Below are 72,089 nucleotides of genomic sequence, written 5' to 3' on the forward strand. Positions count from 1 at the left end.
ATCTCCAGATCCCCCAGATGCGCACCCCACCCTATGGTGGATGCATCCGTTATCACTGTGGTCGCCGATGGAGGTAGATGAAAGGGCCTTCCTTGAGACAGATTGCCCTCCACGCTCCACCAAGATAGATCCGCTGCAGCTTCTCTGGAGACCCTCACAGACTCCCTGAGATCCCCTTTGTGCTGATACCACTGCTTGCGGAGGCACCACTGGAGCGCCCTCATGTGCCAGCGTGCATGGTTGACCAACAGTATGCAGGAAGCGAACAGACCGAGCAGGCGAAGGACCTTCAGAACTGGAACAACCGCTCCGCTGAAAAACGAAGGAATCATTTCCTGTATGTCGAGAATCCTTTGAGGAGGAGGGAATGCTCGACACACAGTAGTGTCCAGTACCGCACCTATGAACAGGTTGCGCTGAGAGGGCACCAGGTGAGATTTGGGCACGTTGATCGAAAAACCCAATCTGTACAACAGCCGAGTTGTATCCTGCAGATGACACAGCACCTTCTCCGACGACTCCGCCTTGATCAGCCAGTCGTCCAAATAAGGGAAAACCGAAATTCCCGATCTTCTGAGATGGGCTGCCACCACTGCCATCACCTTTGTGAAGACTCGAGGTGCCGAAGTAAGACCAAACGGGAGGACCGCAAACTGATAATGTTGCGATCCTACCGTGAAACGGAGATACTTCCTGTGCGACTTCAGGATGGGGATGTGAAAATACGCATCCTGCAAGTCGAGCGACACCATCCAGTCCTCCTGATTCAGCGCCTGAAGAACCTGCGCAAGGGTGAGCATTTTGAACTTCTCCTGTTTCAGGTAAAAGTTCAGGATTCTGAGGTCTAGAATCGGACGCAATCTGCCGTCCTTCTTCGGGATCAGAAAATACCGGGAGTAGCATCCCTGACCCCTCTCCTGCTCCGGAACCACCTCTATCGCCCCTTTCTGAAACAACTTCAGGACTTCCTCCTGCAGGAGAAGACGGTGGTCCTCCGAGCAAGCACCTTGGCAAGGAGGGTAAACTGGAGGGAATTCCCGAAAGGGAAGGGCGTACCCATTTTCTACAAGATCCAGAACCCAAAGGTCTGTAGTAACCGATTCCCAATCTTGTAGAAAATGGGTAAGCCGGCCCCCCACAGGACCAGCATGATCCGGAATGTCGAATCTAGGGCTGTTTTGCGGTGGTGGGAGGGGCTGAGGAAGAGGAAGAGGAGGAGGAGAGTTGACGGCCACGTGAGCGACCTCTAAGTCTTCCTCTATATCCCTTGGAGCTTTGCTGCTGCTGCTGCTGCTGCTGGGCTGGTCTATAAGAACGAAAACTCGCCCTTCCAAAACCTCTGTACCTCTTGAAAGTACCTCTCGGCTGGGATTGAAGGCCCAACGACCTAGCCGTAGCCTTACTCTCTTTGAAGCGCTCGAGAGCAGCATCAGCCTTCTTCCCGAACAGACCAGACCCATCAAAAGGTAAGTCCAACAAGGTCGACTGGACATCCGAAGAAAATTCGGAGGACTTAAGCCATGCACCCCTCCTGGTGGCAACTGAAGACCCCATGACCCTGGCAACTGAGTCTGCTGTATCCAAGCCACTCTGAATAACCTGGCGAGCAGCCGCCTGGGCATCCGACAGTACTTCACTGAAGCCTGCCCTATCCACCTCCGACAGCTTCGGTGCCAACTTTTTAGCTGAATCCATAAGCGCATGGATATAGCGCCCCAATAAACAAGTCGCATTAGAAGACTTTAATGCCATACTGGCTGAAGAAAAGACTTTCTTGGCTGATTGGTCCACCTTCTTGGCCTCTCTGTCCCCTGGGACCTGAGGAAACGCACCTTTTGAACGTCCAGAACAAGCAGCCTGAACGACCAGACTTTCAGGTGAAGGGTGTGATGACAAAAACTCAGGATCCCCCGGAGCCACCCTATATCTCCTTGCAACCACCTTGGACACCGCAGGAGCCGAAAAAGGCTTGCGCCACACATCCAACACAGGCTCCAATATTGCTTCATTAAAAGGCAACAGCGGCTCTGACACCGCAGTTGGAGAGTGCAACACCTCAGTCAAGATATTGGACTTGAACTCAACAGATGGCAATTGAAGGTCCAACAACTCTGCAGCCTTTCTGATTACAGCATGATAAGGAGCCGCGTCTTTAGAAGGTTCATCTGAAGGAGGAGTGATCTCCCACTCCGGAGACAAATCCAACCCACTTGCCTCCTTCAACTCGTCAAACACCTCATCGGATTCGACCAATTCACCCTCTTCAGCCTCATCCATAAGATAGCTCCTCTCCTCCAGCACTCTCTGCGCCTCCCTCCTGAAACGGATCCGCACCTGCGGCGTCGGCGGCGCCGTGATCGAATCCGACGGCGCCGGCAGAGGCGTCGAACGCGGATCAGCTGGAGCAGCCGGCGTCGAACGAGGTCGAGTCGGCGCCGGTGAAGAGGGGAGCGGCGTCGATGTTTTCGGCGCCGGCATCTGCCAAGACGGCGTCGCTGGGAAGAAAGGCATAAACGGTGCTTGAGGATAAACCTGCGGCACTCCCAGATTAAAAGCCATCGGACCCATCGGACCCATAGGTGCACCAGAGGAATACATGGCCCGTGAGAACACCCCATACATCGCATTGAGATACTGCGAGGGGTCCTGACCTGGATTAGGGAAAGCCGGATACTGGTCAGGTAACACCGGACTCGGGCCTGCCGGCGCCGACGGTGGAACTTGCGGCGTCACAGACTCACCCGGAGCCTGATCATCCTCATCCTGGGCCGGAGTCGGAGACGGAGCCGAAGGACCTGCAGGACCTGGAGAAGCCATCGGCGCCGGAGAGGACGCCGGCACCGGCGAATCAGCCGGAGAAAACACAGGAGAAGATGGAACGGGAGGCGAAGCCGGAACGGGAGAAGGAGACACTGACTCCCTTCGACGCCGAGCAGGTGATTTAGACTTCGACGTCGAGGCCTTGTGATGAGACGAATGCCTCCTTTTCTTCTTATGCTTCTTGCTCTTTGAAGCATGTCCCGAAGTCGACTTGGAAGCCGACCTCGACCTCGACCTCGACCTGGATCTTCTTCTACCTCTTTTCTCCTTTCTCTTCATCCGGGCGATAAAGAGCTTTGCCTCTCTTTCCTTAAGAGCCTTTGAGCTCATCTTCCTGCAACACGAACATCCTTCAACATCGTGGTCCGATGACAAACACCAAACGCAGTCGTCATGCGGGTCAGTGATGGACATGTGTTTGCCACATTCATGGCAAGGCTTGAAACCAGACTTCCTTGCCGACATTCTCGAAGAAAGACAGAGAAACTTCGGAATAAACACAAAGTAACAGGTAAAGCTACCAGTAACGATTCCCGAAATCCGTTGGCGTCGTCGGCGCGGAAAAAAGGGAACTGACGTCATCACGCCGAGGAGGTCTTCTTATGGAGCCGGTGACGTCAGTGGAGTCGCGAGCGGAGCCGTGTCTCTGTGACGTCATCTTCGACCCCATCGGCGTGGACTGCTACAAAAGTTTCCGAATGTTGCTGGCGCAGGGGATATTCACAAGGTGAGGAATCCACTGGCAGATGTATCCATCAGAAACAGCCGAACTGCTTGCTGGTCTACGTAGTGCCTGGTTGTATTATTCAAGTGAACTTGCTTGCACGCTATCACCAATAGTCCAAATAAATCCCAAGTGGGTCGATGCGAACTCACAGCATGGGGGCTGCACCATCTGACTTTTCTCTCACCCTTTCCTGCTCCTCAATGCTAACGCCGGTTGGCGCCAGCACGGACCGTGAGGCACGGCGGGGCTCTTCTCGCGGCAGGACTGGCCGCTAAACATCAAACCGCAAAAGTTTGTCCACAAGAGAAGAACCACACGACAGGTAAGTATGATTTCAGCGTTTTACTGGGAAAAGCTGCAGCACACCAGTGGGGGCACCCATCAAAATCAAGAGTCAATATGCCGACGCGTTTCGTGCGCTGCGCGCACTTCTTCATGGGCTGACAGGAGTGAGAGCGCCAAGCAAACCAGAAGCACCTGAAATACTCGTGACGTTGGCCCATGTGGGCGGAAACAGCCGAACTGCTTGCTGGTCTACGTAGTGCCTGGTTGTATTATTCAAGTGAACTTGCTTGCACGCTATCACCAATAGTCCAAATAAATCCCAAGTGGGTCGATGCGAACTCACAGCATGGGGGCTGCACCATCTGACTTTTCTCTCGCCCTTTCCTGCTCCTCAATCCTAACGCCGGTTGGCGCCAGCACGGACCGTAAGGCACGGCGGGGCTCTTCTCGCGGCAGGACTGGCCGCTAAACATCAAACCGCAAAAGTTTGTCCACAAGAGAAGAACCACACGACAGGTAAGTATGATTTCAGCGTTTTACTGGGAAAAGCTGCAGCACACCAGTGGGGGCACCCATCAAAATCAAGAGTCAATATGCCGACGCGTTTCGTGAGCTGCGCGCACTTCTTCATGGGCTGACAGGAGTGAGAGCGCCAAGCAAACCAGAAGCACCTGAAATACTCGTGACGTTGGCCCATGTGGGCGGAAACAGCCGAACTGCTTGCTGGTCTACGTAGTGCCTGGTTGTATTATTCAAGTGAACTTGCTTGCACGCTATCACCAATAGTCCAAATAAATCCCAAGTGGGTCGATGCGAACTCACAGCGTGGGGGCTGCACCATCTGACTTTTCTCTCACCCTTTCCTGCTCCTCAATGCTAACGCCGGTTGGCGCCAGCACGGACCGTGAGGCACGGCGGGGCTCTTCTCGCGGCAGGACTGGCCGCTAAACATCAAACCGCAAAAGTTTGTCCACAAGAGAAGAACCACACGACAGGTAAGTATGATTTCAGCGTTTTACTGGGAAAAGCTGCAGCACACCAGTGGGGGCACCCATCAAAATCAAGAGTCAATATGCCGACGCGTTTCGTGCGCTGCGCGCACTTCTTCATGGGCTGACAGGAGTGAGAGCGCCAAGCAAACCAGAAGCACCTGAAATACTCGTGACGTTGGCCCATGTGGACGGAAACAGCCGAACTGCTTGCTGGTCTACGTAGTGCCTGGTTGTATTATTCAAGTGAACTTGCTTGCACGCTATCACAAATAGTCCAAATAAATCCCAAGTGGGTCGATGCGAACTCACAGCATGGGGGCTGCACCATCTGACTTTTCTCTCGCCCTTTCCTGCTCCTCAATGCTAACGCCGGTTGGCGCCAGCACGGACCGTGAGGCACGGCGGGCTCTTCTCGCGGCAGGACTGGCCGCTAAACATCAAACCGCAAAAGTTTGTCCACAAGAGAAGAACCACACGACAGGTAAGTATGATTTCAGCATTTTACTGGGAAAAGCTGCAGTACACCAGTGGGGGCACCCATCAAAATCAAGAGTCAATATGCCGACGCGTTTCGTGCGCTGCGCGCACTTCTTCATGGGCTGACAGGAGTGAGAGCGCCAAGCAAACCAGAAGCACCTGAAATACTCGTGACGTTGGCCCATGTGGGCGGAAACAGCCGAACTGCTTGCTGGTCTACGTAGTGCCTGGTTGTATTATTTAAGTGAACTTGCTTGCACGCTATCACCAATAGTCCAAATAAATCACAAGTGGGTCGATGCGAACTCACAGCATGGGGGCTGCACCATCTGACTTTTCTCTCGCCCTTTCCTGCTCCTCAATGCTAACGCCGGTTGGCGCCAGCACGGACGGTGAGGCACGGCGGGGCTCTTCTCGCGGCAGGACTGGCCGCTAAACATCAAACCGCAAAAGTTTGTCCACAAGAGAAGAACCACACGACAGGTAAGTATGATTTCAGCATTTTACTGGGAAAAGCTGCAGCACACCAGTGGGGGCACCCATCAAAATCAAGAGTCAATATGCCGACGCGTTTCGTGCGCTGCGCGCACTTCTTCATGGGCTGACAGGAGTGAGAGCGCCAAGCAAACCAGAAGCACCTGAAATACTCGTGACGTTGGCCCATGTGGGCGGAAACAGCCGAACTGCTTGCTGGTCTACGTAGTGCCTGGTTGTATTATTCAAGTGAACTTGCTTGCACGCTATCACCAATAGTCCAAATAAATCCCAAGTGGGTCGATGCGAACTCACAGCATGGGGGCTGCACCATCTGACTTTTCTCTCGCCCTTTCCTGCTCCTCAATGCTAACGCCGGTTGGCGCCAGCACGGACCGTGAGGCACGGCGGGGCTCTTCTCGCGGCAGGACTGGCCGCTAAACATCAAATTGCAAAAGTTTGTCCACAAGAGAAGAACCACACAACAGGTAAGTATGATTTCAGCGTTTTACTGGGAAAAAGCTGCAGCACACCAGTGGGGGCACCCATCAAAATCAAGAGTCAATATGCCGACGCGTTTCGTGCGCTGTGCGCACTTCTTCATGGGCTGACAGGAGTGAGAGCGCCAAGCAAACCAGAAGCACCTGAAATACTCGTGACGTTGGCCCATGTGGGCGGAAACAGCCGAACTGCTTGCTGGTCTACGTAGTGCCTGGTTGTATTATTCAAGTGAACTTGCTTGCACGCTATCACAATTAGTCCAAATAAATCCCAAGTGGGTCGATGCGAACTCACAGCATGGGGGCTGCACCATCTGACTTTTCTCTCGCCCTTTCCTGCTCCTCAATGCTAACGCCGGTTGGCGCCAGCACGGACCGTGAGGCACGGCGGGGCTCTTCTCGCGGCAGGACTGGCCGCTAAACATCAAACTGCAAAAGTTTGTCCACAAGAGAAGAACCACACGGCAGGTAAGTATGATTTCAGCGTTTTACTGGGAAAAGCTGCAGCACACCAGTGGGGGCACCCATCAAAATCAAGAGTCAATATGCCGACGCGTTTCGTGCGCTGCGCGCACTTCTTCATGGGCTGACAGGAGTGAGAGCGCCAAGCAAACCAGAAGCACCTGAAATAATCGTGACGTTGGCCCATGTGGGCGGAAACAGCCGAACTGCTTGCTGGTCTACGTAGTGCCTGGTTGTATTATTCAAGTGAACTTGCTTGCACGCTATCACCAATAGTCCAAATAAATCCCAAGTGGGTCGATGCGAACTCACAGCATGGGGGCTGCACCATCTGACTTTTCTCTCACCCTTTCCTGCTCCTCAACGCTAACGCCGGTTGGCGCCAGCACGGACCGTGAGGCACGGCGGGGCTCTTCTCGCGGCAGGACTGGCCGCTAAACATCAAACCGCAAAAGTTTGTCCACAAGAGAAGAACCACACGACAGGTAAGTATGATTTCAGCGTTTTACTGGGAAAAGCTGCAGCACACCAGTGGGGGCACCCATCAAAATCAAGAGTCAATATGCCGACGCGTTTCGTGCGCTGCGCGCACTTCTTCATGGGCTGACAGGAGTGAGAGCGCCAAGCAAACCAGAAGCACCTGAAATACTCGTGACGTTGGCCCATGTGGGCGGAAACAGCCGAACTGCTTGCTGGTCTACGTAGTGCCTGGTTGTATTATTCAAGTGAACTTGCTTGCACGCTATCACCAATAGTCCAAATTAATCCCAAGTGGGTCGATGCGAACTCACAGCATGGGGGCTGCACCATCTGACTTTTCTCTCGCCCTTTCCTGCTCCTCAATGCTAACGCCGGTTGGCGCCAGCACGGACCGTGAGGCACGGCGGGGCTCTTCTCGCGGCAGGACTGGCCGCTAAACATCAAACCGCAAAAGTTTGTCCACAAGAGAAGAACCACACGACAGGTAAGTATGATTTCAGCGTTTTACTGGGAAAAGCTGCAGCACACCAGTGGGGGCACCCATCAAAATCAAGAGTCAATATGCCGACGCGTTTCGTGCGCTGCGCTCACTTCTTCATGGGCTGACAGGAGTGAGAGCGCCAAGCAAACCAGAAGCACCTGAAATACTCGTGACGTTGGCCCATGTGGGCGGAAACAGCCGAACTGCTTGCTGGTCTACGTAGTGCCTGGTTGTATTATTCAAGTGAACTTGCTTGCACGCTATCACAAATAGTCCAAATAAATCCCAAGTGGGTCGATGCGAACTCACAGCATGGGGGCTGCACCATCTGACTTTTCTCTCGCCCTTTCCTGCTCCTCAATGCTAACGCCGGTTGGCGCCAGCACGGACCGTGAGGCACGGCGGGCTCTTCTCGCGGCAGGACTGGCCGCTAAACATCAAACCGCAAAAGTTTGTCCACAAGAGAAGAACCACACGACAGGTAAGTATGATTTCAGCATTTTACTGGGAAAAGCTGCAGCACACCAGTGGGGGCACCCATCAAAATCAAGAGTCAATATGCCGACGCGTTTCGTGCGCTGCGCGCACTTCTTCATGGGCTGACAGGAGTGAGAGCGCCAAGCAAACCAGAAGCACCTGAAATACTCGTGACGTTGGCCCATGTGGGCGGAAACAGCCGAACTGCTTGCTGGTCTACGTAGTGCCTGGTTGTATTATTCAAGTGAACTTGCTTGCACGCTATCACCAATAGTCCAAATAAATCCCAAGTGGGTCGATGCGAACTCACAGCATGGGGGCTGCACCATCTGACTTTTCTCTCGCCCTTTCCTGCTCCTCAATGCTAACGCCGGTTGGCGCCAGCACGGACGGTGAGGCACGGCGGGGCTCTTCTCGCGGCAGGACTGGCCGCTAAACATCAAACCGCAAAAGTTTGTCCACAAGAGAAGAACCACACGACAGGTAAGTATGATTTCAGCATTTTACTGGGAAAAGCTGCAGCACACCAGTGGGGGCACCCATCAAAATCAAGAGTCAATATGCCGACGCGTTTCGTGCGCTGCGCGCACTTCTTCATGGGCTGACAGGAGTGAGAGCGCCAAGCAAACCAGAAGCACCTGAAATACTCGTGACGTTGGCCCATGTGGGCGGAAACAGCCGAACTGCTTGCTTGTCTACGTAGTGCCTGGTTGTATTATTCAAGTGAACTTGCTTGCACGCTATCACCAATAGTCCAAATAAATCCCAAGTGGGTCGATGCGAACTCACAGCATGGGGGCTGCACCATCTGACTTTTCTCTCACCCTTTCCTGCTCCTCAATGCTAACGCCGGTTGGCGCCAGCACGGACCGTGAGGCACGGCGGGGCTCTTCTCGCGGCAGGACTGGCCGCTAAACATCAAACCGCAAAAGTTTGTACACAAGAGAAGAACCACACGACAGGTAAGTATGATTTCAGCGTTTTACTGGGAAAAGCTGCAGCACACCAGTGGGGGCACCCATCAAAATCAAGAGTCAATATGCCGACGCGTTTCGTGCGCTGTGCGCACTTCTTCATGGGCTGACAGGAGTGAGAGCACCAAGCAAACCAGAAGCACCTGAAATACTCGTGACGTTGGCCCATGTGGGCGGAAACAGCCGAACTGCTTGCTGGTCTACGTAGTGCCTGGTTGTATTATTCAAGTGAACTTGCTTGCACGCTATCACCAATAGTCCAAATAAATCCCAAGTGGGTCGATGCGAACTCACAGCATGGGGGCTGCACCATCTGACTTTTCTCTCACCCTTTCCTGCTCCTCAACGCTAACGCCGGTTGGCGCCAGCACGGACCGTGAGGCACGGCGGGGCTCTTCTCGCGGCAGGACTGGCCGCTAAACATCAAACCGCAAAAGTTTGTCCACAAGAGAACAACCACACGACAGGTAAGTATGATTTCAGCGTTTTACTGGGAAAAGCTGCAGCACACCAGTGGGGGCACCCATCAAAATCAAGAGTCAATATGCCGACGCGTTTCGTGCGCTGCGCGCACTTCTTCATGGGCTGACAGGAGTGAGAGCGCCAAGCAAACCAGAAGCACCTGAAATACTCGTGACGTTGGCCCATGTGGGCGGAAACAGCCGAACTGCTTGCTGGTCTACGTAGTGCCTGGTTGTATTATTCAAGTGAACTTGCTTGCACGCTATCACCAATAGTCCAAATTAATCCCAAGTGGGTCGATGCGAACTCACAGCATGGGGGCTGCACCATCTGACTTTTCTCTCGCCCTTTCCTGCTCCTCAATGCTAACGCCGGTTGGCGCCAGCACGGACCGTGAGGCACGGCGGGGCTCTTCTCGCGGCAGGACTGGCCGCTAAACATCAAACCGCAAAAGTTTGTCCACAAGAGAAGAACCACACGACAGGTAAGTATGATTTCAGCGTTTTACTGGGAAAAGCTGCAGCACACCAGTGGGGGCACCCATCAAAATCAAGAGTCAATATGCCGACGCGTTTCGTGCGCTGCGCTCACTTCTTCATGGGCTGACAGGAGTGAGAGCGCCAAGCAAACCAGAAGCACCTGAAATACTCGTGACGTTGGCCCATGTGGGCGGAAACAGCCGAACTGCTTGCTGGTCTACGTAGTGCCTGGTTGTATTATTCAAGTGAACTTGCTTGCACGCTATCACAAATAGTCCAAATAAATCCCAAGTGGGTCGATGCGAACTCACAGCATGGGGGCTGCACCATCTGACTTTTCTCTCGCCCTTTCCTGCTCCTCAATGCTAACGCCGGTTGGCGCCAGCACGGACCGTGAGGCACGGCGGGCTCTTCTCGCGGCAGGACTGGCCGCTAAACATCAAACCGCAAAAGTTTGTCCACAAGAGAAGAACCACACGACAGGTAAGTATGATTTCAGCATTTTACTGGGAAAAGCTGCAGCACACCAGTGGGGGCACCCATCAAAATCAAGAGTCAATATGCCGACGCGTTTCGTGCGCTGCGCGCACTTCTTCATGGGCTGACAGGAGTGAGAGCGCCAAGCAAACCAGAAGCACCTGAAATACTCGTGACGTTGGCCCATGTGGGCGGAAACAGCCGAACTGCTTGCTGGTCTACGTAGTGCCTGGTTGTATTATTCAAGTGAACTTGCTTGCACGCTATCACCAATAGTCCAAATAAATCCCAAGTGGGTCGATGCGAACTCACAGCATGGGGGCTGCACCATCTGACTTTTCTCTCGCCCTTTCCTGCTCCTCAATGCTAACGCCGGTTGGCGCCAGCACGGACGGTGAGGCACGGCGGGGCTCTTCTCGCGGCAGGACTGGCCGCTAAACATCAAACCGCAAAAGTTTGTCCACAAGAGAAGAACCACACGACAGGTAAGTATGATTTCAGCATTTTACTGGGAAAAGCTGCAGCACACCAGTGGGGGCACCCATCAAAATCAAGAGTCAATATGCCGACGCGTTTCGTGCGCTGCGCGCACTTCTTCATGGGCTGACAGGAGTGAGAGCGCCAAGCAAACCAGAAGCACCTGAAATACTCGTGACGTTGGCCCATGTGGGCGGAAACAGCCGAACTGCTTGCTTGTCTACGTAGTGCCTGGTTGTATTATTCAAGTGAACTTGCTTGCACGCTATCACCAATAGTCCAAATAAATCCCAAGTGGGTCGATGCGAACTCACAGCATGGGGGCTGCACCATCTGACTTTTCTCTCACCCTTTCCTGCTCCTCAATGCTAACGCCGGTTGGCGCCAGCACGGACCGTGAGGCACGGCGGGGCTCTTCTCGCGGCAGGACTGGCCGCTAAACATCAAACCGCAAAAGTTTGTACACAAGAGAAGAACCACACGACAGGTAAGTATGATTTCAGCGTTTTACTGGGAAAAGCTGCAGCACACCAGTGGGGGCACCCATCAAAATCAAGAGTCAATATGCCGACGCGTTTCGTGCGCTGTGCGCACTTCTTCATGGGCTGACAGGAGTGAGAGCACCAAGCAAACCAGAAGCACCTGAAATACTCGTGACGTTGGCCCATGTGGGCGGAAACAGCCGAACTGCTTGCTGGTCTACGTAGTGCCTGGTTGTATTATTCAAGTGAACTTGCTTGCACGCTATCACCAATAGTCCAAATAAATCCCAAGTGGGTCGATGCGAACTCACAGCATGGGGGCTGCACCATCTGACTTTTCTCTCGCCCTTTCCTGCTCCTCAATGCTAACGCCGGTTGGCGCCAGCACGGACCGTGAGGCACGGCGGGGCTCTTCTCGCGGCAGGACTGGCCGCTAAACATCAAACTGCAAAAGTTTGTCCACAAGAGAAGAACCACACGGCAGGTAAGTATGATTTCAGCGTTTTACTGGGAAAAGCTGCAGCACACCAGTGGGGGCACCCATCAAAATCAAGAGTCAATATGCCGACGCGTTTCGTGCGCTGCGCGCACTTCTTCATGGGCTGACAGGAGTGAGAGCGCCAAGCAAACCAGAAGCACCTGAAATACTCGTGACGTTGGCCCATGTGGGCGGAAACAGCCGAACTGCTTGCTGGTCTACGTAGTGCCTGGTTGTATTATTCAAGTGAACTTGCTTGCACGCTATCACCAATAGTCCAAATAAATCCCAAGTGGGTCGATGCGAACTCACAGCATGGGGGCTGCACCATCTGACTTTTCTCTCACCCTTTCCTGCTCCTCAATGCTAACGCCGGTTGGCGCCAGCACGGACCGTGAGGCACGGCGGGGCTCTTCTCGCGGCAGGACTGGCCGCTAAACATCAAACCGCAAAAGTTTGTCCACAAGAGAAGAACCACACGACAGGTAAGTATGATTTCAGCGTTTTACTGGGAACAGCTGCAGCACACCAGTGGGGGCACCCATCAAAATCAAGAGTCAATATGCCGACGCGTTTCGTGCGCTGCGCGCACTTCTTCATGGGCTGACAGGAGTGAGAGCGCCAAGCAAACCAGAAGCACCTGAAATACTCGTGACGTTGGCCCATGTGGGCGGAAACAGCCGAACTGCTTGCTGGTCTACGTAGTGCCTGGTTGTATTATTCAAGTGAACTTGCTTGCACGCTATCACCAATAGTCCAAATTAATCCCAAGTGGGTCGATGCGAACTCACAGCATGGGGGCTGCACCATCTGACTTTTCTCTCGGCCTTTCCTGCTCCTCAATGCTAACGCCGGTTGGCGCCAGCACGGACCGTGAGGCACGGCGGGGCTCTTCTCGCGGCAGGACTGGCCGCTAAACATCAAACCGCAAAAGTTTGTCCACAAGAGAAGAACCACACGACAGGTAAGTATGATTTCAGCGTTTTACTGGGAAAAGCTGCAGCACACCAGTGGGGGCACCCATCAAAATCAAGAGTCAATATGCCGACGCGTTTCGTGCGCTGCGCTCACTTCTTCATGGGCTGACAGGAGTGAGAGCGCCAAGCAAACCAGAAGCACCTGAAATACTCGTGACGTTGGCCCATGTGGGCGGAAACAGCCGAACTGCTTGCTGGTCTACGTAGTGCCTGGTTGTATTATTCAAGTGAACTTGCTTGCACGCTATCACAAATAGTCCAAATAAATCCCAAGTGGGTCGATGCGAACTCACAGCATGGGGGCTGCACCATCTGACTTTTCTCTCGCCCTTTCCTGCTCCTCAATGCTAACGCCGGTTGGCGCCAGCACGGACCCTGAGGCACGGCGGGCTCTTCTCGCGGCAGGACTGGCCGCTAAACATCAAACCGCAAAAGTTTGTCCACAAGAGAAGAACCACACGACAGGTAAGTATGATTTCAGCATTTTACTGGGAAAAGCTGCAGCACACCAGTGGGGGCACCCATCAAAATCAAGAGTCAATATGCCGACGCGTTTCGTGCGCTGCGCGCACTTCTTCATGGGCTGACAGGAGTGAGAGCGCCAAGCAAACCAGAAGCACCTGAAATACTCGTGACGTTGGCCCATGTGGGCGGAAACAGCCGAACTGCTTGCTGGTCTACGTAGTGCCTGGTTGTATTATTCAAGTGAACTTGCTTGCACGCTATCACCAATAGTCCAAATAAATCCCAAGTGGGTCGATGCGAACTCACAGCATGGGGGCTGCACCATCTGACTTTTCTCTCACCCTTTCCTGCTCCTCAATGCTAACGCCGGTTGGCGCCAGCACGGACCGTGAGGCACGGCGGGGCTCTTCCCGCGGCAGGACTGGCCGCTAAACATCAAACCGCAAAAGTTTGTACACAAGAGAAGAACCACACGACAGGTAAGTATGATTTCAGCGTTTTACTGGGAAAAGCTGCAGCACACCAGTGGGGGCACCCATCAAAATCAAGAGTCAATATGCCGACGCTTTTCGTGCGCTGCGCGCACTTCTTCATGGGCTGACAGGAGTGAGAGCGCCAAGCAAACCAGAAGCACCTGAAATACTCGTGACGTTGGCCCATGTGGGCGGAAACAGCCGAACTGCTTGCTGGTCTACGTAGTGCCTGGTTGTATTATTCAAGTGAACTTGCTTGCACGCTATCACAAATAGTCCAAATAAATCCCAAGTGGGTCGATGCGAACTCACAGCATGGGGGCTGCACCATCTGACTTTTCTCTCGCCCTTTCCTGCTCCTCAATGCTAACGCCGGTTGGCGCCAGCACGGACCCTGAGGCACGGCGGGCTCTTCTCGCGGCAGGACTGGCCGCTAAACATCAAACCGCAAAAGTTTGTCCACAGGAGAAGAACCACACGACAGGTAAGTATGATTTCAGCATTTTACTGGGAAAAGCTGCAGCACACCAGTGGGGGCACCCATCAAAATCAAGAGTCAATATGCCGACGCGTTTCGTGCGCTGCGCGCACTTCTTCATGGGCTGACAGGAGTGAGAGCGCCAAGCAAACCAGAAGCACCTGAAATACTCGTGACGTTGGCCCATGTGGGCGGAAACAGCCGAACTGCTTGCTGGTCTACGTAGTGCCTGGTTGTATTATTCAAGTGAACTTGCTTGCACGCTATCACCAATAGTCCAAATAAATCCCAAGTGGGTCGATGCGAACTCACAGCATGGGGGCTGCACCATCTGACTTTTCTCTCGCCCTTTCCTGCTCCTCAATGCTAACGCCGGTTGGCGCCAGCACGGACGGTGAGGCACGGCGGGGCTCTTCTCGCGGCAGGACTGGCCGCTAAACATCAAACCGCAAAAGATTGTCCACAAGAGAAGAACCACACGACAGGTAAGTATGATTTCAGCATTTTACTGGGAAAAGCTGCAGCACACCAGTGGGGGCACCCATCAAAATCAAGAGTCAATATGCCGACGCGTTTCGTGCGCTGCGCGCACTTCTTCATGGGCTGACAGGAGTGAGAGCGCCAAGCAAACCAGAAGCACCTGAAATACTCGTGACGTTGGCCCATGTGGGCGGAAACAGCCGAACTGCTTGCTGGTCTACGTAGTGCCTGGTTGTATTATTCAAGTGAACTTGCTTGCACGCTATCACCAATAGTCCAAATAAATCCCAAGTGGGTCGATGCGAACTCACAGCATGGGGGCTGCACCATCTGACTTTTCTCTCGCCCTTTCCTGCTCCTCAATGCTAACGCCGGTTGGCGCCAGCACGGACCGTGAGGCACGGCGGGGCTCTTCTCGCGGCAGGACTGGACGCTAAACATCAAACCGCAAAAGTTTGTCCACAAGAGAAGAACCACACGACAGGTAAGTATGATTTCAGCGTTTTACTGGGAAAAGCTGCAGCACACCAGTGGGGGCACCCATCAAAATCAAGAGTCAATATGCCGACGCGTTTCGTGCGCTGCGCGCACTTCTTCATGGGCTGACAGGAGTGAGAGCGCCAAGCAAACCAGAAGCACCTGAAATACTCGTGACGTTGGCCCATGTGGGCGGAAACAGCCAAACTGCTTGCTGGTCTACGTAGTGCCTGGTTGTATTATTCAAGTGAACTTGCTTGCACGCTATCACCAATAGTCCAAATAAATCCCAAGTGGGTCGATGCGAACTCACAGCATGGGGGCTGCACCATCTGACTTTTCTCTCGCCCTTTCCTGCTCCTCAATGCTAACGCCGGTTGGCGCCAGCACGGACCGTGAGGCACGGCGGGGCTCTTCTCGCGGCAAGACTGGCCGCTAAACATCAAACCGCAAAAGTTTGTCCACAAGAGAAGAACCACACGACAGGTAAGTATGATTTCAGCGTTTTACTGGGAAAAGCTGCAGCACACCAGTGGGGGCACCCATCAAAATCAAGAGTCAATATGCTGACGCGTTAAGTGCGCTGCGCGCACTTCTTCATGGGCTGACAGGAGTGAGAGCACCAAGCAAACCAGAAGCACCTGAAATACTCGTGACGTTGGCCCATGTGGGCGGAAACAGCCGAACTGCTTGCTGGTCTACGTAGTGCCTGGTTGTATTATTCAAGTGAACTTGCTTGCACGCTATCACCAATAGTCCAAATAAATCCCAAGTGGGTCGATGCAAACTCACAGCATGGGGGCTGCACCATCTGACTTTTCTCTCGCCCTTTCTTGCTCCTCAATGCTAACGCCGGTTGGCGCCAGCACGGACCGTGAGGCACGGCGGGGCTCTTCTCGCGGCAGGACTGGCCGCTAAACATCAAACCGCAAAAGTTTGTCCACAAGAGAAGAACCACACGACAGGTAAGTATGATTTCAGCGTTTTACTGGGAAAAGCTGCAGCACACCAGTGGGGGCACCCATCAAAATCAAGAGTCAATATGCCGACGCGTTTTGTGCGCTGCGCGCACTTCTTCATGGGCTGACAGGAGTGAGAGCGCCAAGCAAACCAGAAGCACCTGAAATACTCGTGACGTTGGCCCATGTGGGAGGAAACAGCCGAACTGCTTGCTGGTCTACGTAGTGCCTGGTTGTATTATTCAAGTGAACTTGCTTGCACGCTATCACCAATAGTCCAAATAAATCCCAAGTGGGTCGATGCGAACTCACAGCATGGGGGCTGCACCATCTGACTTTTCTCTCGCCCTTTCCTGCTCCTCAATGCTAACGCCGGTTGGCGCCAGCACGGACCGTGAGGCACGGCGGGCTCTTCTCGCGGCAGGACTGGCCGCTAAACATCAAACCGCAAAAGTTTGTCCACAAGAGAAGAACCACACGACAGGTAAGTATGATTTCAGCATTTTACTGGGAAAAGCTGCAGCCCACCAGTGGGGGCACCCATCAAAATCAAGAGTCAATATGCCGACGCGTTTCGTGCGCTGCGCGCACTTCTTCATGGGCTGACAGGAGTGAGAGCGCCAAGCAAACCAGAAGCACCTGAAATACTCGTGACGTTGGCCCATGTGGGCGGAAACAGCCGAACTGCTTGCTGGTCTACGTAGTGCCTGGTTGTATTATTCAAGTGAACTTGCTTGCACGCTATCACCAATGGTCCAAATAAATCCCAAGTGGGTCGATGCGAACTCACAGCATGGGGGCTGCACCATCTGACTTTTCTCTCGCCCTTTCCTGCTCCTCAATGCTAACGCCGGTTGGCGCCAGCACGGACGGTGAGGCACGGCGGGGCTCTTCTCGCGGCAGGACTGGCCGCTAAACATCAAACCGCAAAAGTTTGTCCACAAGAGAAGAACCACACGACAGGTAAGTATGATTTCAGCATTTTACTGGGAAAAGCTGCAGCACACCAGTGGGGGCACCCATCAAAATCAAGAGTCAATATGCCGACGCGTTTCGTGCGCTGCGCGCACTTCTTCATGGGCTGACAGGAGTGAGAGCGCCAAGCAAACCAGAAGCACCTGAAATACTCGTGACGTTGGCCCATGTGGGCGGAAACAGCCGAACTGCTTGCTGGTCTACGTAGTGCCTGGTTGTATTATTCAAGTGAACTTGCTTGCACGCTATCACCAATAGTCCAAATAAATCCCAAGTGGGTCGATGCGAACTCACAGCATGGGGGCTGCACCATCTGACTTTTCTCTCGCCCTTTCCTGCTCCTCAATGCTAACGCCGGTTGGCGCCAGCACGGACGGTGAGGCACGGCGGGGCTCTTCTCGTGGCAGGACTGGCCGCTAAACATCAAACCGCAAAAGTTTGTCCACAAGAGAAGAACCACACGACAGGTAAGTATGATTTCAGCATTTTACTGGGAAAAGCTGCAGCACACCAGTGGGGGCACCCATCAAAATCAAGAGTCAATATGCCGACGCGTTTCGTGCGCTGCGCGCACTTCTTCATGGGCTGACAGGAGTGAGAGCGCCAAGCAAACCAGAAGCACCTGAAATACTCGTGACGTTGGCCCATGTGGGCGGAAACAGCCGAACTGCTTGCTGGTCTACGTAGTGCCTGGTTGTATTATTCAAGTGAACTTGCTTGCACGCTATCACCAATAGTCCAAATAAATCCCAAGTGGGTCGATGCGAACTCACAGCATGGGGGCTGCACCATCTGACTTTTCTCTCGCCCTTTCCTGCTCCTCAATGCTAACGCCGGTTGGCGCCAGCACGGACCGTGAGGCACGGCGGGGCTCTTCTCGCGGCAGGACTGGACGCTAAACATCAAACTGCAAAAGTTTGTCCACAAGAGAAGAACCACACGACAGGTAAGTATGATTTCAGCGTTTTACTGGGAAAAGCTGCAGCACACCAGTGGGGGCACCCATCAAAATCAAGAGTCAATATGCCGACGCGTTAAGTGCGCTGCGCGCACTTCTTCATGGGCTGACAGGAGTGAGAGCGCCAAGCAAACCAGAAGCACCTGAAATACTCGTGACGTTGGCCCATGTGGGCGGAAACAGCCGAACTGCTTGCTGGTCTACGTAGTGCCTGGTTGTATTATTCAAGTGAACTTGCTTGCACGCTATCACCAATAGTCCAAATAAATCCCAAGTGGGTCGATGCGAACTCACAGCATGGGGGCTGCACCATCTGACTTTTCTCTCGCCCTTTCCTGCTCCTCAATGCTAACGCCGGTTGGCGCCAACACGGACCGTGAGGCACGGCGGGGCTCTTCTCGCGGCAAGACTGGCCGCTAAACATCAAACCGCAAAAGTTTGTCCACAAGAGAAGAAGCACACGACAGGTAAGTATGATTTCAGCGTTTTACTGGGAAAAGCTGCAGCACACCAGTGGGGGCACCCATCAAAATCAAGAGTCAATATGCCGACGTGTTTCGTGCGCTGCGCGCACTTCTTCATGGGCTGACAGGAGTGAGAGCGCCAAGCAAACCAGAAGCACCTGAAATACTCGTGACGTTGGCCCATGTGGGCGGAAACAGCCAAACTGCTTGCTGGTCTACGTAGTGCCTGGTTGTATTATTCAAGTGAACTTGCTTGCACGCTATCACCAATAGTCCAAATAAATCCCAAGTGGGTCGATGCGAACTCACAGCATGGGGGCTGCACCATCTGACTTTTCTCTCGCCCTTTCCTGCTCCTCAATGCTAACGCCGGTTGGCGCCAGCACGGACCGTGAGGCACGGCGGGGCTCTTCTCGCGGCAAGACTGGCCGCTAAACATCAAACCGCAAAAGTTTGTCCACAAGAGTAGAACCACACGACAGGTAAGTATGATTTCAGCGTTTTACTGGGAAAAGCTGCAGCACACCAGTGGGGGCACCCATCAAAATCAAGAGTCAATATGCCGACGCGTTTCGTGCGCTGCGCGCACTTCTTCATGGGCTGACAGGAGTGAGAGCGCCAAGCAAACCAGAAGCACCTGAAATACTCGTGACGTTGGCCCATGTGGGCGGAAACAGCCGAACTGCTTGCTGGTCTACGTAGTGCCTGGTTATATTATTCAAGTGAACTTGCTTGCACGCTATCACCAATAGTCCAAATAAATCCCAAGTGGGTCGATGCGAACTCACAGCATGGGGGCTGCACCATCTGACTTTTCTCTCGCCCTTTCCAGCTCCTCAATACTAACGCCGGTTGGCGCCAGCACGGACCGTGAGGCACGGCGGGGCTCTTCTCGCGGCAGGACTGGCCGCTAAACATCAAACCGCAAAAGTTTGTACACAAGAGAAGAACCACACGACAGGTAAGTATGATTTCAGCGTTTTACTGGGAAAAGCTGCAGCACACCAGTGGGGGCACCCATCAAAATCAAGAGTCAATATGCTGACGCGTTAAGTGCGCTGCGCGCACTTCTTCATGGGCTGACAGGAGTGAGAGCACCAAGCAAACCAGAAGCACCTGAAATACTCGTGACGTTGGCCCATGTGGGCGGAAACAGCCGAACTGCTTGCTGGTCTACGTAGTGCCTGGTTGTATTATTCAAGTGAACTTGCTTGCACGCTATCACCAATAGTCCAAATAAATCCCAAGTGGGTCGATGCAAACTCACAGCATGGGGGCTGCACCATCTGACTTTTCTCTCGCCCTTTCTTGCTCCTCAATGCAAACGCCGGTTGGCGCCAGCACGGACCGTGAGGCACGGCGGGGCTCTTCTCGCGGCAGGACTGGCCGCTAAACATCAAACCGCAAAAGTTTGTCCACAAGAGAAGAACCACACGACAGGTAAGTATGATTTCAGCGTTTTACTGGGAAAAGCTGCAGCACACCAGTGGGGGCACCCATCAAAATCAAGAGTCAATATGCCGACGCGTTTCGTGCGCTGCGCGCACTTCTTCATGGGCTGACAGGAGTGAGAGCGCCAAGCAAACCAGAAGCCCCTGAAATACTCGTGACGTTGGCCCATGTGGGAGGAAACAGCCGAACTGCTTGCTGGTCTACGTAGTGCCTGGTTGTATTATTCAAGTGAACTTGCTTGCACGCTATCACCAATAGTCCAAATAAATCCCAAGTGGGTCGATGCGAACTCACAGCATGGGGGCTGCACCATCTGACTTTTCTCTCGCCCTTTCCTGCTCCTCAATGCTAACGCCGGTTGGCGCCAGCACAGACCGTGAGGCACGGCGGGGCTCTTCTCGCGGCAGGACTGGCCGCTAAACATCAAACCGCAAAAGTTTGTCCACAAGAGAAGAACCACACGACAGGTAAGTATGATTTCAGCGTTTTACTGGGAAAAGCTGCAGCACACCAGTGGGGGCACCCATCAAAATCAAGAGTCAATATGCCGACGCGTTTCGTGCGCTGCGCGCACTTCTTCATGGGCTGACAGGAGTGAGAGCGCCAAGCAAACCAGAAGCACCTAAAATACTCGTGATGTTGGCCCATGTGGGCGGAAACAGCCGAACTGCTTGCTGGTCTACGTAGTGCCTGGTTGTATTATTCAAGTGAACTTGCTTGCACGCTATCACCAATAGTCCAAATAAATCCCAAGTGGGTCGATGCGAACTCACAGCATGGGGGCTGCACCATCTGACTTTTCTCTCGCCCTTTCCTGCTCCTCAATGCTAACGCCGGTTGGCGCCAGCACGGACCGTGAGGCACGGCGGGGCTCTTCTCGCGGCAAGACTGGCCGCTAAACATCAAACCGCAAAAGTTTGTCCACAAGAGAAGAACCACACGACAGGTAAGTATGATTTCAGCGTTTTACTGGGAAAAGCTGCAGCACACCAGTGGGGGCACCCATCAAAATCAAGAGTCAATATGCCGACGCGTTTCGTGCGCTGCGCGCACTTCTTCATGGGCTGACAGGAGTGAGAGCGCCAAGCAAACCAGAAGCACCTGAAATACTCGTGACGTTGGCCCATGTGGGCGGAAACAGCCGAACTGCTTGCTGGTCTACGTAGTGCCTGGTTATATTATTCAAGTGAACTTGCTTGCACGCTATCACCAATAGTCCAAATAAATCCCAAGTGGGTCGATGCGAACTCACAGCATGGGGGCTGCACCATCTGACTTTTCTCTCGCCCTTTCCAGCTCCTCAATACTAACGCCGGTTGGCGCCAGCACGGACCGTGAGGCACGGCGGGGCTCTTCTCGCGGCAGGACTGGCCGCTAAACATCAAACCGCAAAAGTTTGTACACAAGAGAAGAACCACACGACAGGTAAGTATGATTTCAGCGTTTTACTGGGAAAAGCTGCAGCACACCAGTGGGGGCACCCATCAAAATCAAGAGTCAATATGCTGACGCGTTAAGTGCGCTGCGCGCACTTCTTCATGGGCTGACAGGAGTGAGAGCACCAAGCAAACCAGAAGCACCTGAAATACTCGTGACGTTGGCCCATGTGGGCGGAAACAGCCGAACTGCTTGCTGGTCTACGTAGTGCCTGGTTGTATTATTCAAGTGAACTTGCTTGCACGCTATCACCAATAGTCCAAATAAATCCCAAGTGGGTCGATGCAAACTCACAGCATGGGGGCTGCACCATCTGACTTTTCTCTCGCCCTTTCTTGCTCCTCAATGCTAACGCCGGTTGGCGCCAGCACGGACCGTGAGGCACGGCGGGGCTCTTCTCGCGGCAGGACTGGCCGCTAAACATCAAACCGCAAAAGTTTGTCCACAAGAGAAGAACCACACGACAGGTAAGTATGATTTCAGCGTTTTACTGGGAAAAGCTGCAGCACACCAGTGGGGGCACCCATCAAAATCAAGAGTCAATATGCCGACGCGTTTCGTGCGCTGCGCGCACTTCTTCATGGGCTGACAGGAGTGAGAGCGCCAAGCAAACCAGAAGCACCTGAAATACTCGTGACGTTGGCCCATGTGGGCGGAAACAGCCGAACTGCTTGCTGGTCTACGTAGTGCCTGGTTGTATTATTCAAGTGAACTTGCTTGCACGCTATCACCAATAGTCCAAATAAATCCCAAGTGGGTCGATGCGAACTCACAGCATGGGGGCTGCACCATCTGACTTTTCTCTCGCCCTTTCCTGCTCCTCAATGCTAACGCCGGTTGGCGCCAGCACGGACGGTGAGGCACGGCGGGGCTCTTCTCGCGGCAGGACTGGCCGCTAAACATCAAACCGCAAAAGTTTGTCCACAAGAGAAGAACCACACGACAGGTAAGTATGATTTCAGCATTTTACTGGGAAAAGCTGCAGCACACCAGTGGGGGCACCCATCAAAATCAAGAGTCAATATGCCGACGCGTTTCGTGCGCTGCGCGCACTTCTTCATGGGCTGACAGGAGTGAGAGCGCCAAGCAAACCAGAAGCACCTGAAATACTCGTGACGTTGGCCCATGTGGGCGGAAACAGCCGAACTGCTTGCTGGTCTACGTAGTGCCTGGTTGTATTATTCAAGTGAACTTGCTTGCACGCTATCACCAATAGTCCAAATAAATCCCAAGTGGGTCGATGCGAACTCACAGCATGGGGGCTGCACCATCTGACTTTTCTCTCACCCTTTCCTGCTCCTCAATGCTAACGCCGGTTGGCGCCAGCACGGACCGTGAGGCACGGCGGGGCTCTTCCCGCGGCAGGACTGGCCGCTAAACATCAAACCGCAAAAGTTTGTACACAAGAGAAGAACCACACGACAGGTAAGTATGATTTCAGCGTTTTACTGGGAAAAGCTGCAGCACACCAGTGGGGGCACCCATCAAAATCAAGAGTCAATATGCCGACGCTTTTCGTGCGCTGCGCGCACTTCTTCATGGGCTGACAGGAGTGAGAGCGCCAAGCAAACCAGAAGCACCTGAAATACTCGTGACGTTGGCCCATGTGGGCGGAAACAGCCGAACTGCTTGCTGGTCTACGTAGTGCCTGGTTGTATTATTCAAGTGAACTTGCTTGCACGCTATCACAAATAGTCCAAATAAATCCCAAGTGGGTCGATGCGAACTCACAGCATGGGGGCTGCACCATCTGACTTTTCTCTCGCCCTTTCCTGCTCCTCAATGCTAACGCCGGTTGGCGCCAGCACGGACCCTGAGGCACGGCGGGCTCTTCTCGCGGCAGGACTGGCCGCTAAACATCAAACCGCAAAAGTTTGTCCACAGGAGAAGAACCACACGACAGGTAAGTATGATTTCAGCATTTTACTGGGAAAAGCTGCAGCACACCAGTGGGGGCACCCATCAAAATCAAGAGTCAATATGCCGACGCGTTTCGTGCGCTGCGCGCACTTCTTCATGGGCTGACAGGAGTGAGAGCGCCAAGCAAACCAGAAGCACCTGAAATACTCGTGACGTTGGCCCATGTGGGCGGAAACAGCCGAACTGCTTGCTGGTCTACGTAGTGCCTGGTTGTATTATTCAAGTGAACTTGCTTGCACGCTATCACCAATAGTCCAAATAAATCCCAAGTGGGTCGATGCGAACTCACAGCATGGGGGCTGCACCATCTGACTTTTCTCTCGCCCTTTCCTGCTCCTCAATGCTAACGCCGGTTGGCGCCAGCACGGACGGTGAGGCACGGCGGGGCTCTTCTCGCGGCAGGACTGGCCGCTAAACATCAAACCGCAAAAGTTTGTCCACAAGAGAAGAACCACACGACAGGTAAGTATGATTTCAGCATTTTACTGGGAAAAGCTGCAGCACACCAGTGGGGGCACCCATCAAAATCAAGAGTCAATATGCCGACGCGTTTCGTGCGCTGCGCGCACTTCTTCATGGGCTGACAGGAGTGAGAGCGCCAAGCAAACCAGAAGCACCTGAAATACTCGTGACGTTGGCCCATGTGGGCGGAAACAGCCGAACTGCTTGCTGGTCTACGTAGTGCCTGGTTGTATTATTCAAGTGAACTTGCTTGCACGCTATCACCAATAGTCCAAATAAATCCCAAGTGGGTCGATGCGAACTCACAGCATGGGGGCTGCACCATCTGACTTTTCTCTCGCCCTTTCCTGCTCCTCAATGCTAACGCCGGTTGGCGCCAGCACGGACCGTGAGGCACGGCGGGGCTCTTCTCGCGGCAGGACTGGACGCTAAACATCAAACCGCAAAAGTTTGTCCACAAGAGAAGAACCACACGACAGGTAAGTATGATTTCAGCGTTTTACTGGGAAAAGCTGCAGCACACCAGTGGGGGCACCCATCAAAATCAAGAGTCAATATGCCGACGCGTTTCGTGCGCTGCGCGCACTTCTTCATGGGCTGACAGGAGTGAGAGCGCCAAGCAAACCAGAAGCACCTGAAATACTCGTGACGTTGGCCCATGTGGGCGGAAACAGCCAAACTGCTTGCTGGTCTACGTAGTGCCTGGTTGTATTATTCAAGTGAACTTGCTTGCACGCTATCACCAATAGTCCAAATAAATCCCAAGTGGGTCGATGCGAACTCACAGCATGGGGGCTGCACCATCTGACTTTTCTCTCGCCCTTTCCTGCTCCTCAATGCTAACGCCGGTTGGCGCCAGCACGGACCGTGAGGCACGGCGGGGCTCTTCTCGCGGCAAGACTGGCCGCTAAACATCAAACCGCAAAAGTTTGTCCACAAGAGAAGAACCACACGACAGGTAAGTATGATTTCAGCGTTTTACTGGGAAAAGCTGCAGCACACCAGTGGGGGCACCCATCAAAATCAAGAGTCAATATGCTGACGCGTTAAGTGCGCTGCGCGCACTTCTTCATGGGCTGACAGGAGTGAGAGCACCAAGCAAACCAGAAGCACCTGAAATACTCGTGACGTTGGCCCATGTGGGCGGAAACAGCCGAACTGCTTGCTGGTCTACGTAGTGCCTGGTTGTATTATTCAAGTGAACTTGCTTGCACGCTATCACCAATAGTCCAAATAAATCCCAAGTGGGTCGATGCGAACTCACAGCATGGGGGCTGCACCATCTGACTTTTCTCTCGCCCTTTCCTGCTCCTCAATGCTAACGCCGGTTGGCGCCAGCACAGACCGTGAGGCACGGCGGGGCTCTTCTCGCGGCAGGACTGGCCGCTAAACATCAAACCGCAAAAGTTTGTCCACAAGAGAAGAACCACACGACAGGTAAGTATGATTTCAGCGTTTTACTGGGAAAAGCTGCAGCACACCAGTGGGGGCACCCATCAAAATCAAGAGTCAATATGCCGACGCGTTTCGTCCGCTGCGCGCACTTCTTCATGGGCTGACAGGAGTGAGAGCGCCAAGCAAACCAGAAGCACCTAAAATACTCGTGATGTTGGCCCATGTGGGCGGAAACAGCCGAACTGCTTGCTGGTCTACGTAGTGCCTGGTTGTATTATTCAAGTGAACTTGCTTGCACGCTATCACCAATAGTCCAAATAAATCCCAAGTGGGTCGATGCGAACTCACAGCATGGGGGCTGCACCATCTGACTTTTCTCTCGCCCTTTCCTGCTCCTCAATGCTAACGCCGGTTGGCGCCAGCACGGACCGTGAGGCACGGCGGGGCTCTTCTCGCGGCAAGACTGGCCGCTAAACATCAAACCGCAAAAGTTTGTCCACAAGAGAAGAACCACACGACAGGTAAGTATGATTTCAGCGTTTTACTGGGAAAAGCTGCAGCACACCAGTGGGGGCACCCATCAAAATCAAGAGTCAATATGCCGACGCGTTTCGTGCGCTGCGCGCACTTCTTCATGGGCTGACAGGAGTGAGAGCGCCAAGCAAACCAGAAGCACCTGAAATACTCGTGACGTTGGCCCATGTGGGCGGAAACAGCCGAACTGCTTGCTGGTCTACGTAGTGCCTGGTTATATTATTCAAGTGAACTTGCTTGCACGCTATCACCAATAGTCCAAATAAATCCCAAGTGGGTCGATGCGAACTCACAGCATGGGGGCTGCACCATCTGACTTTTCTCTCGCCCTTTCCAGCTCCTCAATACTAACGCCGGTTGGCGCCAGCACGGACCGTGAGGCACGGCGGGGCTCTTCTCGCGGCAGGACTGGCCGCTAAACATCAAACCGCAAAAGTTTGTACACAAGAGAAGAACCACACGACAGGTAAGTATGATTTCAGCGTTTTACTGGGAAAAGCTGCAGCACACCAGTGGGGGCACCCATCAAAATCAAGAGTCAATATGCTGACGCGTTAAGTGCGCTGCGCGCACTTCTTCATGGGCTGACAGGAGTGAGAGCACCAAGCAAACCAGAAGCACCTGAAATACTCGTGACGTTGGCCCATGTGGGCGGAAACAGCCGAACTGCTTGCTGGTCTACGTAGTGCCTGGTTGTATTATTCAAGTGAACTTGCTTGCACGCTATCACCAATAGTCCAAATAAATCCCAAGTGGGTCGATGCAAACTCACAGCATGGGGGCTGCACCATCTGACTTTTCTCTCGCCCTTTCTTGCTCCTCAATGCTAACGCCGGTTGGCGCCAGCACGGACCGTGAGGCACGGCGGGGCTCTTCTCGCGGCAGGACTGGCCGCTAAACATCAAACCGCAAAAGTTTGTCCACAAGAGAAGAACCACACGACAGGTAAGTATGATTTCAGCGTTTTACTGGGAAAAGCTGCAGCACACCAGTGGGGGCACCCATCAAAATCAAGAGTCAATATGCCGACGCGTTTCGTGCGCTGCGCGCACTTCTTCATGGGCTGACAGGAGTGAGAGCGCCAAGCAAACCAGAAGCACCTGAAATACTCGTGACGTTGGCCCATGTGGGCGGAAACAGCCGAACTGCTTGCTGGTCTACGTAGTGCCTGGTTGTATTATTCAAGTGAACTTGCTTGCACGCTATCACCAATAGTCCAAATAAATCCCAAGTGGGTCGATGCGAACTCACAGCATGGGGGCTGCACCATCTGACTTTTCTCTTGCCCTTTCCTGCTCCTCAATGCTAACGCCGGTTGGCGCCAGCACGGACGGTGAGGCACGGCGGGGCTCTTCTCGCGGCAGGACTGGCCGCTAAACATCAAACCGCAAAAGTTTGTCCACAAGAGAAGAACCACACGACAGGTAAGTATGATTTCAGCATTTTACTGGGAAAAGCTGCAGCACACCAGTGGGGGCACCCATCAAAATCAAGAGTCAATATGCCGACGCGTTTCGTGCGCTGCGCGCACTTCTTCATGGGCTGACAGGAGTGAGAGCGCCAAGCAAACCAGAAGCACCTGAAATACTCGTGACGTTGGCCCATGTGGGCGGAAACAGCCGAACTGCTTGCTGGTCTACGTAGTGCCTGGTTGTATTATTCAAGTGAACTTGCTTGCACGCTATCACCAATAGTCCAAATAAATCCCAAGTGGGTCGATGCGAACTCACAGCATGGGGGCTGCACCATCTGACTTTTCTCTCACCCTTTCCTGCTCCTCAATGCTAACGCCGGTTGGCGCCAGCACGGACCGTGAGGCACGGCGGGGCTCTTCCCGCGGCAGGACTGGCCGCTAAACATCAAACCGCAAAAGTTTGTACACAAGAGAAGAACCACACGACAGGTAAGTATGATTTCAGCGTTTTACTGGGAAAAGCTGCAGCACACCAGTGGGGGCACCCATCAAAATCAAGAGTCAATATGCCGACGCTTTTCGTGCGCTGCGCGCACTTCTTCATGGGCTGACAGGAGTGAGAGCGCCAAGCAAACCAGAAGCACCTGAAATACTCGTGACGTTGGCCCATGTGGGCGGAAACAGCCGAACTGCTTGCTGGTCTACGTAGTGCCTGGTTGTATTATTCAAGTGAACTTGCTTGCACGCTATCACAAATAGTCCAAATAAATCCCAAGTGGGTCGATGCGAACTCACAGCATGGGGGCTGCACCATCTGACTTTTCTCTCGCCCTTTCCTGCTCCTCAATGCTAACGCCGGTTGGCGCCAGCACGGACCCTGAGGCACGGCGGGCTCTTCTCGCGGCAGGACTGGCCGCTAAACATCAAACCGCAAAAGTTTGTCCACAGGAGAAGAACCACACGACAGGTAAGTATGATTTCAGCATTTTACTGGGAAAAGCTGCAGCACACCAGTGGGGGCACCCATCAAAATCAAGAGTCAATATGCCGACGCGTTTCGTGCGCTGCGCGCACTTCTTCATGGGCTGACAGGAGTGAGAGCGCCAAGCAAACCAGAAGCACCTGAAATACTCGTGACGTTGGCCCATGTGGGCGGAAACAGCCGAACTGCTTGCTGGTCTACGTAGTGCCTGGTTGTATTATTCAAGTGAACTTGCTTGCACGCTATCACCAATAGTCCAAATAAATCCCAAGTGGGTCGATGCGAACTCACAGCATGGGGGCTGCACCATCTGACTTTTCTCTCGCCCTTTCCTGCTCCTCAATGCTAACGCCGGTTGGCGCCAGCACGGACGGTGAGGCACGGCGGGGCTCTTCTCGCGGCAGGACTGGCCGCTAAACATCAAACCGCAAAAGTTTGTCCACAAGAGAAGAACCACACGACAGGTAAGTATGATTTCAGCATTTTACTGGGAAAAGCTGCAGCACACCAGTGGGGGCACCCATCAAAATCAAGAGTCAATATGCCGACGCGTTTCGTGCGCTGCGCGCACTTCTTCATGGGCTGACAGGAGTGAGAGCGCCAAGCAAACCAGAAGCACCTGAAATACTCGTGACGTTGGCCCATGTGGGCGGAAACAGCCGAACTGCTTGCTGGTCTACGTAGTGCCTGGTTGTATTATTCAAGTGAACTTGCTTGCACGCTATCACCAATAGTCCAAATAAATCCCAAGTGGGTCGATGCGAACTCACAGCATGGGGGCTGCACCATCTGACTTTTCTCTCGCCCTTTCCTGCTCCTCAATGCTAACGCCGGTTGGCGCCAGCACGGACCGTGAGGCACGGCGGGGCTCTTCTCGCGGCAGGACTGGACGCTAAACATCAAACCGCAAAAGTTTGTCCACAAGAGAAGAACCACACGACAGGTAAGTATGATTTCAGCGTTTTACTGGGAAAAGCTGCAGCACACCAGTGGGGGCACCCATCAAAATCAAGAGTCAATATGCCGACGCGTTTCGTGCGCTGCGCGCACTTCTTCATGGGCTGACAGGAGTGAGAGCGCCAAGCAAACCAGAAGCACCTGAAATACTCGTGACGTTGGCCCATGTGGGCGGAAACAGCCAAACTGCTTGCTGGTCTACGTAGTGCCTGGTTGTATTATTCAAGTGAACTTGCTTGCACGCTATCACCAATAGTCCAAATAAATCCCAAGTGGGTCGATGCGAACTCACAGCATGGGGGCTGCACCATCTGACTTTTCTCTCGCCCTTTCCTGCTCCTCAATGCTAACGCCGGTTGGCGCCAGCACGGACCGTGAGGCACGGCGGGGCTCTTCTCGCGGCAAGACTGGCCGCTAAACATCAAACCGCAAAAGTTTGTCCACAAGAGAAGAACCACACGACAGGTAAGTATGATTTCAGCGTTTTACTGGGAAAAGCTGCAGCACACCAGTGGGGGCACCCATCAAAATCAAGAGTCAATATGCTGACGCGTTAAGTGCGCTGCGCGCACTTCTTCATGGGCTGACAGGAGTGAGAGCACCAAGCAAACCAGAAGCACCTGAAATACTCGTGACGTTGGCCCATGTGGGCGGAAACAGCCGAACTGCTTGCTGGTCTACGTAGTGCCTGGTTGTATTATTCAAGTGAACTTGCTTGCACGCTATCACCAATAGTCCAAATAAATCCCAAGTGGGTCGATGCAAACTCACAGCATGGGGGCTGCACCATCTGACTTTTCTCTCGCCCTTTCTTGCTCCTCAATGCTAACGCCGGTTGGCGCCAGCACGGACCGTGAGGCACGGCGGGGCTCTTCTCGCGGCAGGACTGGCCGCTAAACATCAAACCGCAAAAGTTTGTCCGCAAGAGAAGAACCACACGACAGGTAAGTATGATTTCAGCGTTTTACTGGGAAAAGCTGCAGCACACCAGTGGGGGCACCCATCAAAATCAAGAGTCAATATGCCGACGCGTTTTGTGCGCTGCGCGCACTTCTTCATGGGCTGACAGGAGTGAGAGCGCCAAGCAAACCAGAAGCACCTGAAATACTCGTGACGTTGGCCCATGTGGGAGGAAACAGCCGAACTGCTTGCTGGTCTACGTAGTGCCTGGTTGTATTATTCAAGTGAACTTGCTTGCACGCTATCACCAATAGTCCAAATAAATCCCAAGTGGGTCGATGCGAACTCACAGCATGGGGGCTGCACCATCTGACTTTTCTCTCGCCCTTTCCTGCTCCTCAATGCTAACGCCGGTTGGCGCCAGCACGGACCGTGAGGCACGGCGGGCTCTTCTCGCGGCAGGACTGGCCGCTAAACATCAAACCGCAAAAGTTTGTCCACAAGAGAAGAACCACACGACAGGTAAGTATGATTTCAGCATTTTACTGGGAAAAGCTGCAGCCCACCAGTGGGGGCACCCATCAAAATCAAGAGTCAATATGCCGACGCGTTTCGTGCGCTGCGCGCACTTCTTCATGGGCTGACAGGAGTGAGAGCGCCAAGCAAACCAGAAGCACCTGAAATACTCGTGACGTTGGCCCATGTGGGCGGAAACAGCCGAACTGCTTGCTGGTCTACGTAGTGCCTGGTTGTATTATTCAAGTGAACTTGCTTGCACGCTATCACCAATAGTCCAAATAAATCCCAAGTGGGTCGATGCGAACTCACAGCATGGGGGCTGCACCATCTGACTTTTCTCTCGCCCTTTCCTGCTCCTCAATGCTAACGCCGGTTGGCGCCAGCACGGACGGTGAGGCACGGCGGGGCTCTTCTCGCGGCAGGACTGGCCGCTAAACATCAAACCGCAAAAGTTTGTCCACAAGAGAAGAACCACACGACAGGTAAGTATGATTTCAGCATTTTACTGGGAAAAGCTGCAGCACACCAGTGGGGGCACCCATCAAAATCAAGAGTCAATATGCCGACGCGTTTCGTGCGCTGCGCGCACTTCTTCATGGGCTGACAGGAGTGAGAGCGCCAAGCAAACCAGAAGCACCTGAAATACTCGTGACGTTGGCCCATGTGGGCGGAAACAGCCGAACTGCTTGCTGGTCTACGTAGTGCCTGGTTGTATTATTCAAGTGAACTTGCTTGCACGCTATCACCAATAGTCCAAATAAATCCCAAGTGGGTCGATGCGAACTCACAGCATGGGGGCTGCACCATCTGACTTTTCTCTCACCCTTTCCTGCTCCTCAATGCTAACGCCGGTTGGCGCCAGCACGGACCGTGAGGCACGGCGGGGCTCTTCTCGCGGCAGGACTGGCCGCTAAACATCAAACCGCAAAAGTTTGTACACAAGAGAAGAACCACACGACAGGTAAGTATGATTTCAGCGTTTTACTGGGAAAAGCTGCAGCACACCAGTGGGGGCACCCATCAAAATCAAGAGTCAATATGCCGACGCTTTTCGTGCGCTGCGCGCACTTCTTCATGGGCTGACAGGAGTGAGAGCGCCAAGCAAACCAGAAGCACCTGAAATACTCGTGACGTTGGCCCATGTGGGCGGAAACAGCCGAACTGCTTGCTGGTCTACGTAGTGCCTGGTTGTATTATTCAAGTGAACTTGCTTGCACGCTATCACAAATAGTCCAAATAAATCCCAAGTGGGTCGATGCGAACTCACAGCATGGGGGCTGCACCATCTGATTTTTCTCTCGCCCTTTCCTGCTCCTCAATGCTAACGCCGGTTGGCGCCAGCACGGACCGTGAGGCACGGCGGGCTCTTCTCGCGGCAGGACTGGCCGCTAAACATCAAACCGCAAAAGTTTGTCCACAAGAGAAGAACCACACGACAGGTAAGTATGATTTCAGCATTTTACTGGGAAAAGCTGCAGCACACCAGTGGGGGCACCCATCAAAATCAAGAGTCAATATGCCGACGCGTTTCGTGCGCTGCGCGCACTTCTTCATGGGCTGACAGGAGTGAAAGCGCCAAGCAAACCAGAAGCACCTGAAATACTCGTGACGTTGGCCCATGTGGGCGGAAACAGCCGAACTGCTTGCTGGTCTACGTAGTGCCTGGTTGTATTATTCAAGTGAACTTGCTTGCACGCTATCACCAATAGTCCAAATAAATCCCAAGTGGGTCGATGCGAACTCACAGCATGGGGGCTGCACCATCTGACTTTTCTCTCGCCCTTTCCTGCTCCTCAATGCTAACGCCGGTTGGCGCCAGCACGGACGGTGAGGCACGGCGGGGCTCTTCTCGTGGCAGGACTGGCCGCTAAACATCAAACCGCAAAAGTTTGTCCACAAGAGAAGAACCACACGACAGGTAAGTATGATTTCAGCATTTTACTGGGAAAAGCTGCAGCACACCAGTGGGGGCACCCATCAAAATCAAGAGTCAATATGCCGACGCGTTTCGTGCGCTGCGCGCACTTCTTCATGGGCTGACAGGAGTGAGAGCGCCAAGCAAACCAGAAGCACCTGAAATACTCGTGACGTTGGCCCATGTGGGCGGAAACAGCCGAACTGCTTGCTGGTCTACGTAGTGCCTGGTTGTATTATTCAAGTGAACTTGCTTGCACGCTATCACCAATAGTCCAAATAAATCCCAAGTGGGTCGATGCGAACTCACAGCATGGGGGCTGCACCATCTGACTTTTCTCTCGCCCTTTCCTGCTCCTCAATGCTAACGCCGGTTGGCGCCAGCACGGACCGTGAGGCACGGCGGGGCTCTTCTCGCGGCAGGACTGGACGCTAAACATCAAACTGCAAAAGTTTGTCCACAAGAGAAGAACCACACGACAGGTAAGTATGATTTCAGCGTTTTACTGGGAAAAGCTGCAGCACACCAGTGGGGGCACCCATCAAAATCAAGAGTCAATATGCCGACGCGTTAAGTGCGCTGCGCGCACTTCTTCATGGGCTGACAGGAGTGAGAGCGCCAAGCAAACCAGAAGCACCTGAAATACTCGTGACGTTGGCCCATGTGGGCGGAAACAGCCGAACTGCTTGCTGGTCTACGTAGTGCCTGGTTGTATTATTCAAGTGAACTTGCTTGCACGCTATCACCAATAGTCCAAATAAATCCCAAGTGGGTCGATGCGAACTCACAGCATGGGGGCTGCACCATCTGACTTTTCTCTCGCCCTTTCCTGCTCCTCAATGCTAACGCCGGTTGGCGCCAACACGGACCGTGAGGCACGGCGGGGCTCTTCTCGCGGCAAGACTGGCCGCTAAACATCAAACCGCAAAAGTTTGTCCACAAGAGAAGAAGCACACGACAGGTAAGTATGATTTCAGCGTTTTACTGGGAAAAGCTGCAGCACACCAGTGGGGGCACCCATCAAAATCAAGAGTCAATATGCCGACGTGTTTCGTGCGCTGCGCGCACTTCTTCATGGGCTGACAGGAGTGAGAGCGCCAAGCAAACCAGAAGCACCTGAAATACTCGTGACGTTGGCCCATGTGGGCGGAAACAGCCAAACTGCTTGCTGGTCTACGTAGTGCCTGGTTGTATTATTCAAGTGAACTTGCTTGCACGCTATCACCAATAGTCCAAATAAATCCCAAGTGGGTCGATGCGAACTCACAGCATGGGGGCTGCACCATCTGACTTTTCTCTCGCCCTTTCCTGCTCCTCAATGCTAACGCCGGTTGGCGCCAGCACGGACCGTGAGGCACGGCGGGGCTCTTCTCGCGGCAAGACTGGCCGCTAAACATCAAACCGCAAAAGTTTGTCCACAAGAGTAGAACCACACGACAGGTAAGTATGATTTCAGCGTTTTACTGGGAAAAGCTGCAGCACACCAGTGGGGGCACCCATCAAAATCAAGAGTCAATATGCCGACGCGTTTCGTGCGCTGCGCGCACTTCTTCATGGGCTGACAGGAGTGAGAGCGCCAAGCAAACCAGAAGCACCTGAAATACTCGTGACGTTGGCCCATGTGGGCGGAAACAGCCGAACTGCTTGCTGGTCTACGTAGTGCCTGGTTATATTATTCAAGTGAACTTGCTTGCACGCTATCACCAATAGTCCAAATAAATCCCAAGTGGGTCGATGCGAACTCACAGCATGGGGGCTGCACCATCTGACTTTTCTCTCGCCCTTTCCAGCTCCTCAATACTAACGCCGGTTGGCGCCAGCACGGACCGTGAGGCACGGCGGGGCTCTTCTCGCGGCAGGACTGGCCGCTAAACATCAAACCGCAAAAGTTTGTACACAAGAGAAGAACCACACGACAGGTAAGTATGATTTCAGCGTTTTACTGGGAAAAGCTGCAGCACACCAGTGGGGGCACCCATCAAAATCAAGAGTCAATATGCTGACGCGTTAAGTGCGCTGCGCGCACTTCTTCATGGGCTGACAGGAGTGAGAGCACCAAGCAAACCAGAAGCACCTGAAATACTCGTGACGTTGGCCCATGTGGGCGGAAACAGCCGAACTGCTTGCTGGTCTACGTAGTGCCTGGTTGTATTATTCAAGTGAACTTGCTTGCACGCTATCACCAATAGTCCAAATAAATCCCAAGTGGGTCGATGCAAACTCACAGCATGGGGGCTGCACCATCTGACTTTTCTCTCGCCCTTTCTTGCTCCTCAATGCTAACGCCGGTTGGCGCCAGCACGGACCGTGAGGCACGGCGGGGCTCCTCTCGCGGCAGGACTGGCCGCTAAACATCAAACCGCAAAAGTTTGTCCACAAGAGAAGAACCACACGACAGGTAAGTATGATTTCAGCGTTTTACTGGGAAAAGCTGCAGCACACCAGTGGGGGCACCCATCAAAATCAAGAGTCAATATGCCGACGCGTTTCGTGCGCTGCGCGCACTTCTTCATGGGCTGACAGGAGTGAGAGCGCCAAGCAAACCAGAAGCCCCTGAAATACTCGTGACGTTGGCCCATGTGGGAGGAAACAGCCGAACTGCTTGCTGGTCTACGTAGTGCCTGGTTGTATTATTCAAGTGAACTTGCTTGCACGCTATCACCAATAGTCCAAATAAATCCCAAGTGGGTCGATGCGAACTCACAGCATGGGGGCTGCACCATCTGACTTTTCTCTCGCCCTTTCCTGCTCCTCAATGCTAACGCCGGTTGGCGCCAGCACAGACCGTGAGGCACGGCGGGGCTCTTCTCGCGGCAGGACTGGCCGCTAAACATCAAACCGCAAAAGTTTGTCCACAAGAGAAGAACCACACGACAGGTAAGTATGATTTCAGCGTTTTACTGGGAAAAGCTGCAGCACACCAGTGGGGGCACCCATCAAAATCAAGAGTCAATATGCCGACGCGTTTCGTGCGCTGCGCGCACTTCTTCATGGGCTGACAGGAGTGAGAGCGCCAAGCAAACCAGAAGCACCTGAAATACTCGTGATGTTGGCCCATGTGGGCGGAAACAGCCGAACTGCTTGCTGGTCTACGTAGTGCCTGGTTGTATTATTCAAGTGAACTTGCTTGCACGCTATCACCAATAGTCCAAATAAATCCCAAGTGGGTCGATGCGAACTCACAGCATGGGGGCTGCACCATCTGACTTTTCTCTCGCCCTTTCCTGCTCCTCAATGCTAACGCCGGTTGGCGCCAGCACGGACCGTGAGGCACGGCGGGGCTCTTCTCGCGGCAAGACTGGCCGCTAAACATCAAACCGCAAAAGTTTGTCCACAAGAGAAGAACCACACGACAGGTAAGTATGATTTCAGCGTTTTACTGGGAAAAGCTGCAGCACACCAGTGGGGGCACCCATCAAAATCAAGAGTCAATATGCCGACGCGTTTCGTGCGCTGCGCGCACTTCTTCATGGGCTGACAGGAGTGAGAGCGCCAAGCAAACCAGAAGCACCTGAAATACTCGTGACGTTGGCCCATGTGGGCGGAAACAGCCGAACTGCTTGCTGGTCTACGTAGTGCCTGGTTATATTATTCAAGTGAACTTGCTTGCACGCTATCACCAATAGTCCAAATAAATCCCAAGTGGGTCGATGCGAACTCACAGCATGGGGGCTGCACCATCTGACTTTTCTCTCGCCCTTTCCAGCTCCTCAATACTAACGCCGGTTGGCGCCAGCACGGACCGTGAGGCACGGCGGGGCTCTTCTCGCGGCAGGACTGGCCGCTAAACATCAAACCGCAAAAGTTTGTACACAAGAGAAGAACCACACGACAGGTAAGTATGATTTCAGCGTTTTACTGGGAAAAGCTGCAGCACACCAGTGGGGGCACCCATCAAAATCAAGAGTCAATATGCTGACGCGTTAAGTGCGCTGCGCGCACTTCTTCATGGGCTGACAGGAGTGAGAGCACCAAGCAAACCAGAAGCACCTGAAATACTCGTGACGTTGGCCCATGTGGGCGGAAACAGCCGAACTGCTTGCTGGTCTACGTAGTGCCTGGTTGTATTATTCAAGTGAACTTGCTTGCACGCTATCACCAATAGTCCAAATAAATCCCAAGTGGGTCGATGCAAACTCACAGCATGGGGGCTGCACCATCTGACTTTTCTCTCGCCCTTTCTTGCTCCTCAATGCTAACGCCGGTTGGCGCCAGCACGGACCGTGAGGCACGGCGGGGCTCTTCTCGCGGCAGGACTGGCCGCTAAACATCAAACCGCAAAAGTTTGTCCACAAGAGAAGAACCACACGACAGGTAAGTATGATTTCAGCGTTTTACTGGGAAAAGCTGCAGCACACCAGTGGGGGCACCCATCAAAATCAAGAGTCAATATGCCGACGCGTTTCGTGCGCTGCGCGCACTTCTTCATGGGCTGACAGGAGTGAGAGCGCCAAGCAAACCAGAAGCACCTGAAATACTCGTGATGTTGGCCCATGTGGGCGGAAACAGCCGAACTGCTTGCTGGTCTACGTAGTGCCTGGTTGTATTATTCAAGTGAACTTGCTTGCACGCTATCACCAATAGTCCAAATAAATCCCAAGTGGGTCGATGCGAACTCACAGCATGGGGGCTGCACCATCTGACTTTTCTCTCGCCCTTTCCTGCTCCTCAATGCTAACGCCGGTTGGCGCCAGCACGGACCGTGAGGCACGGCGGGGCTCTTCTCGCGGCAGGACTGGCCGCTAAACATCAAACCGCAAAAGTTTGTCCACAAGAGAAGAACCACACGACAGGTAAGTATGATTTCAGCGTTTTACTGGGAAAAGCTGCAGCACTCCAGTGGGGGCACCCATCAAAATCAAGAGTCAATATGCCGACGCGTTTCGTGCGCTGCGCGCACTTCTTCATGGGCTGACAGGAGTGAGAGCGCCAAGCAAACCAGAAGCACCTGAAATACTCGTGACGTTGGCCCATGTGGGCGGAAACAGCCAAACTGCTTGCTGGTCTACGTAGTGCCTGGTTGTATTATTCAAGTGAACTTGCTTGCACGCTTTCACCAATAGTCCAAATAAATCCCAAGTGGGTCGATGCGAACTCACAGCATGGGGGCTGCACCATCTGACTTTTCTCTCGCCCTTTCCTGCTCCTCAATGCTAACGCCGGTTGGCGCCAGCACGGACCGTGAGGCACGGCGGGGATCTTCTCGCGGCAGGACTGGCCGCTAAACATCAAACCGCGAAAGTTTGTCCACAAGAGAAGAACCACACGACAGGTAAGTATGATTTCAGCGTTTTACTGGGAAAAGCTGCAGCACACCAGTGGGGGCACCCATCAAAATCAAGAGTCAATATGCCGACGCGTTTCGTGCGCTGCGCGCACTTCTTCATGGGCTGACAGGAGTGAGAGCGCCAAGCAAACCAGAAGCACCTGAAATACTCGTGACGTTGGCCCATGTGGGCGGAAACAGCCGAACTGCTTGCTGGTCTACGTAGTGCCTGGTTGTATTATTCAAGTGAACTTGCTTGCACGCTATCACCAATAGTCCAAATAAATCCCAAGTGGGTCGATGCGAACTCACAGCATGGGGGCTGCACCATCTGACTTTTCTCTCGCCCTTTCCTGCTCCTCAATGCTAACGCCGGTTGGCGCCAGCACGGACCGTGAGGCACGGCGGGGCTCTTCTCGCGGCAGGACTGGCCGCTAAACATCAAACCGCAAAAGTTTGTCCACAAGAGAAGAACCACACGACAGGTAAGTATGATTTCAGCATTTTACTGGGAAAAGCTGCAGCACACCAGTGGGGGCACCCATCAAAATCAAGAGTCAATATGCCGACGCGTTTCGTGCGCTGCGCGCACTTCTTCATGGGCTGACAGGAGTGAGAGCGCCAAGCAAACCAGAAGCACCTGAAATACTCGTGACGTTGGCCCATGTGGGCGGAAACAGCCGAACTGCTTGCTGGTCTACGTAGTGCCTGGTTGTATTATTCAAGTGAACTTGCTTGCACGCTATCACCAATAGTCCAAATAAATCCCAAGTGGGTCGATGCGAACTCACAGCATGGGGGCTGCACCATCTGACTTTTCTCTCACCCTTTCCTGCTCCTCAATGCTAACGCCGGTTGGCGCCAGCACGGACCGTGAGGCACGGCGGGGCTCTTCTCGCGGCAGGACTGGCCGCTAAACATCAAACCGCAAAAGTTTGTACACAAGAGAAGAACCACACGACAGGTAAGTATGATTTCAGCGTTTTACTGGGAAAAGCTGCAGCACACCAGTGGGGGCACCCATCAAAATCAAGAGTCAATATGCCGACGCTTTTCGTGCGCTGCGCGCACTTCTTCATGGGCTGACAGGAGTGAGAGCGCCAAGCAAACCAGAAGCACCTGAAATACTCGTGACGTTGGCCCATGTGGGCGGAAACAGCCGAACTGCTTGCTGGTCTACGTAGTGCCTGGTTGTATTATTCAAGTGAACTTGCTTGCACGCTATCACAAATAGTCCAAATAAATCCCAAGTGGGTCGATGCGAACTCACAGCATGGGGGCTGCACCATCTGACTTTTCTCTCGCCCTTTCCTGCTCCTCAATGCTAACGCCGGTTGGCGCCAGCACGGACCCTGAGGCACGGCGGGCTCTTCTCGCGGCAGGACTGGCCGCTAAACATCAAACCGCAAAAGTTTGTCCACAAGAGAAGAACCACACGACAGGTAAGTATGATTTCAGCATTTTACTGGGAAAAGCTGCAGCACACCAGTGGGGGCACCCATCAAAATCAAGAGTCAATATGCCGACGCGTTTCGTGCGCTGCGCGCACTTCTTCATGGGCTGACAGGAGTGAGAGCGCCAAGCAAACCAGAAGCACCTGAAATACTCGTGACGTTGGCCCTTGTGGGTAGAAACAGCCGAACTGCTTGCTGGTCTACGTAGTGCCTGGTTGTATTATTCAAGTGAACTTGCTTGCACGCTATCACCAATAGTCCAAATAAATCCCAAGTGGGTCGATGCGAACTCACAGCATGGGGGCTGCACCATCTGACTTTTCTCTCGCCCTTTCCTGCTCCTCAATGCTAACGCCGGTTGGCGCCAGCACGGACGGTGAGGCACGGCGGGGCTCTTCTCGCGACAGGACTGGCCGCTAAACATCAAACCGCAAAAGTTTGTCCACAAGAGAAGAACCACACGACAGGTAAGTATGATTTCAGCATTTTACTGGGAAAAGCTGCAGCACACCAGTGGGGGCACCCATCAAAATCAAGAGTCAATATGCCGACGCGTTTCGTGCGCTGCGCGCACTTCTTCATGGGCTGACAGGAGTGAGAGCGCCAAGCAAACCAGAAGCACCTGAAATACTCGTGACGTTGGCCCATGTGGGCGGAAACAGCCGAACTGCTTGCTGGTCTACGTAGTGCCTGGTTGTATTATTCAAGTGAACTTGCTTGCACGCTATCACCAATAGTCCAAATAAATCCCAAGTGGGTCGATGCGAACTCACAGCATGGGGGCTGCACCATCTGACTTTTCTCTCGCCCTTTCCTGCTCCTCAATGCTAACGCCGGTTGGCGCCAGCACGGACCGTGAGGCACGGCGGGGCTCTTCTCGCGGCAGGACTGGACGCTAAACATCAAACTGCAAAAGTTTGTCCACAAGAGAAGAACCACACGACAGGTAAGTATGATTTCAGCGTTTTACTGGGAAAAGCTGCAGCACACCAGTGGGGGCACCCATCAAAATCAAGAGTCAATATGCCGACGCGTTAAGTGCGCTGTGCGCACTTCTTCATGGGCTGACAGGAGTGAGAGCGCCAAGCAAACCAGAAGCACCTGAAATACTCGTGACGTTGGCCCATGTGGGCGGAAACAGCCGAACTGCTTGCTGGTCTACGTAGTGCCTGGTTGTATTATTCAAGTGAACTTGCTTGCACGCTATCACCAATAGTCCAAATAAATCCCAAGTGGGTCGATGCGAACTCACAGCATGGGGGCTGCACCATCTGACTTTTCTCTCGCCCTTTCCTGCTCCTCAATGCTAACGCCGGTTGGCGCCAACACGGACCGTGAGGCACGGCGGGGCTCTTCTCGCGGCAAGACTGGCCGCTAAACATCAAACCGCAAAAGTTTGTCCACAAGAGAAGAACCACACGACAGGTAAGTATGATTTCAGCGTTTTACTGGGAAAAGCTGCAGCACACCAGTGGGGGCACCCATCAAAATCAAGAGTCAATATGCCGACGCGTTTCGTGCGCTGCGCGCACTTCTTCATGGGCTGACAGGAGTGAGAGCGCCAAGCAAACCAGAAGCACCTGAAATACTCGTGACGTTGGCCCATGTGGGCGGAAACAGCCAAACTGCTTGCTGGTCTACGTAGTGCCTGGTTGTATTATTCAAGTGAACTTGCTTGCACGCTATCACCAATAGTCCAAATAAATCCCAAGTGGGTCGATGCGAACTCACAGCATGGGGGCTGCACCATCTGACTTTTCTCTCGCCCTTTCCTGCTCCTCAATGCTAACGCCGGTTGGCGCCAGCACGGACCGTGAGGCACGGCGGGGCTCTTCTCGCGGCAAGACTGGCCGCTAAACATCAAACCGCAAAAGTTTGTCCACAAGAGAAGAACCACACGACAGGTAAGTATGATTTCAGCGTTTTACTGGGAAAAGCTGCAGCACACCAGTGGGGGCACCCATCAAAATCAAGAGTCAATATGCTGACGCGTTAAGTGCGCTGCGCGCACTTCTTCATGGGCTGACAGGAGTGAGAGCACCAAGCAAACCAGAAGCACCTGAAATACTCGTGACGTTGGCCCATGTGGGCGGAAACAGCCGAACTGCTTGCTGGTCTACGTAGTGCCTGGTTGTATTATTCAAGTGAACTTGCTTGCACGCTATCACCAATAGTCCAAATAAATCCCAAGTGGGTCGATGCAAACTCACAGCATGGGGGCTGCACCATCTGACTTTTCTCTCGCCCTTTCTTGCTCCTCAATGCTAACGCCGGTTGGCGCCAGCACGGACCGTGAGGCACGGCGGTGCTCTTCTCGCGGCAGGACTGGCCGCTAAACATCAAACCGCAAAAGTTTGTCCACAAGAGAAGAACCACACGACAGGTAAGTATGATTTCAGCGTTTTACTGGGAAAAGCTGCAGCACACCAGTGGGGGCACCCATCAAAATCAAGAGTCAATATGCCGACGCGTTTCGTGCGCTGCGCGCACTTCTTCATGGGCTGACAGGAGTGAGAGCGCCAAGCAAACCAGAAGCACCTGAAATACTCGTGACGTTGGCCCATGTGGGAGGAAACAGCCGAACTGCTTGCTGGTCTACGTAGTGCCTGGTTGTATTATTCAAGTGAACTTGCTTGCACGCTATCACCAATAGTCCAAATAAATCCCAAGTGGGTCGATGCGAACTCACAGCATGGGGGCTGCACCATCTGACTTTTCTCTCGCCCTTTCCTGCTCCTCAATGCTAACGCCGGTTGGCGCCAGCACGGACCGTGAGGCACGGCGGGCTCTTCTCGCGGCAGGACTGGCCGCTAAACATCAAACCGCAAAAGTTTGTCCACAAGAGAAGAACCACACGACAGGTAAGTATGATTTCAGCATTTTACTGGGAAAAGCTGCAGCCCACCAGTGGGGGCACCCATCAAAATCAAGAGTCAATATGCCGACGCGTTTCGTGCGCTGCGCGCACTTCTTCATGGGCTGACAGGAGTGAGAGCGCCAAGCAAACCAGAAGCACCTGAAATACTCGTGACGTTGGCCCATGTGGGCGGAAACAGCCGAACTGCTTGCTGGTCTACGTAGTGCCTGGTTGTATTATTCAAGTGAACTTGCTTGCACGCTATCACCAATAGTCCAAATAAATCCCAAGTGGGTCGATGCGAACTCACAGCATGGGGGCTGCACCATCTGACTTTTCTCTCGCCCTTTCCTGCTCCTCAATGCTAACGCCGGTTGGCGCCAGCACGGACGGTGAGGCACGGCGGGGCTCTTCTCGCGGCAGGACTGGCCGCTAAACATCAAACCGCAAAAGTTTGTCCACAAGAGAAGAACCACACGACAGGTAAGTATGATTTCAGCATTTTACTGGGAAAAGCTGCAGCACACCAGTGGGGGCACCCATCAAAATCAAGAGTCAATATGCCGACGCGTTTCGTGCGCTGCGCGCACTTCTTCATGGGCTGACAGGAGTGAGAGCGCCAAGCAAACCAGAAGCACCTGAAATACTCGTGACGTTGGCCCATGTGGGCGGAAACAGCCGAACTGCTTGCTCGTCTACGTAGTGCCTGGTTGTATTATTCAAGTGAACTTGCTTGCACGCTATCACCAATAGTCCAAATAAATCCCAAGTGGGTCGATGCGAACTCACAGCATGGGGGCTGCACCATCTGACTTTTCTCTCACCCTTTCCTGCTCCTCAATGCTAACGCCGGTTGGCGCCAGCACGGACCGTGAGGCACGGCGGGGCTCTTCTCGCGGCAGGACTGGCCGCTAAACATCAAACCGCAAAAGTTTGTACACAAGAGAAGAACCACACGACAGGTAAGTATGATTTCAGCGTTTTACTGGGAAAAGCTGCAGCACACCAGTGGGGGCACCCATCAAAATCAAGAGTCAATATGCCGACGCGTTTCGTGCGCTGCGCGCACTTCTTCATGGGCTGACAGGAGTGAGAGCGCCAAGCAAACCAGAAGCACCTGAAATACTCGTGACGTTGGCCCATGTGGGCAGAAACAGCCGAACTGCTTGCTGGTCTACGTAGTGCCTGGTTGTATTATTCAAGTGAACTTGCTTGCACGCTATCACCAATAGTCCAAATAAATCCCAAGTGGGTCGATGCGAACTCACAGCATGGGGGCTGCACCATCTGACTTTTCTCTCGCCCTTTCCTGCTCCTCAATGCTAACGCCGGTTGGCGCCAGCACGGACGGTGAGGCACGGCGGGGCTCTTCTCGCGGCAGGACTGGCCGCTAAACATCAAACCGCAAAAGTTTGTCCACAAGAGAAGAACCACACGACAGGTAAGTATGATTTCAGCATTTTACTGGGAAAAGCTGCAGCACACCAGTGGGGGCACCCATCAAAATCAAGAGTCAATATGCCGACGCGTTTCGTGCGCTGCGCGCACTTCTTCATGGGCTGACAGGAGTGAGAGCGCCAAGCAAACCAGAAGCACCTGAAATACTCGTGACGTTGGCCCATGTGGGAGGAAACAGCCGAACTGCTTGCTGGTCTACGTAGTGCCTGGTTGTATTATTCAAGTGAACTTGCTTGCACGCTATCACCAATAGTCCAAATAAATCCCAAGTGGGTCGATGCGAACTCACAGCATGGGGGCTGCACCATCTGACTTTTCTCTCGCCCTTTCCTGCTCCTCAATGCTAACGCCGGTTGGCGCCAGCACGGACCGTGAGGCACGGCGGGCTCTTCTCGCGGCAGGACTGGCCGCTAAACATCAAACCGCAAAAGTTTGTCCACAAGAGAAGAACCACACGACAGGTAAGTATGATTTCAGCATTTTACTGGGAAAAGCTGCAGCCCACCAGTGGGGGCACCCATCAAAATCAAGAGTCAATATGCCGACGCGTTTCGTGCGCTGCGCGCACTTCTTCATGGGCTGACAGGAGTGAGAGCGCCAAGCAAACCAGAAGCACCTGAAATACTCGTGACGTTGGCCCATGTGGGCGGAAACAGCCGAACTGCTTGCTGGTCTACGTAGTGCCTGGTTGTATTATTCAAGTGAACTTGCTTGCACGCTATCACCAATACTCCAAATAAATCCCAAGTGGGTCGATGCGAACTCACAGCATGGGGGCTGCACCATCTGACTTTTCTCTCGCCCTTTCCTGCTCCTCAATGCTAACGCCGGTTGGCGCCAGCACGGACGGTGAGGCACGGCGGGGCTCTTCTCGCGGCAGGACTGGCCGCTAAACATCAAACCGCAAAAGTTTGTCCACAAGAGAAGAACCACACGACAGGTAAGTATGATTTCAGCATTTTACTGGGAAAAGCTGCAGCACACCAGTGGGGGCACCCATCAAAATCAAGAGTCAATATGCCGACGCGTTTCGTGCGCTGCGCGCACTTCTTCATGGGCTGACAGGAGTGAGAGCGCCAAGCAAACCAGAAGCACCTGAAATACTCGTGACGTTGGCCCATGTGGGCGGAAACAGCCGAACTGCTTGCTGGTCTACGTAGTGCCTGGTTGTATTATTCAAGTGAACTTGCTTGCACGCTATCACCAATAGTCCAAATAAATCCCAAGTGGGTCGATGCGAACTCACAGCATGGGGGCTGCACCATCTGACTTTTCTCTCACCCTTTCCTGCTCCTCAATGCTAACGCCGGTTGGCGCCAGCACGGACCGTGAGGCACGGCGGGGCTCTTCTCGCGGCAGGACTGGCCGCTAAACATCAAACCGCAAAAGTTTGTACACAAGAGAAGAACCACACGACAGGTAAGTATGATTTCAGCGTTTTACTGGGAAAAGCTGCAGCACACCAGTGGGGGCACCCATCAAAATCAAGAGTCAATATGCCGACGCGTTTCGTGCGCTGCGCGCACTTCTTCATGGGCTGACAGGAGTGAGAGCGCCAAGCAAACCAGAAGCACCTGAAATACTCGTGACGTTGGCCCATGTGGGCAGAAACAGCCGAACTGCTTGCTGGTCTACGTAGTGCCTGGTTGTATTATTCAAGTGAACTTGCTTGCACGCTATCACCAATAGTCCAAATAAATCCCAAGTGGGTCGATGCGAACTCACAGCATGGGGGCTGCACCATCTGACTTTTCTCTCGCCCTTTCCTGCTCCTCAATGCTAACGCCGGTTGGCGCCAGCACGGACGGTGAGGCACGGCGGGGCTCTTCTCGCGGCAGGACTGGCCGCTAAACATCAAACCGCAAAAGTTTGTCCACAAGAGAAGAACCACACGACAGGTAAGTATGATTTCAGCATTTTACTGGGAAAAGCTGCAGCACACCAGTGGGGGCACCCATCAAAATCAAGAGTCAATATGCCGACGCGTTTCGTGCGCTGCGCGCACTTCTTCATGGGCTGACAGGAGTGAGAGCGCCAAGCAAACCAGAAGCACCTGAAATACTCGTGACGTTGGCCCATGTGGGCGGAAACAGCCGAACTGCTTGCTGGTCTACGTAGTGCCTGGTTGTATTATTCAAGTGAACTTGCTTGCACGCTATCACCAATAGTCCAAATAAATCCCAAGTGGGTCGATGCGAACTCACAGCATGGGGGCTGCACCATCTGACTTTTCTCTCGCCCTTTCCTGCTCCTCAATGCTAACGCCGGTTGGCGCCAGCACGGACCGTGAGGCACGGCGGGGCTCTTCTCGCGGCAGGACTGGCCGCTAAACATCAAACCGCAAAAGTTTGTCCACAAGAGAAGAACCACACGACAGGTAAGTATGATTTCAGCATTTTACTGGGAAAAGCTGCAGCACACCAGTGGGGGCACCCATCAAAATCAAGAGTCAATATGCCGACGCGTTTCGTGCGCTGCGCGCACTTCTTCATGGGCTGACAGGAGTGAGAGCGCCAAGCAAACCAGAAGCACCTGAAATACTCGTGACGTTGGCCCATGTGGGCGGAAACAGCCGAACTGCTTGCTGGTCTACGTAGTGCCTGGTTGTATTATTCAAGTGAACTTGCTTGCACGCTATCACCAATAGTCCAAATAAATCCCAAGTGGGTCGATGCGAACTCACAGCATGGGGGCTGCACCATCTGACTTTTCTCTTGCCCTTTCCTGCTCCTCAATGCTAACGCCGGTTGGCTCCAGCACGGACCGTGAGGCACGGCGGGGCTCTTCTCGCGGCAGGACTGGACGCTAAACATCAAACTGCAAAAGTTTGTCCACAAGAGAAGAACCACACGACAGGTAAGTATGATTTCAGCGTTTTACTGGGAAAAGCTGCAGCACACCAGTGGGGGCACCCATCAAAATCAAGAGTCAATATGCCGACGCGTTAAGTGCGCTGCGCGCACTTCTTCATGGGCTGACAGGAGTGAGAGCGCCAAGCAAACCAGAAGCACCTGAAATACTCGTGACGTTGGCCCATGTGGGCGGAAACAGCCGAACTGCTTGCTGGTCTACGTAGTGCCTGGTTGTATTATTCAAGTGAACTTGCTTGCACGCTATCACCAATAGTCCAAATAAATCCCAAGTGGGTCGATGCGAACTCACAGCATGGGGGCTGCACCATCTGACTTTTCTCTCGCCCTTTCCTGCTCCTCAATGCTAACGCCGGTTGGCGCCAGCACGGACCGTGAGGCACGGCGGGGCTCTTCTCGCGGCAAGACTGGCCGCTAAACATCAAACCGCAAAAGTTTGTCTACAAGAGAAGAACCACACGACAGGTAAGTATGATTTCAGCGTTTTACTGGGAAAAGCTGCAGCACACCAGTGGGGGCACCCATCAAAATCAAGAGTCAATATGCTGACGCGTTAAGTGCGCTGCGCGCACTTCTTCATGGGCTGACAGGAGTGAGAGCACCAAGCAAACCAGAAGCACCTGAAATACTCGTGACGTTGGCCCATGTGGGCGGAAACAGCCGAACTGCTTGCTGGTCTACGTAGTGCCTGGTTGTATTATTCAAGTGAACTTGCTTGCACGCTATCACCAATAGTCCAAATAAATCCCAAGTGGGTCGATGCAAACTCACAGCATGGGGGCTGCACCATCTGACTTTTCTCTCGCCCTTTCTTGCTCCTCAATGCTAACGCCGGTTGGCGCCAGCACGGACCGTGAGGCACGGCAGGGCTCTTCTCGCGGCAGGACTGGCCGCTAAACATCAAACCGCAAAAGTTTGTCCACAAGAGAAGAACCACACGACAGGTAAGTATGATTTCAGCGTTTTACTGGGAAAAGCTGCAGCACACCAGTGGGGGCACCCATCAAAATCAAGAGTCAATATGCCGACGCGTTTCGTGCGCTGCGCGCACTTCTTCATGGGCTGACAGGAGTGAGAGCGCCAAGCAAACCAGAAGCACCTGAAATACTCGTGACGTTGGCCCATGTGGGAGGAAACAGCCGAACTGCTTGCTGGTCTACGTAGTGCCTGGTTGTATTATTCAAGTGAACTTGCTTGCACGCTATCACCAATAGTCCAAATAAATCCCAAGTGGGTCGATGCGAACTCACAGCATGGGGGCTGCACCATCTGACTTTTCTCTCGCCCTTTCCTGCTCCTCAATGCTAACGCCGGTTGGCGCCAGCACGGACGGTGAGGCACGGCGGGGCTCTTCTCGCGGCAGGACTGGCCGCTAAACATCAAACCGCAAAAGTTTGTCCACAAGAGAAGAACCACACGACAGGTAAGTATGATTTCAGCATTTTACTGGGAAAAGCTGCAGCACACCAGTGGGGGCACCCATCAAAATCAAGAGTCAATATGCCGACGCGTTTCGTGCGCTGCGCGCACTTCTTCATGGGCTGACAGGAGTGAGAGCGCCAAGCAAACCAGAAGCACCTGAAATACTCGTGACGTTGGCCCATGTGGGTGGAAACAGCCGAACTGCTTGCTGGTCTACGTAGTGCCTGGTTGTATTATTCAAGTGAACTTGCTTGCACGCTATCACCAATAGTCCAAATAAATTCCAAGTGGGTCGATGCGAACTCACAGCATGGGGGCTGCACCATCTGACTTTTCTCTCACCCTTTCCTGCTCCTCAATGCTAACGCCGGTTGGCGCCAGCACGGACCGTGAGGCACGGCGGGGCTCTTCTCGCGGCAGGACTGGCCGCTAAACATCAAACCGCAAAAGTTTGTACACAAGAGAAGAACCACACGACAGGTAAGTATGATTTCAGCGTTTTACTGGGAAAAGCTGCAGCACACCAGTGGGGGCACCCATCAAAATCAAGAGTCAATATGCCGACGCGTTTCGTGCGCTGCGCGCACTTCTTCATGGGCTGACAGGAGTGAGAGCGCCAAGCAAACCAGAAGCACCTGAAATACTCGTGACGTTGGCCCATGTGGGAGGAAACAGCCGAACTGCTTGCTGGTCTACGTAGTGCCTGGTTGTATTATTCAAGTGAACTTGCTTGCACGCTATCACCAATAGTCCAAATAAATCCCAAGTGGGTCGATGCGAACTCACAGCATGGGGGCTGCACCATCTGACTTTTCTCTCGCCCTTTCCTGCTCCTCAATGCTAACGCCGGTTGGCGCCAGCACGGACGGTGAGGCACGGCGGGGCTCTTCTCGCGGCAGGACTGGCCGCTAAACATCAAACCGCAAAAGTTTGTCCACAAGAGAAGAACCACACGACAGGTAAGTATGATTTCAGCATTTTACTGGGAAAAGCTGCAGCACACCAGTGGGGGCACCCATCAAAATCAAGAGTCAATATGCCGACGCGTTTCGTGCGCTGCGCGCACTTCTTCATGGGCTGACAGGAGTGAGAGCGCCAAGCAAACCAGAAGCACCTGAAATACTCGTGACGTTGGCCCATGTGGGTGGAAACAGCCGAACTGCTTGCTGGTCTACGTAGTGCCTGGTTGTATTATTCAAGTGAACTTGCTTGCACGCTATCACCAATAGTCCAAATAAATTCCAAGTGGGTCGATGCGAACTCACAGCATGGGGGCTGCACCATCTGACTTTTCTCTCACCCTTTCCTGCTCCTCAATGCTAACGCCGGTTGGCGCCAGCACGGACCGTGAGGCACGGCGGGGCTCTTCTCGCGGCAGGACTGGCCGCTAAACATCAAACCGCAAAAGTTTGTACACAAGAGAAGAACCACACGACAGGTAAGTATGATTTCAGCGTTTTACTGGGAAAAGCTGCAGCACACCAGTGGGGGCACCCATCAAAATCAAGAGTCAATATGCCGACGCTTTTCGTGCGCTGCGCGCACTTCTTCATGGGCTGACAGGAGTGAGAGCGCCAAGCAAACCAGAAGCACCTGAAATACTCGTGACGTTGGCCCATGTGGGCGGAAACAGCCGAACTGCTTGCTGGTCTACGTAGTGCCTGGTTGTATTATTCAAGTGAACTTGCTTGCACGCTATCACAAATAGTCCAAATAAATCCCAAGTGGGTCGATGCGAACTCACAGCATGGGGGCTGCACCATCTGATTTTTCTCTCGCCCTTTCCTGCTCCTCAATGCTAACGCCGGTTGGCGCCAGCACGGACCGTGAGGCACGGCGGGCTCTTCTCGCGGCAGGACTGGCCGCTAAACATCAAACCGCAAAAGTTTGTCCACAAGAGAAGAACCACACGACAGGTAAGTATGATTTCAGCATTTTACTGGGAAAAGCTGCAGCACACCAGTGGGGGCACCCATCAAAATCAAGAGTCAATATGCCGACGCGTTTCATGCGCTGCGCGCACTTCTTCATGGGCTCACAGGAGTGAAAGCGCCAAGCAAACCAGAAGCACCTGAAATACTCGTGACGTTGGCCCATGTGGGCGGAAACAGCCGAACTGCTTGCTGGTCTACGTAGTGCCTGGTTGTATTATTCAAGTGAACTTGCTTGCACGCTATCACCAATAGTCCAAATAAATCCCAAGTGGGTCGATGCGAACTCACAGCATGGGGGCTGCACCATCTGACTTTTCTCTCGCCCTTTCCTGCTCCCCAATGCTAACGCCGGTTGGCGCCAGCACGGACGGTGAGGCACGGCGGGGCTCTTCTCGCGGCAGGATTGGCCGCTAAACATCAAACCGCAAAAGTTTGTCCACAAGAGAAGAACCACACGACAGGTAAGTATGATTTCAGCATTTTACTGGGAAAAGCTGCAGCACACCAGTGGGGGCACCCATCAAAATCAAGAGTCAATATGCCGACGCGTTTCGTGCGCTGCGCGCACTTCTTCATGGGCTGACAGGAGTGAGAGCGCCAAGCAAACCAGAAGCACCTGAAATACTCGTGACGTTGGCCCATGTGGGCGGAAACAGCCGAACTGCTTGCTGGTCTACGTAGTGCCTGGTTGTATTATTCAAGTGAACTTGCTTGCACGCTATCACCAATAGTCCAAATAAATCCCAAGTGGGTCGATGCGAACTCACAGCATGGGGGCTGCACCATCTGACTTTTCTCTCGCCCTTTCCTGCTCCTCAATGCTAACGCCGGTTGGCGCCAGCACGGACCGTGAGGCACGGCGGGGCTCTTCTCGCGGCAGGACTGGACGCTAAACATCAAACTGCAAAAGTTTGTCCACAAGAGAAGAACCACACGACAGGTAAGTATGATTTCAGCGTTTTACTGGGAAAAGCTGCAGCACACCAGTGGGGGCACCCATCAAAATCAAGAGTCAATATGCCGACGTGTTTCGTGCGCTGCGCGCACTTCTTCATGGGCTGACAGGAGTGAGAGCGCCAAGCAAACCAGAAGCACCTGAAATACTCGTGACGTTGGCCCATGTGGGCGGAAACAGCCAAACTGCTTGCTGGTCTACGTAGTGCCTGGTTGTATTATTCAAGTGAACTTGCTTGCACGCTATCACCAATAGTCCAAATAAATCCCAAGTGGGTCGATGCGAACTCACAGCATGGGGGCTGCACCATCTGACTTTTCTCTCGCCCTTTCCTGCTCCTCAATGCTAACGCCGGTTGGCGCCAGCACGGACCGTGAGGCACGGCGGGGCTCTTCTCGTGGCAAGACTGGCCGCTAAACATCAAACCGCAAAAGTTTGTCCACAAGAGTAGAACCACACGACAGGTAAGTATGATTTCAGCGTTTTACTGGGAAAAGCTGCAGCACACCAGTGGGGGCACCCATCAAAATCAAGAGTCAATATGCCGACGCGTTTCGTGCGCTGCGCGCACTTCTTCATGGGCTGACAGGAGTGAGAGCGCCAAGCAAACCAGAAGCACCTGAAATACTCGTGACGTTGGCCCATGTGGGCGGAAACAGCCGAACTGCTTGCTGGTCTATGTAGTGCCTGGTTATATTATTCAAGTGAACTTGCTTGCACGCTATCACCAATAGTCCAAATAAATCCCAAGTGGGTCGATGCGAACTCACAGCATGGGGGCTGCACCATCTGACTTTTCTCTCGCCCTTTCCAGCTCCTCAATACTAACGCCGGTTGGCGCCAGCACGGACCGTGAGGCACGGCGGGGCTCTTCTCGCGGCAGGACTGGCCGCTAAACATCAAACCGCAAAAGTTTGTACACAAGAGAAGAACCACACGACAGGTAAGTATGATTTCAGCGTTTTACTGGGAAAAGCTGCAGCACACCAGTGGGGGCACCCATCAAAATCAAGAGTCAATATGCTGACGCGTTAAGTGCGCTGCGCGCACTTCTTCATGGGCTGACAGGAGTGAGAGCACCAAGCAAACCAGAAGCACCTGAAATACTCGTGACGTTGGCCCATGTGGGCGGAAACAGCCGAACTGCTTGCTGGTCTACGTAGTGCCTGGTTGTATTATTCAAGTGAACTTGCTTGCACGCTATCACCAATAGTCCAAATAAATCCCAAGTGGGTCGATGCAAACTCACAGCATGGGGGCTGCACCATCTGACTTTTCTCTCGCCCTTTCTTGCTCCTCAATGCTAACGCCGGTTGGCGCCAGCACGGACCGTGAGGCACGGCGGGGCTCTTCTCGCGGCAGGACTGGCCGCTAAACATCAAACCGCAAAAGTTTGTCCACAAGAGAAGAACCACACGACAGGTAAGTATGATTTCAGCGTTTTACTGGGAAAAGCTGCAGCACACCAGTGGGGGCACCCATCAAAATCAAGAGTCAATATGCCGACGCGTTTCGTGCGCTGCGCGCACTTCTTCATGGGCTGACAGGAGTGAGAGCGCCAAGCAAACCAGAAGCACCTGAAATACTCGTGACGTTGGCCCATGTGGGAGGAAACAGCCGAACTGCTTGCTGGTCTACGTAGTGCCTGGTTGTATTATTCAAGTGAACTTGCTTGCACGCTATCACCAATAGTCCAAATAAATCCCAAGTGGGTCGATGCGAACTCACAGCATGGGGGCTGCACCATCTGACTTTTCTCTCGCCCTTTCCTGCTCCTCAATGCTAACGCCGGTTGGCGCCAGCACAGACCGTGAGGCACGGCGGGGCTCTTCTCGCGGCAGGACTGGCCGCTAAACATCAAACCGCAAAAGTTTGTCCACAAGAGAAGAACCACACGACAGGTAAGTATGATTTCAGCGTTTTACTGGGAAAAGCTGCAGCACACCAGTGGGGGCACCCATCAAAATCAAGAGTCAATATGCCGACGCGTTAAGTGCGCTGCGCGCACTTCTTCATGGGCTGACAGGAGTGAGAGCGCCAAGCAAACCAGAAGCACCTGAAATACTCGTGACGTTGGCCCATGTGGGCGGAAACAGCCGAACTGCTTGCTGGTCTACGTAGTGCCTGGTTGTATTATTCAAGTGAACTTGCTTGCACGCTATCACCAATAGTCCAAATAAATCCCAAGTGGGTCGATGCGAACTCACAGCATGGGGGCTGCACCATCTGACTTTTCTCTCGCCCTTTCCTGCTCCTCAATGCTAACGCCGGTTGGCGCCAACACGGACCGTGAGGCACGGCGGGGCTCTTCTCGCGGCAAGACAGGCCGCTAAACATCAAACCGCAAAAGTTTGTCCACAAGAGAAGAACCACACGACAGGTAAGTATGATTTCAGCGTTTTACTGGGAAAAGCTGCAGCACACCAGTGGGGGCACCCATCAAAATCAAGAGTCAATATGCCGACGCGTTTCGTGCGCTGCGCGCACTTCTTCATTGGCTGACAGGAGTGAGAGCGCCAAGCAAACCAGAAGCACCTGAAATACTCGTGACGTTGGCCCATGTGGGCGGAAACAGCCAAACTGCTTGCTGGTCTACGTAGTGCCTGGTTGTATTATTCAAGTGAACTTGCTTGCACGCTATCACCAATAGTCCAAATAAATCCCAAGTGGGTCGATGCGAACTCACAGCATGGGGGCTGCACCATCTGACTTTTCTCTCGCCCTTTCCTGCTCCTCAATGCTAACGCCGGTTGGCGCCAGCACGGACCGTGAGGCACGGCGGGGCTCTTCTCGCGGCAAGACTGGCCGCTAAACATCAAACCGCAAAAGTTTGTCCACAAGAGAAGAACCACACGACAGGTAAGTATGATTTCAGCGTTTTACTGGGAAAAGCTGCAGCACACCAGTGGGGGCACCCATCAAAATCAAGAGTCAATATGCTGACGCGTTAAGTGCGCTGCGCGCACTTCTTCATGGGCTGACAGGAGTGAGAGCACCAAGCAAACCAGAAGCACCTGAAATACTCGTGACGTTGGCCCATGTGGGCGGAAACAGCCGAACTGCTTGCTGGTCTACGTAGTGCCTGGTTGTATTATTCAAGTGAACTTGCTTGCACGCTATCACCAATAGTCCAAATAAATCCCAAGTGGGTCGATGCAAACTCACAGCATGGGGGCTGCACCATCTGACTTTTCTCTCGCCCTTTCTTGCTCCTCAATGCTAACGCCGGTTGGCGCCAGCACGGACCGTGAGGCACGGCGGGGCTCTTCTCGCGGCAGGACTGGCCGCTAAACATCAAACCGCAAAAGTTTGTCCACAAGAGAAGAACCACACGACAGGTAAATATGATTTCAGCGTTTTACTGGGAAAAGCTGCAGCACACCAGTGGGGGCACCCATCAAAATCAAGAGTCAATATGCCGACGCGTTTCGTGCGCTGCGCGCACTTCTTCATGGGCTGACAGGAGTGAGAGCGCCAAGCAAACCAGAAGCACCTGAAATACTCGTGACGTTGGCCCATGTGGGAGGAAACAGCCGAACTGCTTGCTGGTCTACGTAGTGCCTGGTTGTATTATTCAAGTGAACTTGCTTGCACGCTATCACCAATAGTCCAAATAAATCCCAAGTGGGTCGATGCGAACTCACAGCATGGGGGCTGCACCATCTGACTTTTCTCTCGCCCTTTCCTGCTCCTCAATGCTAACGCCGGTTGGCGCCAGCACGGACCGTGAGGCACGGCGGGCTCTTCTCGCGGCAGGACTGGCCGCTAAACATCAAACCGCAAAAGTTTGTCCACAAGAGAAGAACCACACGACAGGTAAGTATGATTTCAGCATTTTACTGGGAAAAGCTGCAGCCCACCAGTGGGGGCACCCATCAAAATCAAGAGTCAATATGCCGACGCGTTTCGTGCGCTGCGCGCACTTCTTCATGGGCTGACAGGAGTGAGAGCGCCAAGCAAACCAGAAGCACCTGAAATACTCGTGACGTTGGCCCATGTGGGCGGAAACAGCCGAACTGCTTGCTGGTCTACGTAGTGCCTGGTTGTATTATTCAAGTGAACTTGCTTGCACGCTATCACCAATAGTCCAAATAAATCCCAAGTGGGTCGATGCGAACTCACAGCATGGGGGCTGCACCATCTGACTTTTCTCTCGCCCTTTCCTGCTCCTCAATGCTAACGCCGGTTGGCGCCAGCACGGACGGTGAGGCACGGCGGGGCTCTTCTCGCGGCAGGACTGGCCGCTAAACATCAAACCGCAAAAGTTTGTCCACAAGAGAAGAACCACACGACAGGTAAGTATGATTTCAGCATTTTACTGGGGAAAGCTGCAGCACACCAGTGGGGGCACCCATCAAAATCAAGAGTCAATATGCCGACGCGTTTCGTGCGCTGCGCGCACTTCTTCATGGGCTGACAGGAGTGAGAGCGCCAAGCAAACCAGAAGCACCTGAAATACTCGTGACGTTGGCCCATGTGGGCGGAAACAGCCGAACTGCTTGCTGGTCTACGTAGTGCCTGGTTGTATTATTCAAGTGAACTTGCTTGCACGCTATCACCAATAGTCCAAATAAATTCCAAGTGGGTCGATGCGAACTCACAGCATGGGGGCTGCACCATCTGACTTTTCTCTCACCCTTTCCTGCTCCTCAATGCTAACGCCGGTTGGCGCCAGCACGGACCGTGAGGCACGGCGGGGCTCTTCTCGCGGCAGGACTGGCCGCTAAACATCAAACCGCAAAAGTTTGTACACAAGAGAAGAACCACACGACAGGTAAGTATGATTTCAGCGTTTTACTTGGAAAAGCTGCAGCACACCAGTGGGGGCACCCATCAAAATCAAGAGTCAATATGCCGACGCTTTTCGTGCGCTGCGCGCACTTCTTCATGGGCTGACAGGAGTGAGAGCGCCAAGCAAACCAGAAGCACCTGAAATACTCGTGACGTTGGCCCATGTGGGCGGAAACAGCCGAACTGCTTGCTGGTCTACGTAGTGCCTGGTTGTATTATTCAAGTGAACTTGCTTGCACGCTATCACAAATAGTCCAAATAAATCCCAAGTGGGTCGATGCGAACTCACAGCATGGGGGCTGCACCATCTGATTTTTCTCTCGCCCTTTCCTGCTCCTCAATGCTAACGCCGGTTGGCGCCAGCACGGACCGTGAGGCACGGCGGGCTCTTCTCGCGGCAGGACTGGCCGCTAAACATCAAACCGCAAAAGTTTGTCCACAAGAGAAGAACCACACGACAGGTAAGTATGATTTCAGCATTTTACTGGGAAAAGCTGCAGCACACCAGTGGGGGCACCCATCAAAATCAAGAGTCAATATGCCGACGCGTTTCATGCGCTGCGCGCACTTCTTCATGGGCTCACAGGAGTGAAAGCGCCAAGCAAACCAGAAGCACCTGAAATACTCGTGACGTTGGCCCATGTGGGCGGAAACAGCCGAACTGCTTGCTGGTCTACGTAGTGCCTGGTTGTATTATTCAAGTGAACTTGCTTGCACGCTATCACCAATAGTCCAAATAAATCCCAAGTGGGTCGATGCGAACTCACAGCATGGGGGCTGCACCATCTGACTTTTCTCTCGCCCTTTCCTGCTCCTCAATGCTAACGCCGGTTGGCGCCAGCACGGACGGTGAGGCACGGCGGGGCTCTTCTCGCGGCAGGACTGGCCGCTAAACATCAAACCGCAAAAGTTTGTCCACAAGAGAAGAACCACACGACAGGTAAGTATGATTTCAGCATTTTACTGGGAAAAGCTGCAGCACACCAGTGGGGGCACCCATCAAAATCAAGAGTCAATATGCCGACGCGTTTCGTGCGCTGCGCGCACTTCTTCATGGGCTGACAGGAGTGAGAGCGCCAAGCAAACCAGAAGCACCTGAAATACTCGTGACGTTGGCCCATGTGGGCGGAAACAGCCGAACTGCTTGCTGGTCTACGTAGTGCCTGGTTGTATTATTCAAGTGAACTTGCTTGCACGCTATCACCAATAGTCCAAATAAATCCCAAGTGGGTCGATGCGAACTCACAGCATGGGGGCTGCACCATCTGACTTTTCTCTCGCCCTTTCCTGCTCCTCAATGCTAACGCCGGTTGGCGCCAGCACGGACCGTGAGGCACGGCGGGGCTCTTCTCGCGGCAGGACTGGACGCTAAACATCAAACTGCAAAAGTTTGTCCACAAGAGAAGAACCACACGACAGGTAAGTATGATTTCAGCGTTTTCCTGGGAAAAGCTGCAGCACACCAGTGGGGGCACCCATCAAAATCAAGAGTCAATATGCCGACGCGTTAAGTGCGCTGCGCGCACTTCTTCATGGGCTGACAGGAGTGAGAGCGCCAAGCAAACCAGAAGCACCTGAAATACTCGTGACGTTGGCCCATGTGGGCGGAAACAGCCGAACTGCTTGCTGGTCTACGTAGTGCCTGGTTGTATTATTCAAGTGAACTTGCTTGCACGCTATCACCAATAGTCCAAATAAATCCCAAGTGGGTCGATGCGAACTCACAGCATGGGGGCTGCACCATCTGACTTTTCTCTCGCCCTTTCCTGCTCCTCAATGCTAACGCCGGTTGGCGCCAACACGGACCGTGAGGCACGGCGGGGCTCTTCTCGCGGCAAGACTGGCCGCTAAACATCAAACCGCAAAAGTTTGTCCACAAGAGAAGAACCACACGACAGGTAAGTATGATTTCAGCGTTTTACTGGGAAAAGCTGCAGCACACCAGTGGGGGCACCCATCAAAATCAAGAGTCAATATGCCGACGTGTTTCGTGCGCTGCGCGCACTTCTTCATGGGCTGACAGGAGTGAGAGCGCCAAGCAAACCAGAAGCACCTGAAATACTCGTGACGTTGGCCCATGTGGGCGGAAACAGCCAAACTGCTTGCTGGTCTACGTAGTGCCTGGTTGTATTATTCAAGTGAACTTGCTTGCACGCTATCACCAATAGTCCAAATAAATCCCAAGTGGGTCGATGCGAACTCACAGCATGGGGGCTGCACCATCTGACTTTTCTCTCGCCCTTTCCTGCTCCTCAATGCTAACGCCGGTTGGCGCCAGCACGGACCGTGAGGCACGGCGGGGCTCTTCTCGCGGCAAGACTGGCCGCTAAACATCAAACCGCAAAAGTTTGTCCACAAGAGTAGAACCACACGACAGGTAAGTATGATTTCAGCGTTTTACTGGGAAAAGCTGCAGCACACCAGTGGGGGCACCCATCAAAATCAAGAGTCAATATGCCGACGCGTTTCGTGCGCTGCGCGCACTTCTTCATGGGCTGACAGGAGTGAGAGCGCCAAGCAAACCAGAAGCACCTGAAATACTCGTGACGTTGGCCCATGTGGGCGGAAACAGCCGAACTGCTTGCTGGTCTATGTAGTGCCTGGTTATATTATTCAAGTGAACTTGCTTGCACGCTATCACCAATAGTCCAAATAAATCCCAAGTGGGTCGATGCGAACTCACAGCATGGGGGCTGCACCATCTGACTTTTCTCTCGCCCTTTCCAGCTCCTCAATACTAACGCCGGTTGGCGCCAGCACGGACCGTGAGGCACGGCGGGGCTCTTCTCGCGGCAGGACTGGCCGCTAAACATCAAACCGCAAAAGTTTGTACACAAGAGAAGAACCACACGACAGGTAAGTATGATTTCAGCGTTTTACTGGGAAAAGCTGCAGCACACCAGTGGGGGCACCCATCAAAATCAAGAGTCAATATGCTGACGCGTTAAGTGCGCTGCGCGCACTTCTTCATGGGCTGACAGGAGTGAGAGCACCAAGCAAACCAGAAGCACCTGAAATACTCGTGACGTTGGCCCATGTGGGCGGAAACAGCCGAACTGCTTGCTGGTCTACGTAGTGCCTGGTTGTATTATTCAAGTGAACTTGCTTGCACGCTATCACCAATAGTCCAAATAAATCCCAAGTGGGTCGATGCGAACTCACAGCATGGGGGCTGCACCATCTGACTTTTCTCTCGCCCTTTCCTGCTCCTCAATGCTAACGCCGGTTGGCGCCAGCACGGACCGTGAGGCACGGCGGGGCTCTTCTCGCGGCAGGACTGGACGCTAAACATCAAACCGCAAAAGTTTGTCCACAAGAGAAGAACCACACGACAGGTAAGTATGATTTCAGCGTTTTACTGGGAAAAGCTGCAGCACACCAGTGGGGGCACCCATCAAAATCAAGAGTCAATATGCCGACGCGTTTCGTGCGCTGCGCGCACTTCTTCATGGGCTGACAGGAGTGAGAGCGCCAAGCAAACCAGAAGCACCTGAAATACTCGTGACGTTGGCCCATGTGGGCGGAAACAGCCAAACTGCTTGCTGGTCTACGTAGTGCCTGGTTGTATTATTCAAGTGAACTTGCTTGCACGCTATCACCAATAGTCCAAATAAATCCCAAGTGGGTCGATGCGAACTCACAGCATGGGGGCTGCACCATCTGACTTTTCTCTCGCCCTTTCCTGCTCCTCAATGCTAACGCCGGTTGGCGCCAGCACGGACCGTGAGGCACGGCGGGGCTCTTCTCGCGGCAAGACTGGCCGCTAAACATCAAACCGCAAAAGTTTGTCCACAAGAGAAGAACCACACGACAGGTAAGTATGATTTCAGCGTTTTACTGGGAAAAGCTGCAGCACACCAGTGGGGGCACCCATCAAAATCAAGAGTCAATATGCTGACGCGTTAAGTGCGCTGCGCGCACTTCTTCATGGGCTGACAGGAGTGAGAGCACCAAGCAAACCAGAAGCACCTGAAATACTCGTGACGTTGGCCCATGTGGGCGGAAACAGCCGAACTGCTTGCTGGTCTACGTAGTGCCTGGTTGTATTATTCAAGTGAACTTGCTTGCACGCTATCACCAATAGTCCAAATAAATCCCAAGTGGGTCGATGCAAACTCACAGCATGGGGGCTGCACCATCTGACTTTTCTCTCGCCCTTTCTTGCTCCTCAATGCTAACGCCGGTTGGCGCCAGCACGGACCGTGAGGCACGGCGGGGCTCTTCTCGCGGCAGGACTGGCCGCTAAACATCAAACCGCAAAAGTTTGTCCGCAAGAGAAGAACCACACGACAGGTAAGTATGATTTCAGCGTTTTACTGGGAAAAGCTGCAGCACACCAGTGGGGGCACCCATCAAAATCAAGAGTCAATATGCCGACGCGTTTTGTGCGCTGCGCGCACTTCTTCATGGGCTGACAGGAGTGAGAGCGCCAAGCAAACCAGAAGCACCTGAAATACTCGTGACGTTGGCCCATGTGGGAGGAAACAGCCGAACTGCTTGCTGGTCTACGTAGTGCCTGGTTGTATTATTCAAGTGAACTTGCTTGCACGCTATCACCAATAGTCCAAATAAATCCCAAGTGGGTCGATGCGAACTCACAGCATGGGGGCTGCACCATCTGACTTTTCTCTCGCCCTTTCCTGCTCCTCAATGCTAACGCCGGTTGGCGCCAGCACGGACCGTGAGGCACGGCGGGCTCTTCTCGCGGCAGGACTGGCCGCTAAACATCAAACCGCAAAAGTTTGTCCACAAGAGAAGAACCACACGACAGGTAAGTATGATTTCAGCATTTTACTGGGAAAAGCTGCAGCCCACCAGTGGGGGCACCCATCAAAATCAAGAGTCAATATGCCGACGCGTTTCGTGCGCTGCGCGCACTTCTTCATGGGCTGACAGGAGTGAGAGCGCCAAGCAAACCAGAAGCACCTGAAATACTCGTGACGTTGGCCCATGTGGGCGGAAACAGCCGAACTGCTTGCTGGTCTACGTAGTGCCTGGTTGTATTATTCAAGTGAACTTGCTTGCACGCTATCACCAATAGTCCAAATAAATCCCAAGTGGGTCGATGCGAACTCACAGCATGGGGGCTGCACCATCTGACTTTTCTCTCGCCCTTTCCTGCTCCTCAATGCTAACGCCGGTTGGCGCCAGCACAGACCGTGAGGCACGGCGGGGCTCTTCTCGCGGCAGGACTGGCCGCTAAACATCAAACCGCAAAAGTTTGTCCACAAGAGAAGAACCACACGACAGGTAAGTATGATTTCAGCGTTTTACTGGGAAAAGCTGCAGCACACCAGTGGGGGCACCCATCAAAATCAAGAGTCAATATGCCGACGCGTTAAGTGCGCTGCGCGCACTTCTTCATGGGCTGACAGGAGTGAGAGCGCCAAGCAAACCAGAAGCACCTGAAATACTCGTGACGTTGGCCCATGTGGGCGGAAACAGCCGAACTGCTTGCTGGTCTACGTAGTGCCTGGTTGTATTATTCAAGTGAACTTGCTTGCACGCTATCACCAATAGTCCAAATAAATCCCAAGTGGGTCGATGCGAACTCACAGCATGGGGGCTGCACCATCTGACTTTTCTCTCGCCCTTTCCTGCTCCTCAATGCTAACGCCGGTTGGCGCCAACACGGACCGTGAGGCACGGCGGGGCTCTTCTCGCGGCAAGACAGGCCGCTAAACATCAAACCGCAAAAGTTTGTCCACAAGAGAAGAACCACACGACAGGTAAGTATGATTTCAGCGTTTTACTGGGAAAAGCTGCAGCACACCAGTGGGGGCACCCATCAAAATCAAGAGTCAATATGCCGACGCGTTTCGTGCGCTGCGCGCACTTCTTCATTGGCTGACAGGAGTGAGAGCGCCAAGCAAACCAGAAGCACCTGAAATACTCGTGACGTTGGCCCATGTGGGCGGAAACAGCCAAACTGCTTGCTGGTCTACGTAGTGCCTGGTTGTATTATTCAAGTGAACTTGCTTGCACGCTATCACCAATAGTCCAAATAAATCCCAAGTGGGTCGATGCGAACTCACAGCATGGGGGCTGCACCATCTGACTTTTCTCTCGCCCTTTCCTGCTCCTCAATGCTAACGCCGGTTGGCGCCAGCACGGACCGTGAGGCACGGCGGGGCTCTTCTCGCGGCAAGACTGGCCGCTAAACATCAAACCGCAAAAGTTTGTCCACAAGAGAAGAACCACACGAGAGGTAAGTATGATTTCAGCGTTTTACTGGGAAAAGCTGCAGCACACCAGTGGGGGCACCCATCAAAATCAAGAGTCAATATGCTGACGCGTTAAGTGCGCTGCGCGCACTTCTTCATGGGCTGACAGGAGTGAGAGCACCAAGCAAACCAGAAGCACCTGAAATACTCGTGACGTTGGCCCATGTGGGCGGAAACAGCCGAACTGCTTGCTGGTCTACGTAGTGCCTGGTTGTATTATTCAAGTGAACTTGCTTGCACGCTATCACCAATAGTCCAAATAAATCCCAAGTGGGTCGATGCAAACTCACAGCATGGGGGCTGCACCATCTGACTTTTCTCTCGCCCTTTCTTGCTCCTCAATGCTAACGCCGGTTGGCGCCAGCACGGACCGTGAGGCACGGCGGGGCTCTTCTCGCGGCAGGACTGGCCGCTAAACATCAAACCGCAAAAGTTTGTCCACAAGAGAAGAACCACACGACAGGTAAGTATGATTTCAGCGTTTTACTGGGAAAAGCTGCAGCACACCAGTGGGGGCACCCATCAAAATCAAGAGTCAATATGCCGACGCGTTTCGTGCGCTGCGCGCACTTCTTCATGGGCTGACAGGAGTGAGAGCGCCAAGCAAACCAGAAGCACCTGAAATACTCGTGACGTTGGCCCATGTGGGAGGAAACAGCCGAACTGCTTGCTGGTCTACGTAGTGCCTGGTTGTATTATTCAAGTGAACTTGCTTGCACGCTATCACCAATAGTCCAAATAAATCCCAAGTGGGTCGATGCGAACTCACAGCATGGGGGCTGCACCATCTGACTTTTCTCTCGCCCTTTCCTGCTCCTCAATGCTAACGCCGGTTGGCGCCAGCACGGACCGTGAGGCACGGCGGGCTCTTCTCGCGGCAGGACTGGCCGCTAAACATCAAACCGCAAAAGTTTGTCCACAAGAGAAGAACCACACGACAGGTAAGTATGATTTCAGCATTTTACTGGGAAAAGCTGCAGCCCACCAGTGGGGGCACCCATCAAAATCAAGAGTCAATATGCCGACGCGTTTCGTGCGCTGCGCGCACTTCTTCATGGGCTGACAGGAGTGAGAGCGCCAAGCAAACCAGAAGCACCTGAAATACTCGTGACGTTGGCCCATGTGGGCGGAAACAGCCGAACTGCTTGCTGGTCTACGTAGTGCCTGGTTGTATTATTCAAGTGAACTTGCTTGCACGCTATCACCAATAGTCCAAATAAATCCCAAGTGGGTCGATGCGAACTCACAGCATGGGGGCTGCACCATCTGACTTTTCTCTCGCCCTTTCCTGCTCCTCAATGCTAACGCCGGTTGGCGCCAGCACGGACGGTGAGGCACGGCGGGGCTCTTCTCGCGGCAGGACTGGCCGCTAAACATCAAACCGCAAAAGTTTGTCCACAAGAGAAGAACCACACGACAGGTAAGTATGATTTCAGCATTTTACTGGGGAAAGCTGCAGCACACCAGTGGGGGCACCCATCAAAATCAAGAGTCAATATGCCGACGCGTTTCGTGCGCTGCGCGCACTTCTTCATGGGCTGACAGGAGTGAGAGCGCCAAGCAAACCAGAAGCACCTGAAATACTCGTGACGTTGGCCCATGTGGGCGGAAACAGCCGAACTGCTTGCTGGTCTACGTAGTGCCTGGTTGTATTATTCAAGTGAACTTGCTTGCACGCTATCACCAATAGTCCAAATAAATTCCAAGTGGGTCGATGCGAACTCACAGCATGGGGGCTGCACCATCTGACTTTTCTCTCACCCTTTCCTGCTCCTCAATGCTAACGCCGGTTGGCGCCAGCACGGACCGTGAGGCACGGCGGGGCTCTTCTCGCGGCAGGACTGGCCGCTAAACATCAAACCGCAAAAGTTTGTACACAAGAGAAGAACCACACGACAGGTAAGTATGATTTCAGCGTTTTACTTGGAAAAGCTGCAGCACACCAGTGGGGGCACCCATCAAAATCAAGAGTCAATATGCCGACGCTTTTCGTGCGCTGCGCGCACTTCTTCATGGGCTGACAGGAGTGAGAGCGCCAAGCAAACCAGAAGCACCTGAAATACTCGTGACGTTGGCCCATGTGGGCGGAAACAGCCGAACTGCTTGCTGGTCTACGTAGTGCCTGGTTGTATTATTCAAGTGAACTTGCTTGCACGCTATCACAAATAGTCCAAATAAATCCCAAGTGGGTCGATGCGAACTCACAGCATGGGGGCTGCACCATCTGACTTTTCTCTCGCCCTTTCCTGCTCCTCAATGCTAACGCCGGTTGGCGCCAGCACGGACCGTGAGGCACGGCGGGGCTCTTCTCGCGGCAAGACTGGCCGCTAAACATCAAACCGCAAAAGTTTGTCCACAAGAGAAGAACCACACGACAGGTAAGTATGATTTCAGCGTTTTACTGGGAAAAGCTGCAGCACACCAGTGGGGGCACCCATCAAAATCAAGAGTCAATATGCTGACGCGTTAAGTGCGCTGCGCGCACTTCTTCATGGGCTGACAGGAGTGAGAGCACCAAGCAAACCAGAAGCACCTGAAATACTCGTGACGTTGGCCCATGTGGGCGGAAACAGCCGAACTGCTTGCTGGTCTACGTAGTGCCTGGTTGTATTATTCAAGTGAACTTGCTTGCACGCTATCACCAATAGTCCAAATAAATCCCAAGTGGGTCGATGCAAACTCACAGCATGGGGGCTGCACCATCTGACTTTTCTCTCGCCCTTTCTTGCTCCTCAATGCTAACGCCGGTTGGCGCCAGCACGGACCGTGAGGCACGGCGGGGCTCTTCTCGCGGCAGGACTGGCCGCTAAACATCAAACCGCAAAAGTTTGTCCGCAAGAGAAGAACCACACGACAGGTAAGTATGATTTCAGCGTTTTACTGGGAAAAGCTGCAGCACACCAGTGGGGGCACCCATCAAAATCAAGAGTCAATATGCCGACGCGTTTTGTGCGCTGCGCGCACTTCTTCATGGGCTGACAGGAGTGAGAGCGCCAAGCAAACCAGAAGCACCTGAAATACTCGTGACGTTGGCCCATGTGGGAGGAAACAGCCGAACTGCTTGCTGGTCTACGTAGTGCCTGGTTGTATTATTCAAGTGAACTTGCTTGCACGCTATCACCAATAGTCCAAATAAATCCCAAGTGGGTCGATGCGAACTCACAGCATGGGGGCTGCACCATCTGACTTTTCTCTCGCCCTTTCCTGCTCCTCAATGCTAACGCCGGTTGGCGCCAGCACGGACCGTGAGGCACGGCGGGCTCTTCTCGCGGCAGGACTGGCCGCTAAACATCAAACCGCAAAAGTTTGTCCACAAGAGAAGAACCACACGACAGGTAAGTATGATTTCAGCATTTTACTGGGAAAAGCTGCAGCCCACCAGTGGGGGCACCCATCAAAATCAAGAGTCAATATGCCGACGCGTTTCGTGCGCTGCGCGCACTTCTTCATGGGCTGACAGGAGTGAGAGCGCCAAGCAAACCAGAAGCACCTGAAATACTCGTGACGTTGGCCCATGTGGGCGGAAACAGCCGAACTGCTTGCTGGTCTACGTAGTGCCTGGTTGTATTATTCAAGTGAACTTGCTTGCACGCTATCACCAATAGTCCAAATAAATCCCAAGTGGGTCGATGCGAACTCACAGCATGGGGGCTGCACCATCTGACTTTTCTCTCGCCCTTTCCTGCTCCTCAATGCTAACGCCGGTTGGCGCCAGCACAGACCGTGAGGCACGGCGGGGCTCTTCTCGCGGCAGGACTGGCCGCTAAACATCAAACCGCAAAAGTTTGTCCACAAGAGAAGAACCACACGACAGGTAAGTATGATTTCAGCGTTTTACTGGGAAAAGCTGCAGCACACCAGTGGGGGCACCCATCAAAATCAAGAGTCAATATGCCGACGCGTTAAGTGCGCTGCGCGCACTTCTTCATGGGCTGACAGGAGTGAGAGCGCCAAGCAAACCAGAAGCACCTGAAATACTCGTGACGTTGGCCCATGTGGGCGGAAACAGCCGAACTGCTTGCTGGTCTACGTAGTGCCTGGTTGTATTATTCAAGTGAACTTGCTTGCACGCTATCACCAATAGTCCAAATAAATCCCAAGTGGGTCGATGCGAACTCACAGCATGGGGGCTGCACCATCTGACTTTTCTCTCGCCCTTTCCTGCTCCTCAATGCTAACGCCGGTTGGCGCCAACACGGACCGTGAGGCACGGCGGGGCTCTTCTCGCGGCAAGACAGGCCGCTAAACATCAAACCGCAAAAGTTTGTCCACAAGAGAAGAACCACACGACAGGTAAGTATGATTTCAGCGTTTTACTGGGAAAAGCTGCAGCACACCAGTGGGGGCACCCATCAAAATCAAGAGTCAATATGCCGACGCGTTTCGTGCGCTGCGCGCACTTCTTCATTGGCTGACAGGAGTGAGAGCGCCAAGCAAACCAGAAGCACCTGAAATACTCGTGACGTTGGCCCATGTGGGCGGAAACAGCCAAACTGCTTGCTGGTCTACGTAGTGCCTGGTTGTATTATTCAAGTGAACTTGCTTGCACGCTATCACCAATAGTCCAAATAAATCCCAAGTGGGTCGATGCGAACTCACAGCATGGGGGCTGCACCATCTGACTTTTCTCTCGCCCTTTCCTGCTCCTCAATGCTAACGCCGGTTGGCGCCAGCACGGACCGTGAGGCACGGCGGGGCTCTTCTCGCGGCAAGACTGGCCGCTAAACATCAAACCGCAAAAGTTTGTCCACAAGAGAAGAACCACACGAGAGGTAAGTATGATTTCAGCGTTTTACTGGGAAAAGCTGCAGCACACCAGTGGGGGCACCCATCAAAATCAAGAGTCAATATGCTGACGCGTTAAGTGCGCTGCGCGCACTTCTTCATGGGCTGACAGGAGTGAGAGCACCAAGCAAACCAGAAGCACCTGAAATACTCGTGACGTTGGCCCATGTGGGCGGAAACAGCCGAACTGCTTGCTGGTCTACGTAGTGCCTGGTTGTATTATTCAAGTGAACTTGCTTGCACGCTATCACCAATAGTCCAAATAAATCCCAAGTGGGTCGATGCAAACTCACAGCATGGGGGCTGCACCATCTGACTTTTCTCTCGCCCTTTCTTGCTCCTCAATGCTAACGCCGGTTGGCGCCAGCACGGACCGTGAGGCACGGCGGGGCTCTTCTCGCGGCAGGACTGGCCGCTAAACATCAAACCGCAAAAGTTTGTCCACAAGAGAAGAACCACACGACAGGTAAGTATGATTTCAGCGTTTTACTGGGAAAAGCTGCAGCACACCAGTGGGGGCACCCATCAAAATCAAGAGTCAATATGCCGACGCGTTTCGTGCGCTGCGCGCACTTCTTCATGGGCTGACAGGAGTGAGAGCGCCAAGCAAACCAGAAGCACCTGAAATACTCGTGACGTTGGCCCATGTGGGAGGAAACAGCCGAACTGCTTGCTGGTCTACGTAGTGCCTGGTTGTATTATTCAAGTGAACTTGCTTGCACGCTATCACCAATAGTCCAAATAAATCCCAAGTGGGTCGATGCGAACTCACAGCATGGGGGCTGCACCATCTGACTTTTCTCTCGCCCTTTCCTGCTCCTCAATGCTAACGCCGGTTGGCGCCAGCACGGACCGTGAGGCACGGCGGGCTCTTCTCGCGGCAGGACTGGCCGCTAAACATCAAACCGCAAAAGTTTGTCCACAAGAGAAGAACCACACGACAGGTAAGTATGATTTCAGCATTTTACTGGGAAAAGCTGCAGCCCACCAGTGGGGGCACCCATCAAAATCAAGAGTCAATATGCCGACGCGTTTCGTGCGCTGCGCGCACTTCTTCATGGGCTGACAGGAGTGAGAGCGCCAAGCAAACCAGAAGCACCTGAAATACTCGTGACGTTGGCCCATGTGGGCGGAAACAGCCGAACTGCTTGCTGGTCTACGTAGTGCCTGGTTGTATTATTCAAGTGAACTTGCTTGCACGCTATCACCAATAGTCCAAATAAATCCCAAGTGGGTCGATGCGAACTCACAGCATGGGGGCTGCACCATCTGACTTTTCTCTCGCCCTTTCCTGCTCCTCAATGCTAACGCCGGTTGGCGCCAGCACGGACGGTGAGGCACGGCGGGGCTCTTCTCGCGGCAGGACTGGCCGCTAAACATCAAACCGCAAAAGTTTGTCCACAAGAGAAGAACCACACGACAGGTAAGTATGATTTCAGCATTTTACTGGGGAAAGCTGCAGCACACCAGTGGGGGCACCCATCAAAATCAAGAGTCAATATGCCGACGCGTTTCGTGCGCTGCGCGCACTTCTTCATGGGCTGACAGGAGTGAGAGCGCCAAGCAAACCAGAAGCACCTGAAATACTCGTGACGTTGGCCCATGTGGGCGGAAACAGCCGAACTGCTTGCTGGTCTACGTAGTGCCTGGTTGTATTATTCAAGTGAACTTGCTTGCACGCTATCACCAATAGTCCAAATAAATTCCAAGTGGGTCGATGCGAACTCACAGCATGGGGGCTGCACCATCTGACTTTTCTCTCACCCTTTCCTGCTCCTCAATGCTAACGCCGGTTGGCGCCAGCACGGACCGTGAGGCACGGCGGGGCTCTTCTCGCGGCAGGACTGGCCGCTAAACATCAAACCGCAAAAGTTTGTACACAAGAGAAGAACCACACGACAGGTAAGTATGATTTCAGCGTTTTACTTGGAAAAGCTGCAGCACACCAGTGGGGGCACCCATCAAAATCAAGAGTCAATATGCCGACGCTTTTCGTGCGCTGCGCGCACTTCTTCATGGGCTGACAGGAGTGAGAGCGCCAAGCAAACCAGAAGCACCTGAAATACTCGTGACGTTGGCCCATGTGGGCGGAAACAGCCGAACTGCTTGCTGGTCTACGTAGTGCCTGGTTGTATTATTCAAGTGAACTTGCTTGCACGCTATCACAAATAGTCCAAATAAATCCCAAGTGGGTCGATGCGAACTCACAGCATGGGGGCTGCACCATCTGATTTTTCTCTCGCCCTTTCCTGCTCCTCAATGCTAACGCCGGTTGGCGCCAGCACGGACCGTGAGGCACGGCGGGCTCTTCTCGCGGCAGGACTGGCCGCTAAACATCAAACCGCAAAAGTTTGTCCACAAGAGAAGAACCACACGACAGGTAAGTATGATTTCAGCATTTTACTGGGAAAAGCTGCAGCACACCAGTGGGGGCACCCATCAAAATCAAGAGTCAATATGCCGACGCGTTTCGTGCGCTGCGCGCACTTCTTCATGGGCTGACAGGAGTGAGAGCGCCAAGCAAACCAGAAGCACCTGAAATACTCGTGACGTTGGCCCATGTGGGCGGAAACAGCCGAACTGCTTGCTGGTCTACGTAGTGCCTGGTTGTATTATTCAAGTGAACTTGCTTGCACGCTATCACCAATAGTCCAAATAAATCCCAAGTGGGTCGATGCGAACTCACAGCATGGGGGCTGCACCATCTGACTTTTCTCTCGCCCTTTCCTGCTCCTCAATGCTAACGCCGGTTGGCGCCAGCACGGACCGTGAGGCACGGCGGGGCTCTTCTCGCGGCAGGACTGGACGCTAAACATCAAACTGCAAAAGTTTGTCCACAAGAGAAGAACCACACGACAGGTAAGTATGATTTCAGCGTTTTCCTGGGAAAAGCTGCAGCACACCAGTGGGGGCACCCATCAAAATCAAGAGTCAATATGCCGACGCGTTAAGTGCGCTGCGCGCACTTCTTCATGGGCTGACAGGAGTGAGAGCGCCAAGCAAACCAGAAGCACCTGAAATACTCGTGACGTTGGCCCATGTGGGCGGAAACAGCCGAACTGCTTGCTGGTCTACGTAGTGCCTGGTTGTATTATTCAAGTGAACTTGCTTGCACGCTATCACCAATAGTCCAAATAAATCCCAAGTGGGTCGATGCGAACTCACAGCATGGGGGCTGCACCATCTGACTTTTCTCTCGCCCTTTCCTGCTCCTCAATGCTAACGCCGGTTGGCGCCAACACGGACCGTGAGGCACGGCGGGGCTCTTCTCGCGGCAAGACTGGCCGCTAAACATCAAACCGCAAAAGTTTGTCCACAAGAGAAGAACCACACGACAGGTAAGTATGATTTCAGCGTTTTACTGGGAAAAGCTGCAGCACACCAGTGGGGGCACCCATCAAAATCAAGAGTCAATATGCCGACGTGTTTCGTGCGCTGCGCGCACTTCTTCATGGGCTGACAGGAGTGAGAGCGCCAAGCAAACCAGAAGCACCTGAAATACTCGTGACGTTGGCCCATGTGGGCGGAAACAGCCAAACTGCTTGCTGGTCTACGTAGTGCCTGGTTGTATTATTCAAGTGAACTTGCTTGCACGCTATCACCAATAGTCCAAATAAATCCCAAGTGGGTCGATGCGAACTCACAGCATGGGGGCTGCACCATCTGACTTTTCTCTCGCCCTTTCCTGCTCCTCAATGCTAACGCCGGTTGGCGCCAGCACGGACCGTGAGGCACGGCGGGGCTCTTCTCGCGGCAAGACTGGCCGCTAAACATCAAACCGCAAAAGTTTGTCCACAAGAGTAGAACCACACGACAGGTAAGTATGATTTCAGCGTTTTACTGGGAAAAGCTGCAGCACACCAGTGGGGGCACCCATCAAAATCAAGAGTCAATATGCCGACGCGTTTCGTGCGCTGCGCGCACTTCTTCATGGGCTGACAGGAGTGAGAGCGCCAAGCAAACCAGAAGCACCTGAAATACTCGTGACGTTGGCCCATGTGGGCGGAAACAGCCGAACTGCTTGCTGGTCTATGTAGTGCCTGGTTATATTATTCAAGTGAACTTGCTTGCACGCTATCACCAATAGTCCAAATAAATCCCAAGTGGGTCGATGCGAACTCACAGCATGGGGGCTGCACCATCTGACTTTTCTCTCGCCCTTTCCAGCTCCTCAATACTAACGCCGGTTGGCGCCAGCACGGACCGTGAGGCACGGCGGGGCTCTTCTCGCGGCAGGACTGGCCGCTAAACATCAAACCGCAAAAGTTTGTACACAAGAGAAGAACCACACGACAGGTAAGTATGATTTCAGCGTTTTACTGGGAAAAGCTGCAGCACACCAGTGGGGGCACCCATCAAAATCAAGAGTCAATATGCTGACGCGTTAAGTGCGCTGCGCGCACTTCTTCATGGGCTGACAGGAGTGAGAGCACCAAGCAAACCAGAAGCACCTGAAATACTCGTGACGTTGGCCCATGTGGGCGGAAACAGCCGAACTGCTTGCTGGTCTACGTAGTGCCTGGTTGTATTATTCAAGTGAACTTGCTTGCACGCTATCACCAATAGTCCAAATAAATCCCAAGTGGGTCGATGCGAACTCACAGCATGGGGGCTGCACCATCTGACTTTTCTCTCGCCCTTTCCTGCTCCTCAATGCTAACGCCGGTTGGCGCCAGCACGGACCGTGAGGCACGGCGGGGCTCTTCTCGCGGCAGGACTGGACGCTAAACATCAAACCGCAAAAGTTTGTCCACAAGAGAAGAACCACACGACAGGTAAGTATGATTTCAGCGTTTTACTGGGAAAAGCTGCAGCACACCAGTGGGGGCACCCATCAAAATCAAGAGTCAATATGCCGACGCGTTTCGTGCGCTGCGCGCACTTCTTCATGGGCTGACAGGAGTGAGAGCGCCAAGCAAACCAGAAGCACCTGAAATACTCGTGACGTTGGCCCATGTGGGCGGAAACAGCCAAACTGCTTGCTGGTCTACGTAGTGCCTGGTTGTATTATTCAAGTGAACTTGCTTGCACGCTATCACCAATAGTCCAAATAAATCCCAAGTGGGTCGATGCGAACTCACAGCATGGGGGCTGCACCATCTGACTTTTCTCTCGCCCTTTCCTGCTCCTCAATGCTAACGCCGGTTGGCGCCAGCACGGACCGTGAGGCACGGCGGGGCTCTTCTCGCGGCAAGACTGGCCGCTAAACATCAAACCGCAAAAGTTTGTCCACAAGAGAAGAACCACACGACAGGTAAGTATGATTTCAGCGTTTTACTGGGAAAAGCTGCAGCACACCAGTGGGGGCACCCATCAAAATCAAGAGTCAATATGCTGACGCGTTAAGTGCGCTGCGCGCACTTCTTCATGGGCTGACAGGAGTGAGAGCACCAAGCAAACCAGAAGCACCTGAAATACTCGTGACGTTGGCCCATGTGGGCGGAAACAGCCGAACTGCTTGCTGGTCTACGTAGTG

This window comes from Triturus cristatus, chromosome 12, assembly GCF_964204655.1.
Source record: "Triturus cristatus chromosome 12, aTriCri1.1, whole genome shotgun sequence".
NCBI lineage: Eukaryota > Metazoa > Chordata > Amphibia > Caudata > Salamandridae > Triturus > Triturus cristatus.